Source organism: Gadus macrocephalus, chromosome 3, assembly GCF_031168955.1.
Source record: "Gadus macrocephalus chromosome 3, ASM3116895v1".
NCBI lineage: Eukaryota > Metazoa > Chordata > Actinopteri > Gadiformes > Gadidae > Gadus > Gadus macrocephalus.
The window spans coordinates 14676367-14746692 of record NC_082384.1 but is presented as its reverse complement, the minus strand read 5'-3'; the positions used below and the strand labels follow the sequence as shown (position 1 = coordinate 14746692).

General features: G+C 42.9%; 6 protein-coding genes and 1 long non-coding RNA gene across 11 annotated transcripts in view; 4 read left to right on the top strand and 3 right to left on the bottom strand.

Annotated features, from left to right (window-relative positions):
* The window catches only part of g3bp2a (G3BP stress granule assembly factor 2a), a 10717-nt gene extending 1928 nt beyond the window's left edge, over positions 1–8789 (bottom strand). The window contains exons 1-13 of one of the 2 annotated variants that reach the window (XM_060047555.1): positions 8543–8789; positions 6589–6707; positions 6405–6486; positions 5723–5896; positions 5114–5204; positions 4864–4969; positions 3481–3658; positions 3225–3326; positions 2668–2770; positions 2482–2535; positions 1943–2071; positions 1551–1669; positions 1–1145 (exon numbers count right to left, since the gene is read on the bottom strand). The exon at positions 1–1145 is cut by the window's left edge and continues 1928 nt beyond it. In XM_060047555.1, coding sequence (XP_059903538.1) covers positions 861–1145; positions 1551–1669; positions 1943–2071; positions 2482–2535; positions 2668–2770; positions 3225–3326; positions 3481–3658; positions 4864–4969; positions 5114–5204; positions 5723–5896; positions 6405–6486; positions 6589–6683 — 1518 coding nt within the window. In that variant the 5' untranslated portion in view covers positions 6684–6707; positions 8543–8789 and the 3' untranslated portion in view covers positions 1–860. Of the gene's footprint in view, positions 1146–1550; positions 1670–1942; positions 2072–2481; positions 2536–2667; positions 2771–3224; positions 3327–3480; positions 3659–4863; positions 4970–5113; positions 5205–5701; positions 5897–6404; positions 6487–6588; positions 6708–8542 lie in introns of both variants that reach the window. The other variant, XM_060047554.1, reaches the window with a different exon arrangement.
* Positions 8790–12607: 3818 nt separating this feature from the next.
* On the top strand, positions 12608–22783 carry pkd2 (polycystic kidney disease 2). Of its 2 annotated transcripts, none has more exons than XM_060047524.1 (15): positions 12608–13581; positions 14453–14566; positions 15762–15895; positions 16033–16283; positions 16643–16867; positions 17426–17654; positions 17933–18103; positions 18642–18823; positions 19029–19149; positions 19559–19657; positions 19798–19919; positions 20162–20279; positions 20419–20579; positions 21026–21173; positions 21512–22783. In XM_060047524.1, the coding sequence occupies exons 1-15, from the start codon at positions 13140–13142 to the stop codon at positions 21710–21712; spliced, it is 2718 nt and encodes a 905-aa protein (XP_059903507.1). In that variant the 5' UTR covers positions 12608–13139; the 3' UTR covers positions 21713–22783. The 2 variants fall into 2 exon arrangements, with proteins under 2 accessions (XP_059903507.1, XP_059903506.1); XM_060047523.1 differs by having other exon boundaries at positions 20416–20579.
* A 196-nt stretch (positions 22784–22979) lies between these two features.
* Positions 22980–40628, bottom strand: LOC132454271 (broad substrate specificity ATP-binding cassette transporter ABCG2-like). 3 transcript variants are annotated; one of them, XM_060047528.1, is made up of 16 exons: positions 40383–40628; positions 38963–39195; positions 37780–37839; positions 37571–37685; positions 37113–37265; positions 33492–33649; positions 31166–31317; positions 30883–30984; positions 30282–30544; positions 27808–27890; positions 26923–27012; positions 26670–26794; positions 26307–26461; positions 25918–26007; positions 25002–25111; positions 22980–23526 (listed from the first exon to the last, which is right to left on the bottom strand). In XM_060047528.1, the coding sequence occupies exons 2-16, from the start codon at positions 39172–39174 to the stop codon at positions 23379–23381; spliced, it is 2016 nt and encodes a 671-aa protein (XP_059903511.1). In that variant the 5' UTR covers positions 39175–39195; positions 40383–40628; the 3' UTR covers positions 22980–23378. The 3 variants fall into 3 exon arrangements, with proteins under 3 accessions (XP_059903511.1, XP_059903510.1, XP_059903508.1); XM_060047527.1 differs by having other exon boundaries at positions 40378–40627; XM_060047525.1 differs by lacking the exon at positions 40383–40628 and adding an exon at positions 40150–40349.
* Positions 40629–41676: 1048 nt separating this feature from the next.
* On the bottom strand, positions 41677–51407 carry ppm1kb (protein phosphatase, Mg2+/Mn2+ dependent 1Kb). The gene is made up of 7 exons (XM_060047515.1): positions 51230–51407; positions 49272–49799; positions 48911–49011; positions 46037–46202; positions 45446–45590; positions 45191–45325; positions 41677–44345 (listed from the first exon to the last, which is right to left on the bottom strand). Exons 1-7 carry the CDS (start codon positions 51259–51261, stop codon positions 44214–44216), a joined length of 1239 nt encoding a protein of 412 aa, XP_059903498.1. The 5' UTR covers positions 51262–51407; the 3' UTR covers positions 41677–44213.
* Positions 51408–51516: 109 nt separating this feature from the next.
* On the top strand, positions 51517–66762 carry LOC132454258 (probable E3 ubiquitin-protein ligase HERC3). Its single transcript, XM_060047513.1, has 24 exons — positions 51517–51962; positions 52321–52435; positions 52530–52606; positions 52715–52939; positions 57298–57389; positions 57551–57681; positions 58125–58252; positions 58547–58617; positions 58703–58809; positions 60521–60580; positions 60670–60775; positions 60904–61096; positions 61189–61343; positions 61658–61732; positions 61976–62086; positions 62186–62275; positions 62530–62634; positions 62906–63046; positions 63577–63743; positions 64008–64074; positions 64155–64216; positions 64467–64650; positions 65577–65676; positions 65830–66762. The coding sequence occupies exons 1-24, from the start codon at positions 51746–51748 to the stop codon at positions 66036–66038; spliced, it is 2988 nt and encodes a 995-aa protein (XP_059903496.1). The 5' UTR covers positions 51517–51745; the 3' UTR covers positions 66039–66762.
* A 2458-nt stretch (positions 66763–69220) lies between these two features.
* LOC132453742 (probable E3 ubiquitin-protein ligase HERC3) overlaps positions 69221–70326 on the top strand; it is a 12618-nt gene continuing 11512 nt past the window's right edge. Inside the window, exons 1-2 of the mRNA XM_060046687.1 lie at positions 69221–69542; positions 69794–69908. Coding sequence (XP_059902670.1) covers positions 69326–69542; positions 69794–69908 — 332 coding nt within the window. The 5' untranslated portion in view covers positions 69221–69325. The remainder of the gene's footprint in view (positions 69543–69793; positions 69909–70326) is intronic.
* Positions 69915–70326, top strand: part of LOC132454269 (uncharacterized) — a 1255-nt gene continuing 843 nt past the window's right edge. The window contains exon 1 of the long non-coding RNA XR_009524902.1: positions 69915–70326. This exon is cut by the window's right edge and continues 419 nt beyond it. This is a non-coding gene — a long non-coding RNA (uncharacterized LOC132454269).

The following is a 70326-nucleotide window of genomic DNA, read 5'->3' as shown; positions in this document are numbered from 1 at the left end:
AGGATTTTTAGGCATTTTATTCAATTTTATAAATGAGAAAAATATAATCTGTAGCAGGCTTTTTTTTTCTCCTCCAGTGGAAGGTGAGGCATAGTTCTGGGTTGAAGGTGTGTAAAGTACACTGGTCACGAGAACACAGGCCACGACGGAGACCTGTCCTTTAAAAGTTGTCGTTTCGAGACAAAAAAAAAAATCAAAAAACCAAAAGACGTCTTCAGCTGCGTTCCAGGCATGGATATCAATGTAAATCGGACAAAAAAGTACCCATTAGTGCATATTGAGTGCAATAATGCAATTTTGAAGCAGTGTTCGTTTAAAAAGGGGAAAAAATAAAATATTAAAAAGACAAAACTCCCTTCCCAGCTCAAACTGCACGTCAAACAATTTTTTTTCTCTCCGACAATAATGGGTAGAGAACTTTATAAAATGTGCAACAGAGGGATTTCGTGAAGTAGCGCCCCAGTAAATTAAGGCTTATAATCTCTTATCCAAATGATGGGCTGGATTATCGTACGTAAAAGTCTTATCAGTCCCTCCTAAAGTGGCAGATTATTCCTGGTTGGTTTGCCTTTTTTCACGAATTTTTACAAATTAACATTTGTGAATTCTTGAGATACCAGAGAAGGATGCTCAGCTCACAGCAAGTAAGCAAAATAAATCGTAAGCATTTGTTTTTTTTGTTTGGTCTGTTTCACAAAAAAAAGAAGAAGAAACTGTTCACAGGCTGTGTCACATTCCAAAGCCAAAAGAAAAAAAAAAACTCCAAAACAAATATACATGTTTATACATGTGGACTTTTTTCGTTAACGAACAGTTGATGAAGAATGTGGTACTACGTCCAAATTGCAGGTGGTGCTTTCCTAGCGACGCTGGGTGGTGAAGCGGCCCTCGCCCGGACCCCCAGCCCCTCTTCCAGATCCCGTGCCGGGCTTGGGGGCCATGCCACCTCTGGGCGGCGGGCCCCTTCCGTCGCGGTCACGCATCATGCCTCCCCCCACCATGCCTCGCGGCCCTCCGGGGCCTCCACCGCGCTCGCTGCGCCTCATATCCCGGCGGTCGTCCCCCGTGCGGGTCTCCCTCTCCCGCACCGCCCGCGTCTTCTTCTCCTCCACGTTCAGACGCACCTCGCCGCGGAACATGATTGGCTACAGGAGGAGGAAATGACACCATCCGTCAATGCCCATTGGGCGGAACACCAACGGAACAAGCTTTGGCCCCTGGCCCAGAAACACTCCAAATCTACTTTATACACCGGCTTGTCACCTGGTTTAAATGGGTCATGGACCCAGTCTTAAAATCTATTGGATTTCAATGTTTTATAAACAAAAGTCTGATAATAGGCGATTTAACCATCACATGTACAAGAAAAATCCTCCAGAATGGTACGTGTCAGTAATTTGCACTACCGATATCAGCTGGTGATTATGTGCCCCACACCAATATAAAAGGTTAATTCATGGTTCTGCAATACGACTCCTCCATTTGAACATGACCAAGCCACCAAAGTCAATAGAAGTCGACGAGGAATTGTCTGGACATGCCCCAACTACCTTGGCTCCCAGAATTCTCTGCACAGGTTCGGCATCATCAAAGACTACAAATCCAAAGTTGGGCAGCTTTCCTCCAACTCCCTTCGTGTTGATCCTGAGCTCAACAACATTCCCGTAAGCTGGGGACGGGAGGGAGAGAGAGAGAAACGTCATTTTATGTCAAATAACACCAAAGAAAACTTACAGAGGAACATTGTTTACTATTATTTAGGTCATGCATCATAAGGAAAGTCATCCAAAGTAGATTACTTATATATTAGATACATTTCATTAAGGACAAAATAGGGGGCAAGGGCATCTTGGTTTATGCCAAGGAGGTTAGACTTCGGACATTGAGGACACCCGAGCCCCTATGTATTGTTTAGATAAGGGTTATTTTGTGAGAAACATACTCATGAAGAACTCCTTGAGTTCGCTCTCGTCGATGTCGTGGGGAAGGTTGCCCACAAACAGCTGATGGCTGTCTGGGAAGCGGACCATCCGCCTGGTGTCCATCTCACTGCTCTCTGAATCCCCCCTGCCTGCAAGGTCAACGACATCACCGTACACAGTACACAACATGGATCAGCTTCAGACCTAGTCATCCTTTAGGCCCCAATCACACAGAACGCCTGTTAACAGCTGTGGGCTGTCATTTTGTCATTGCCATCAATGGAAACAAATTCTTTCACTTGCTGCTTTTGCCTTTTTGTAATTTTAGGTTCGTCGTAGATATTATATGGCTGTTTTGCAACAGTTGAAAAGCCATGCTTTTTGCTAGGCTTCAACTATTTTTTTTTCCTCTCCTTTGCATTCTACAGTTTGCAAACACTTCCTCTGTGACTGGTCCTCAAAACCACAACAATAACAACATGACAAGCTCTAGCCACATACTTTTCAACCTAAAAACACCAGTGCAGTTATACCCCGAGTAAACGGGGATAGACTTTACCTTTGCTGGCAAAACTCAAGTGCGGTTTCCCCGTTTGTGTCTCTGCCACACCATCTACCAATCACAGAAAGGTGGAAATGGTGAACACCCATAAGAAGCATGAGGAGGTTTGTGTGAATAAGATATGGAGGAGACTCCTGACCAAGGTTTCTTGACCCATGTGTAGATCTAGAGTTCAGGACCTACCAGGCCTGGGTCCTCTTGGGGCGAAGGCAGGTCTTTCTCGTGTGCGCTGGTCTCGGGGTCGAAGGGGGGCCGCCTGGGTCTCGGGCTTGACCTCCACTCTGGCCTTTAGGGGGGGGGGGGGGGGGGGGGAACGATAGCAATAGCATACATCACAAACTGTTCTACAACTCAAACATACGTATCAAAACAAGTACACTTTAGAATACAACCAGCTAATCTGGTTATCCTGAGCTACACAATGCCAGACTGAGAGTTTTGTATAAAATGTCTTTATGTAAATGCTGGAAATCATTGGCACATAGAATGATAAAGATCAGTGTGCTTTAAATAAGTTAGGTAGTCATGTATTTTCTTACGGACACCAGGCGGTTATTTGTAAGCGAGTAGAAAACTTAAAACAGAAAGTCAAGACAAAGACATCACACTGTGAATTTAGCCCTCAATATGCTACCTCAACCTTCCATCGTATCAGAACTAAGAACTTTAAAGCTAATTAAAAAGCAAACACAATATATTTTCTGTACACTTCCAGAGTTTCCGTCTGCAGCGATGGTTACCTGTGAGTTGGGGACTTTGACGACGTGAGGGGGGATACCAGAGGAGGGACCTGTGCCACTAGGGGGCAGGTTTTTACTGGTCACTGAAGCCCAGGAAAACGTCTGTTAGAGGGGCACAAAAACACATCATACCATCAGTACAGAGACAGCCATTTCAAAGAGAGTTGGGTTATAGGTGGACAGTTGGAATATACCAAATCTTCATGTCAACTGTAACCATGCAGAAGAGCACTCAAGCAGGACGAGGCCCTCTTACCTTGGGAGGTTCCTGGGTGTTGGCTGGGGAGTCGGCGGGTGCAGGTGAAGGGGCCTTCTCCTCCATCTCCTCCAGAACCTTCTCTTCTTCTTGCTTCACCTCCTCCGGCTTGGGCTCTGGCACGGGTTCAGGCTCCTGTTCTGGCGCAGGCTCCTCCATCGGTTCCTCCACGCCATTACTGAAGAAACAAATGATTGATTTAAAACATGGGAGTGGAGATCAGGAAAAATCTAGTTAATCTTTGGTTACTTAACTTATTTGAGGCAACAAGTTTCCACCCTTTTTTCAAGTAAGCTTATTATTTTTTACAATGTGGGTGTGTAATAATAGTGTAATAGAGCTTCTTATTTCCTCCATCTTAATCTACTGCACTGACTTCTTCAGTTTAGTGCAGGTTTTTTTTAATGAAAACCAACATCTGCACCATCTCGGCTGACAACCGGTTCCTTTTCTCATCAAGGACATTCTACACTGCACTAAACAGTCTCTCACTGTCCACCGATGTACAAGGTGCGCAAAGAAACTTTGTGGCTCCATCAGTCAGTGCGGGTCGCTGTGTAGCATGTGCCCGCCAGTAGGGTAGAGGATTCTCTGACCTTGGGATGGTTTGTTCAGCCAGCATTGAGAAGAGCCGTGGAATAATCCATAATAATGTAAGGTTTAGAAGTTAAATATTTGAAAGTTGTACAATAAATTAATATCATTTATATTGGAGTTAATTTGCTAGAAATGTACTCACAATGTCAGTTAATCATTTACATATTTATGTCACAATTATTACTTACATAGTTACATGTTTACATATTTAACACAGTCAGGATATTCTGTTGAATCTGCCTCTCTGATTCCCTCACGTTTACCTCAGTCTTAATTCTAGCTTCTGATTGGATGTAGTGAGTGTAACATAATTCACCTACAGTATTTTGTTATGTGTTGTTCTTTCCACTGCGTTAGGCATGTCGTTTACTGTCTTGGTGGTTCAGGGATCACTGTCCCTTTAAGGATTACGAGCGTCTCATGACGTCAGAGCCCTGCGGGATTTGTTTACTTGCAGCACGTTTTGATTTCCTGTTTTCTCTAACTCATAAACGAGTCACACAACTGTGTGCTCAACGTGCGAAATTGAATCCCTCATTCAACGCAATTTCCACACATATATATATATATATATATATATATATATATATATATATATATATATATATATATATATATATATATATATATAAAAAATATGGATAGATAAATATGTATCGGCCATGAAATTGAATGAGATCGGCAGATCCCGATTTACCTTAAAAACCCAGTATCGGGCCCGATCCGATCCGGGCATCGGGACATCCCTACAATTAACATAGCATCAATCCATCCATGTGGACCTACGTTACAGGATGAGCTTCGTAGTAGCTGGTGCTGCTGGGGCTGTCTTGAAGTGGCTCGGGGGAGGCCTGGATCTCCTCTGGCTCCTCCTCAACTTCCTCCTCAGATTCTGCAATAGGGGAAATCCAGTTACACTACTGCAGCAGCCAACAATACTACAGTGGTGTTTCTCTGTTTTGACACTAGGTATTAATGCCCATGCTAAACATTCTAAGGACGGTCTAAGCTAATTGACAAGTGTATGTGCCCGTACCCTCATCCAGCTCCGCTTCAGAATCGCCGAAAACCTCATCCTCATAACGGAAGATGTCGTTGTGGACATAGAATTTGTTTGGCACAGAACCCTGTTGAGGAAGAAAACAACAAACATGAATACATAACCAACATTACCCATGCATTTCATATATAGCATACCGTATCATACCCAAAACTATCTGTGCAGGTAGAGATGTGTGTATGTGGTGACATCCAGGAACCAAATATTAATGCCGGTGTTTTACGGCTAGGGTTTTTCCCCAGACCTGGTTAGTAACAAATGGATGTTTCTAAAAAAGTGTTTTCCCAAGAACAGCAGCAAACAATCTATTAATAAATAGCAAATATTTCAAGAGCTCTGGTTGCCCGAGGCATATCTGCAGTGGAGGAGGAAAACACAACCAGGAGAGTAGAGTGTGCACTGTGAAACTAGTCCTCAATCTGTAAAGCCATTTGTGCGAGATATTTGTATCATACGTCCTTCTTCAAAGCAGTAGGCTGCCGGGGAGGAAATGTGGGCAATGTCTTAATAAAACTATATTTGGAAGTCCTTTCTTGCATTCGGCTGAACGTGCCCTAACCTTACCAAGGAACAGCGAAAACTCACTTCTGGCGCGAGCACAAACGTCTGCATGAACTTCCTCATAGGCTGGCCGTTGTTGGACAACTCCCCCAGAACCTGCACCACCACGCCGTCAGTCATGGTCGCGTGTGCGTCCACGTGCCGAATCTTTGTGTGGCACTCGCTGAACTGCAGCGACATAACCTTCTTGTGGATCTCCTGGCAGAGAAAGAAAATAGGAGCTCATAAAAGGAACTGAGGTGCACCCATATGTTGTGGTGGTTCCTTACAAGTGAGGTGAGCTCAGGTCAAGTGTTTAGAATAAGCAAAGGGGAAATGATGCATGCCGATGGCTTGGATTGGGGCCATGAGTTTTGTAATATCCATATTGTTTGCTATTGTTGTCACAATTTTCATCTTTAGATTGATAATTTTCATAGACCTCAAAAATATAGAAGCCGAAAAAAAAGGAATGCGAAATGCATGTGAAAAAATAAAACAACTTCCCCTTTACCGACACAACCTCAGTGTATCGGTCTTGGCCATGCTAAAGAAAGCAGAAGTGAAGGCTCAGAACTCCACTGCTTATGACATAGGATTTTATGATAGGATATGGAGTTTGCCACACTTTACTGCCCATGTATGAGCATGTGACAAGTACATTCTTCCGGTCATGAATCATGGTTCTAACTCGTTACTATACCAAGAGAAAACGAAAGTCACATACCGCCTGCCCGTACACAGCCTCTGCAAGCTTTCCGTTTGGGTCGAGTCCACCGTGAACATAAGAAGAATTTCTGCCATAGAACCTGAAACAATGTTTTTTTATTTCAGTCAGCAGTACTTACAAAACCGCTCAACGGTTTGGATTCTGTTGTGATTAAATGATTGCAGTATGTATGGATGTTTACCTGTGAAGGAAGTCTGGTGCCTTGTTTAAGAGTGTGTAATACTGCCTCACAAACTCCCGCCCTACAAGCAGGGGACTTGGCTTCTCCATCACCATTTCTTTGGTAAACAATATTATGTTCTGAAAGTTAGAACATTTACCAAGGAGTTATTATCATGCAGTTAAGTAACCAAGAAAATAACATTTGAAACTGGTTAAAAAAAAAAAGGAGACTTCTCATTGTTTCCGCTTCATGTCAGACATTTGGGGTGGCTTGCAAGAACTGCATTAATTTTCTCCAGTTTCAGAAGGCAATAATACCATGTCATAACAATTACTTTTGTCCTCATAGTCCAACGCAAACTACTGTCAACCAAGGTCGTTCATTGGCATGAGGAATATAACCTGGATTACAACCTTTTTAGGCAATTTGCCCAACATTGTGTACCCTTCTTTGTCTCATCCCCACTTCAAATTAGCAATGAATAAGACACCTGGCTGCCCTGATAGCTAGCTTGCAAAGAATACACGTTCAACTGCGCCATCGGATTTGGCCACTAGTACAATGAATAAAGTAGGCCGGATACTACAGACTATGTCAGATTAAATGTACTGCAAGTCGAAGTACTTAGACGCGCTACAAATCTTGGGGGATACACAATATACACAAAACACGGTGTCCTCTTGAAACACTGGTGCGAATTGAAGTGGCTTATTGTCTGATGGAAATTGCGTTGGGCCTCCATGGCTAATCACAACATTAGTCCTTGCTTGGAAATGCTTGCTAGGGACATATAGTACATACATGGATGCAGATTTGTAAAAAACTAAGACCAACTTCATGTTATGATTTCCGGCTAGGCATATTGTTGTTATTAACAGACCACCACAATGCTGACACAAACCCGGAATTGCAAGGAAAGCTAGCAATTTTGAGTCAGCTAAACAAACCGGCAGATTGTAACCTCGTTCACGGGCGTTCTCATCTCACGACGGAACGCCTGGAAAGGTTTGCACCAAATGAGCGTTTTAGAGAGAGAGAGAGGGCGGGACACTGTTACATGGGATTAGCTGCAAGAGAGGCCGAGGCTTCCGAAAGAGGGATATCCGTCTTCGTTACATGTTCCGCGTATTTTCTTCCCGAATTACATTATAACAGAACAACTAATGTATTCTCCATGTCCTTTTCCTTTTTAACTATTCGTGCCATGTTCTTATAATTCGTAACGTTAATCTTGGGACTGGTAATTTAGTTACTTAAACCGGAAATTGCGTTCAGTAGACCGGGATAACGCTACAATGTATGACCCTCTCAGCCCTGGAAGATTGTACATGCTACTAGCGCTAGTTAGCTCCAGCTAACTTATGGCGTCGTTCTTTTTCATTCACACGGACACCTGATTATAGACCAACCTCATGATTTTGTCCCCAAGGAAAACTGTCGCTTAAACCATAACATAACACGGGTCTCCCTTTCGTCAAATGTGTTGGATATGGAAAGTATCTACTACCTGGAGCCAACAACAGGCCACCATTAGCAAATGTGGAGCTAGCCAACGTTAATCATTGAGATATTTTTGATGCAACGAGGCGATAAACATTCGTTTCAACTAGCTAGCTAGTATTAAGTTATACACGTTTCATGATTCGGATGCAAGGCCCAATACCAATATCTTAAAGTCACAAATCTTCGTACCAGCCAAACCTAGCGTGTTCTTGTATCATCAAGTAAGCAAATGAAGCTAACTCAAAAGAAACAAAGGAACCCATAAGGAAACCAAGAGTATTTCAATGTAAATGGTCTAACCGTCCCTATGTTTATGTGACTGGTGGGCAAGTAAAGGGATACAACTACGCAAAAAAAGTAAACGTATCGACTGTCCATTACCCCTTAAGAGTTATATAGCAGACAAAGCACTAGCCTATAAGCTATTTAGCTTGACATCTTTACTATCAATATCAAGAGTGAAACTTACCTTCTGAAAGACCTATCCTAGTAGACAGAATTTATGATAAATATGTACGAATTACCAACGTAATCGTCCCCAACTGTCCTGAAACACAGAGTATCCCAGATGATGGTTCTGTTATTCCCCACACCAGTAAGACTCTGATCTTTACTCTATCAAAGATTTCAGATTTAAAGTCATAGGTCCAATTTATTGTTTTACCCCTGCAATCTGGGGCAGGGAAGCCCCGTCACACCGGTTTAGCCAATGGACTGTTTACACTAGACCACATTTAAGATGACGTTAATATTTTCCCGCGCGTCGCACGCACGGTTTAGCGACTCACACTAAGAAATAACGCCACACTGATGCACAAAATATTATTTATTTATCCAAATTCATTTTTTCCGGTTTTTAATTTATTCATGGATTATGTTTTGGGTAGGGGGTAGGAGCAAATATAATAGACATAGGCTCACACTTATCGGCAAAGTATGTTTGATTAGAAACCATGTTATTTTTTTTGACATAATGAATTAATGACATATGCCCAGATGTATAGTATGATAACTACTCAAATATTTGTATTATCCTTCCTACAGTTGTATTTATTTCTGTTAAAGGACAGCAAAATGGCGATGTCATGGGGATTCAATGTTTATTGGCAGCATCTTCTCAAAGGTCTTCCTAACGAACCAACATGTAGCAAATATTTAAAAATTAAGGGAGAACTATTCGTTTCCAACCAGTGAGACCAGTTGCCTTGAGGCAACTGGTGTGCCCTGAAATTGATTGGATTCAACACATATTCTGGCCAAGGTTACACCCACTATAATGAATTTATATTGAAACATTAATTGGAAGAAGGCTTGGCCTTGTACCTGCTTACAATATAATATAATTTGGATCATTATCGATAAATTATCTCACATCGTCCTAATGCATGTTCTTGCTTCATTTCGATACATATTTTGACATGTATCCAATTGCCCATTTAATTTTTATTAGCCAGCTCCTGCTCATGGCCTACGCCTCTCTGATGTGTGTAGGTATGTGCATTTTTCATAATGATAGTTTATTAAATGTCCAGTGATTTGGGAACTGGTCAAGGGAAATAGTCATTATAGATCATTTGGGTCTTTTTTGGACGTAGGCCTATTGAATAATTGGCTTTGGCAACTTGGAGTTTCCACTTGTTAAACCTACCGGTTCTCTTTTGCAGCGCTCAGGACCCTTCCGACCCTCGCTCACGAATGTCGTGAATAGTTCCAGATTCTAAATGCCTTGACAGTTGCAACATTTATATGAAATATGGAACTCAAGTTCCAGTTTATTGATTCCTGAAACTTATTATAAACATTATTTTATGTGTGGTATGAAGCATTTTAAGGCACAGAAAATAAAACAGAATTATTATAGTACAGAGTTTCACCAGACTAACTCTTGAAAATCGCTTTAGGTAGGCCTACACTGTTTTGATTGTTCAGTCGGTGTGAAAACGCTGTGGTTTGAAAACAAATTTGATGGGGCTTTGTTTCAGTCCAGCCTTTGACTGAATGATACAGCACAAAACCCAAAAACCCTCACCCCAGTACCCTTCTACCATCAATACGAGACGCTCAGCACTGGGATACGGCCTCACCCCAGAACCCTTCTACCATCACTACAAGACGCTCAGCACTGGGATACGGCCTGACCCCAGAACCCTTCTACCATCACTACGAGACGCTCAGCACTGGGATACGGCCTCACCCCAGAACCCTTCTACCATCAAAATATGAATATGGTCGCTAGTGTTTACATGTGGTCGATAGTGTTTGAATATGGTCGATAGTGTTTGGGTGTGGTCGATAGTGTTTAAATGTGGGCGATAGGGTTTAAATGTGGTCGATAGTGTTTAAATGTGGGCGATAGGGTTTAAATGTGGTCGATAGTGTTTGAATGTGGTCAATAGCGTGTAAATATGGTTGATAGCGTTTAAATATGGTCGATAGTGTTTGAATGTGGTCGATAGTGTTTAAATGTGGTCAATAGTGTTTAAATATGGTTGATAGTGTTTAAATATGGTCTATAGTGTTTAAATGTGGGCGATAGTGTTTAAATGTGGTCGATAGTGTTTGAATGTGGTCGATAGTGTTTAAATATGGTTGATAGGGTTTAAATGTGGTCGATAGGGTTTAAATGTGGTCGATAGGGTTTGAATGTGGTCGATAGTGTTTAAATATGGTCGATAGTGTTTAAATGTGGTCGATAGGGTTTAAATATGGTCGATAGTTTAAATGTGGTCGATAGTGTTTGAATATGGTCGATAGGGTTTAAATGTGGTCGATAGGGTTTAAATGTGGTCGAGAGGGGTTTACATGTTTAAATGTGGTTGATAGGGTTTACATGTTTAAATGTGGTCGATAGTGTTAGAGTGTGGTCGCTAGTGTTTACATGTGGTCGATAGTGTTTAAATGTGGTCGATAGTGTGTAGGTGTGGGCGAGAGTGTTTAAATGTGGTCGATGGTGTTTGGATGTGGTCGATAGTGTTTAAATGTGGTCGATAGGGTTTAAATGTTTAAATGTGGTCGATAGTGTTTAATTGTGGTCGATAGTGTTTAATTGTGGTCGATAGGGTTTACATGTTTAAATGTGGTCGATAGTGTTTATATATGGTCGATAGGGTTTACATGTGGTCCATAGTGTTTAAATGTGGTCCATAGTGTTTAAATGTGGGCGATAGTGTTTAAATGTGGGCGATAGTGTTTAAATGTGGTCGATAGGGTTTACGTGTGGTCCATAGTGTTTAAATGTGGGTGATAGTGTTTAAATGTGGGCGATGGTGTTTACATGTGGTCGATAGGGTTTACATGTGGTCCATAGTGTTTAAATATGGTCGATAGTGTTTAGGTGTGGTCGATGGTGTTTACATGTGGTCGATATTGTTTAAATATGATCGACAGTGTTTAAATATGGTCGATAGTGTTTAAATATGTTCTTTTCACTCACTCTCCACCTCATCCCTAACTCTCCACCTCAAGCTGGTGTGTAGTGAGCGTTCTGGCACCGATTGGCTGCCGTGCATCACCCAAGTGGGTGCTACATATTGGTGGTGGTTAGTGAGGTCCCCCCTTCACTTTAGGCGTCTTTGAGTGTTATTAATTATTATTATTCTTCATGTTTAACCTCTGTTTTCCTTTTATTCCTAGTCTGTTTTACATAGTTTTGAATGATGACTATATGCTCTGTAAGGTGACCTTGGGTGTCTTGAAAGGCGCCTCTAAATTAAATGTATTATTATTATTATTATTATTAAAACGTTGCGAAAAACTTGCTTGTTATGCATTGCAACTAAATGTACTGTCAATAGCCTAATGCGCTTCTTGTTTCGAAGTCTATCGAGCACAGCTCCATTGAGCACCGCCGAATGGTCAAATGATTTTCTCCATAACATAGAAATCGACCAACTCAAGAGTTTTCTCTACTTTTCATAAAAAAACACGAATTTAGACTAGTATGTTAATAAAACATTTACATAGCCATAATTAGAACTAGAGATAATGACTAATAACCATCATAATATACGTTTTATTAGATATTATCTTAATATTATAAGATAGTATTATAGCCTTTTTGTTTTGTTTCGTAATGTCAGACACATAACACAGCGCATCCATGGGTCAGACACCAGAGGCAGACACCCGCGCATCATGCCGGTCTATTCACTTGTTGCTATGGCAGCCGAAGAATCAAACAGATGTGGTTATGTAATTACAAACCCACGTATCCTTTTTTTTTTTATAATTCAGGCAATTGTTCGTTGCTACATTTTTTTTAAACTAAAATAAAATGCTTGGTACAAAAATCCTTGGGGTTATATAGCCTACTTTAGATTAAAGGAAATAAGAAATAGGCCTACAAAAACGTTGTCTTTCATAAGTTATGAATTGTATTGAAAGCCCACACCGAACTTTATCAAGTGAATCTTCATTGAACCCGCGTAATTGAGACGATATAGACCTACATAAGTCAAGGTAAATAAAAGTTTGTCCAATGTCCCATGTTGAGATCTATGACGCCATGACCTCTAATGTAACCGGATTCCTCAGCAAATCAGAATCTGGGTTTTCTGCTAGGAACAGCCAGGAACAAGATGGCTGGCTCCAGACGAGGAACGCGTTTTACTTGCATTACATAAACAAGACATTTCCCCAGCCGCGACACTTTATAACGGTCCAAGTTTAACGGGACGGAAGAACCTGGGCAAATTAGGATGGCGCGTTTTGCTTCTGCAGACTTTTAGTTTATAGCCCGACGTCAAGTTATAGCCTACCAAACTCTCCGGCCAGGTCTTGGACACTTTTTTTTACTTTCTTCTTTTAACTATTGATTTGTTTGAATTCGTTTTGTGAGTAGGTTATTGTTGGCAACAATGTAGCCTTTAGTCTTGAGCATCTCCGAAATAATCGTTTGTCAACATTTATATTTTGGACGTGTTCTCAGAAAGTTTGGACGGTTTTCTGGATGCGTTTCCTTCATAATGCGAGAAATGCAGGCTACTTTAATTTTAGGCTAGACTGTCGTCGGGATTAAAGCCATCTTATTTTTGAGGTTGGTCGGTGCCCTATAAGGACACTTATCGATGGCGTCGACTCGAGTGAGATCACAACAATCTCAAACTGGCAGGAACCCCGCGGGCACACCTAGCGGCTCCGCGCCGCACAGATTGGACTCAAAGTTGGAGATCGAGATGGAGAATATCCAGCATCAGGACTTGGGATTGGGAGGAATCATTGGTGCGCCGTCTCCGCCTTCGCGGCAAGCCTGGAGTCGGGATAACCCGGGATTCGAACCCGAAGAGGAGATCATGGAGGCTAACTGGCCGCCAGCGAGTCCGGGTAGGAGATCTGTTTCTACAGCCTCGAGCAGTAGTTGTAGCAGCGGCGTAGGTAGCTTCACCGGGGTCGGGGGCAGCGGCCACAACCAGCGCGGTGGACTGTACCCCTCATCCACAGCGGATACCCAGCGGAAAGACAAGCACGAACACCGGAGCTGTATGAAACAGATACTCCAGAAAATCAGAAGTGAGTAGGCTACCTCTTGGATTCACTTTGGCTAACCTACCAACTGATATAGAGTGGCGAAGTCACGCCCCTTCCGGTAGGGCTCATGGGACCTATGAGATCGAAAAATATGAATGGGTGTCAATGGAGAGAAAATAATTATTTTCTGGTCCCAGTCTTTATATGCCCTGGATTACACATATGTTGTTTGTGGATTTAAATGATAATTTTTCATGCAAAGAAAACTAAAAATGTTCGTGAAGAAGTTAGATTATTTTAGGTTTTATGTGAGGCCGCTTTGTGAACTACAGCTCTTCGCTGCTCTCAACGCATATGATATACGTCACCACACCCGCCCTTGGAACTCGGCACTGAGATGGCGATCTCTCTGCCCCACTTCAGCGCTTTTTCCAAGGGGAGGATAAAAGCATCGAAAGAGGTGAAAACCACGGGGCACGTGCAGAATTTCAGTGATGCCGATGGGAAGATTGTCGGTCTTCTCCACGCCAGTCGCAGGGAGCGTGACGTCACATACGAGCCGTGTAGTCTTTCTCGTTGTGTTTTCTCTACAGCCTTTATCTGAACAATTGCACAATAAACGGTCGAACTCTTTGCATGAAAAATTATCCTTTAAATCCACAAACAACATATGTGTAATCCAGGGCATATAAAGACCGGGACCAGAAAATAATTATTTTCTCTCCATTGACACCCATTCATATTTTTCGATCTCATAGGTCCCATGAGCCCTACCGGAAGGGGCGTGACTTCGCCACTCTATAAAGAACACCATCGCATTACTATTTAAAACATGTTAATTATAATAATAGTGCATTATTATTATTATTATTATTATTATTATTATTATTATTATTATTATTATTTGTTGCAGTTTTGTGGGGTACAGATCTGATGGAAGACAGTGACAGCAGCAGAGAAAGATACCTGAGAAACTTACTGAGGGAAATGCTAACCTACTTCAGCTTTCTCATCATTACCTGCATCTGTAAGTAAAAACTGATATCATGCAAATGGTGCCTGTTAAATATCTCATACTACTTGGTACAATAAAAAAAGTGATGGCAAAGTATTCAGGCACCACAGTCGAAGTCTGTTATGACCTAATGTTTCAAGAACAGTCAAGCTACTATATTGGTGACCATAAAAAAAAGTCACTTTCTCTACATCTAAATGAGTTATTCAGAAGCTGAAAAACGAACTTGCCAGGCATGTTACCACTCCAAGTTGCCTACTGTGCAAAAAAGTGTTTTACTGAAAAAAACCTTTTCAGTGGTGTGTATTGAAAGACTATTGGTGAAGTTTCTCCAGTCTTTTGAGGCTCCTACGGACGGTGCCAGCATGAGGTTTAGGGTGGATCAGGAAATGACTGGTTTATGACTTTTTCCTATTTCTTTTTTTATGTTAGCCAAGGGAAAAAAAGGGGAACATTGGATGGTTTTTATGACCTAATGTGTAGTATTAGAAAGAACCATACAGATAGAAAATAAACAAATACATCAAATACATGACAGTATATTTAAATCTATTTCTGGAAGATAAGATAACACTTAATTCATCCAGATGCGACATTCAGGTATTACAGCAGAATATCAGCAAATCCACAACCAAGCTAGCTGTAGCTTTTGTTAGATTTCAGCTTATTTCTAAACTGTTCGGACAGACTCTGCGTTGTGTATTTTCAGTCGTAGTAGTAATTCTTGAAGTCGAAATCAAAGCAGCTTGACAGGTTGGATTAGAGGGTTGAATAGATGGTTTATTCCAGGATGTAATACAGCGAGATACAGACTTAGGTTGAATAATCTATAGTGGACCCGGTGGTCGATGACTTGTTCCTTAGCTGTCGAACCCTCTACTCGTCGAACCAAAGGGTTGGGGCGAGTATTATACAAAAAGGGGATATATGAATAACACGAAAACAGACGCACTCTCAGCACTGATAAGGCATCTGGCCCTGGCTATGTCCCGGAGGACCAGGTCGGTTCAACCTTGTTGAGACATAACAATGGCAGAACACCTCGTCAGTATGAGAGGCCCTGGCTTATCCCTAGACTAGAAATGTGAACAACAGAGAGACACTAAAATACACCGACATTCTACACTTTATACTGATTGTTTAGTGAACATTTGCATGTCCATTGCTTGCATTTCGCTGTGTTTATGGATGATTATCTCTTCCACAGTGACCTATGGGATGGTGAGCACTAACATGTACTACTACACCAAAGTTATGTCTCAGCTCTTCCTCGACACACCGCTGTCTACTGGGAACCATGCCACCTTTAGAAGTCTGTCCACCATGGAAGACTTCTGGAAGGTAGACCTGTCCCACCCAACTCACATTTGCTCTGGGAGTCAAACATTCAAACCACTGTGTCCTGCCCTCACTCAAAATGAATCTAAATACCATTTCTGTATATTCTAACAAAATGCTTCCAACTTTCTTGCCAACAGTTCACAGAGGGGCCTTTCCTGAATGGCATGTACTGGGAGGTGTGGTACAACAACAAGAGTCTCCCAGACAACCAGAGTCTCATCTACTATGAGAACCTGCTCCTCGGGGTGCCTCGTCTCCGACAGGTGAAGGTGCACAACCAGTCCTGCATCATTCACCGGGACCTCCGGAAAGAGGTGCAGGAGTGCTTCAACATCTACACCCCCAGCAACGAGGACACCAACCCCTTTGGGCCCAAGAACGGAACGGCGTGCGTTGAAGCTTTACACATTTTGAAAAGTGTTGGTTTTTAAAAATAAATAAATTCGGTGTTTAAATCCTACATTTGATCGAAAGAATAACATGTAGCCTGGTGGCTCAACAGCTAGTTTAATATCCACCGGCAATTTAACATGTAGCAACCCAGGTTAAATTCCGACACACAGTCTCATGCTACATCTCATTTCCGGTCTTTTCCAACCCACTTTCTCTTCACTGTTCTATTCAAAAAGCCAGATTCACAACAAATTCAAAACCCTCTAATTAATGTTGTAACGTATTGTATTTTTTGTATTATATTAAACAACTCCAGCTGTCTAAATGGTAATCTTCTCTTCGCTGTGTGTACAGGTGGATGCATACAGATGAGGGCCGGCTGAATGGGAGTGGGTACTGGGGCCAGGTGTCTACGTATGGTGGGGGGGGTTATTACCAAGACCTTTCCCGCACCAGAGAGGAGTCTGCCCTTCAGCTGGCTCTCCTCAAAGACAACCTCTGGCTGGACCGAGGCACAAGAGCCGTCTTTCTCGACTTCTCTGTCTACAATGGAAACATCAACCTCTTCTGTATTGCCAGGTAGGATTCTTACCCAGTTAGGACATAGGGAGAAAATGGCGGGAAATTTGCTGCTCAATGTGTAATATTCAATAGAAAACCTAATAGAGATTGAAAATAAACAAATATATTATCAAATGCACACTGGTTAAGTGAACCTGTGCATGGTAGCCATAATCACTATCGTTTCGCTGTGTTTATTGATTAGCATCTGAACAGGTCGAGGCCTCTCAATCGTAGGCCTGGATTTGGTAGCTGGTGCTGAAAGAAAGTCTCCCTTTTGTCCAAATGTCACTGGCTCTCAGTGCCGGTTGGATGTCCAAGGAGGAGAAACAACACTTTTGAATGATGTGTGTCGCATGTCACATGTGCTAGGATGCTAGTTGACCTAATTTGCCATGTATCGCCGGTATAATCCTAACCCAGAGGTAAACCATTTATCCAAATAATAATAATCAAGATCAGTCAAAATGTGTTATTACCATTCTTTTACCTACTATATTAGTAGTAGGTAAAATACGCAATTGTGTGATAAGAAGGCTGTGTGTCGTTAATCCGCTTTCTTCTTGATATGTTCAGGCTTTTGGTAGAATTCCCTGCCACCGGTGGGGTCGTCACTTCATGGCAGTTTCAAACAGTGCGTCTGATCAGATATACATCGAGCTGGGACTACTTTGTCGGGGTTTGTGAGGTGGCGTTCTGCATCTTCATCTTGTACTACGTGGTGGAGGAGGTGCTGGAGATCCACATCCACCGTCTGCACTACTTCAAGAACCTGTGGAACTGTATGGATGTACTTATGATCATGGTGAGCCCCAGCAACGAGTCGTCTCTTTGAGGGAGGTCTCCTGTATTCAAGGCATCGATTAATGATAAAGTTGAGAAGAAGAAGTTGAACAATCTTAAAACAATTTAATCTTTTGTTATTAAAAGTAGTTGAGACCAACTTTTGATATTGAATCATAATTCAGACTGCAGGGCAAATATAATCCTCATGTTCTGTCATTCATATCTTACTTGCCGTTGCCTGTAACAACTACAGTGTCATAATTCATAACTTTTCCTCATGTTGTATTTCTATTTCAGCTGAGTGTGGTTGCTATCATAATGAACATCACCAGGACGTCCATGGTGAGCAACCTTCTCGGAGGCCTGATAGAGAATCACGACGCTCACCCCAGCTTCAGATCCTTGGCCGATCTCCAGGTCCAGTTCAACCACGTGGCGGCTGTGATCGTCTTCTTCTCCTGGGTCAAGGTGGGCCTCAGATCTCAGAAGCCTGCACACGATAAGACATACAGGAAGATCAAATTTGACAGTAGACTCCGGTCCTTCTCAGCCTATAACAAAGCTTTACACAAGTCAGTGGATGGAATGTTCCTTGAAGGGATGGGTCCTCACTCCTCACAATTGATGGATCGTCAGAAGAAATGGGTCTTTAGAAGAAATGGGTCTTCAGAAGAAATGGGTCTTCAGAACAAGTGATGGGTCTTCAGAAGAGATGGGTCTTCAGAAGAGATGGGTCTTCAGAAGAGATGGGTCTTCAGAAGTGATGGGTCTTCAGAACCAGTGATGGGTCTTCAGAAGAGATGGGTCTTCAGAAGAGATGGGTCTTCATAACAAGTGATGTTTCTTCAGAACCAGTAATGGGTCTTCAGAAGAGATGGGTCTTCAGAAGAGATGGGTCTTCAGAAGAGATGGGTCTTAAGACTTCTCTAAAGCTAGGGAGGCATACTGCACTTCAGGAGCTAGGCAGGTGAATTGCATTACTATGGTGCTTATTTGTCTTTCTCAGCTCTTCAAGTTCATCAACGTGAACAAGACCATGAGCCAGCTGTCCAGCACCATGTCCCGCTGTGCCAAAGATCTGGTGGGCTTCGCCATCATGTTCTTCATCATATTCCTGGCTTACGCCCAGCTGGCCTACCTGGTGTTCGGCACCCAGGTCAACGACTTCAGCTCTTTCAAGAACAGCATGTATGTACAACTACGCTGATTTTGTCGCTTATTTGGCTGTGTTCTCTTTTCTTCTACTAGGGGTCACGATTGCATCCACATTATTGTATTAGGGGCTATTGTATAAGCGGACAGAGGCATCCACAAAATTTCGTCCACTGCAATATATATCCTCTTGCCAAAAGGCTGTATAGGTTTTTTATGTTTGTCTTGTTTGTCCGTGTAGTTTTACCCAGTTCCGCATCATCCTGGGAGACTTTGAGTTCTCTGAGATAGAGGAGACTAACCCTATCCTGGGACCAGTCTACTTTACCACCTTCATCTTTTTCATCTTCTTCATCCTTATGGTGGGTACACAATGTTCTCTATTTGTCTCAAAGCATTTTCATTTTTTATAAAAACATGCATTTGTAATTCATTCAATTCACCTCTCGAGGAGTAGATACGTTCAGAGATTAGGAGGTTGGCTAGGTATCAATTGACTAGGAAGTTTTCTCCAATTATGCCGAACCAAAAGTTTTGATTCTGTGACTACTCCCAACTGTGCATTCTCACAGAATCTTGTCCATGCCCAATTTTGAAACGGGTCTACAGGAAGGAGGCGAGTTGAACAAACGCATAGTTGCTTTACATCTCAACAGAGACAATGCTAACAATTATCCTGGGTTCTTAAAAAACAGGCTAAATCCTTAAATTAACCTTTATTTCGATTTATTCGATTATAGCTTCATTATAATTGCGTTATCTTCACTCCAGAATATGTTCTTGGCCATCATCAACGACACATACTCAGAGGTGAAAGCAGACATGTCCCAGCAGAGGACGGAGATGGAGATGACTGATCTCATTAAGAAGGTAAACCCCCTCCTCCCCTTCCAGGTTACTTTATAGGAGTGTGAAATCGAGGCGTTGGTGACGATCTTCTTACCAGAGCCCAAGGTTTACCTGACGAAATTAACTATTCGTACTCTGGCCCTCTGCCCGGTTCCTCCCAGGGTTGTAACAAGGCCTTGATGCGTCTCAGGCTGAAAAAGACAGCTGTGGACGACATCTCCGATAGCCTGCGTCAAGCTGGAGGAAAGATGAACTTCGATGAGCTCCGACAGGATCTGAAAGGGTGACCACAACCTGACCGACTTGTTCTTGGTTGCAGGATAGCGTTGTCGCTAGGGCACGTGACTCCTAGCCAAAAGGTACTGGGTTTGATCCCCCGATTTCCCTAGTGTACCTTTAGGCATCCTAGAGAAAGCTGGCCAAACCCCTTCCCCTGCTCCTAAATGACCCATTCCATGTGAGTTGCTGCTGACAATCGTGTCTGCTAAACGACTAAAGTATCCTCCTTCATTCCTCCACGCACAGAAAGGGGCATACGGATGCGGAGATCCAAGCGATCTTCGCCAAGTATGATCATGACGGGGACCAGCAGTTGACGGAGCACGAGCATCAGCAAATGAGAGACGACTTGGAGAAAGAGAGAGTGAGAGATCATCTCTTTTTTATTTTTTACTTAGAATTCCTTCCTGAGGGGCCATTTGTAGATTGATCAATAACCACTGGGTAGAACTCGTATGTAAACCCGCAGATGATCATTGTGTTGTTCCCCATACACTTAGGAGGACTTGGATATTGAACCCAATTCGCTAGCGAGACCCACTAGTGGGAGGAGCTTCCCCCGGACCCAGGAAGACTCAGAGGAAGACGATGACGAAGACAGCGGCCACAGCTCTCGTCGCCGTGGGAGCAGCTCGGGGGGAGTGGCCTATGAAGAGTTTCAAGTGTAAGGATTTCAAACGGACCAAAACGCAGTATGCTGTAACTATTAGAAAAAGCTATATTCCATTAAAATGTCTCACTCCTGACCTTGTAGTTTGAAAACACAATGATGCTCTCAGAGATAATTTATAATTGTACAAAGGCAATGCCCACATTTTCTGAATGTTTCTGAATCCATTCACTGTGCAGTATATACCACAAATATACCACCTTCCAGATCAATAAATATCAACTTGAGCTTTAACTGGTCAGAGAAATGGACCTCCAATATTACCTGATTGACTAAACAAGTAACCTACAGCCTATGAAGAGATCAACCATTTGCTGTTGGAAAACACAATAGTGTTACATTCTGCCCAAATTGTCATTGTTTCTTCATGACGGACCTCGCATACAATATGACTTAGAACAAGGAGGACTAACACACACACTGCCTCTCCGCGGGCTCAGGCTGGTGAGACGCGTGGACAGGATGGAGCACTCCATCGGCAGCATCGTGTCCAAGATCGACGCGGTGATCGTGAAGCTGGAGGCCATGGAGCGGGCCAAGACCAAGAGGAAGGATGTGCTGGGGAAGCTCCTGGACGGGGTCATGGAGGTGAGGGCCCGGAGCTAAACTAACATTCTGTTCATGCTCAACACACAGACACAAACACAACACTTTATTAAACAAATCATTACGTTGGTAGTGGGCTCGCTTAGATTTTGTTCACCACTGTATCATGATGTTTGTGTACGTGTTTATTTTCTTGTAGATGTATTTTAAGTGTAGGGTAAACTGATCCGTCCCGTCTCTTTAACATGTTCTTCGGTCACGCCAGAATAAACAGACTACACAGAATACATCAATTCTTTACACATGTCATGAAGTGCTTTAGGTTCTAAACCTTCAAGATGAACCCTGATCTCTCCGGCTAACCCCCTCGCGGCAAATAGGACGAGAGGATGGGCCGTGACTCGGAGGTTCACAGGGAGCAGATGGAGAGGCTGGTCAGGGAGGAGCTGGAGAGATGGGAGTCCAACGACACGGTCTCCCAGGTGGGCCACCCCCAGACCGTCACCCCCAGGCCCCGCCCGCCCTCATCGCTCTCGCTCGACGGCACTGAAGCTGCCGCCAACGGGAGCGGCCATATTTGAAGACCTGCGGCGACCATTTTGGACCTGTTTTGGAATGCGTTTTAGCAAAGAGTCCTATCCCTCTCTCTCGCTCTTCTTCCCTGAAATGTCTCTACCATCGTCATTGTTCCTGCTCATCGGAGCAGCCAAAGGGATTATCAAAGGTTTATTCTTGGCTTTTTTTCTTGCAATCACGTGTATTTTATATAGCCATATAAAAGACTTTGACAGTGGGTGAAATATTGAGCTGTGAATGATGTGTATTATGAGGTACGCCCAAAGGACATAGTCAAAAATTATCTTGATATTATTTTTCTTGAGAAAAGCAAAACAAGATACTTGTTATAAAATGCCTATAAGGTGAAGCCATTTCAGTATTAAATGCAAAAATGGAAGGCCAGTTGATGCAATATCACATTTTACTTAATTTACTTTAATAGCTTTTATTTAAAAGAACTGAATGCCTTAATTATTGTTGTATATCCATTGTAACATTTGACCAAATGATTAAGCATAACCATTGTAGTATTAAATGCAAATGTAGAACAGTTTATACAATTTCCTTAGCCTGCAAGCTTGTGTTAAATTTTAAGTGTTTAATTTGCTTTAACAGTCTTTATTTAAAAAAAGCTGACTTACTTTTTTATTATTGATGTATACCAATTGTAAAATTTGACCAAACGATAAAGGGAAATAAGTGTATTACATTTGAATAGTTGATCAAATCCTCCATCCTACAAGCTCATTTCAGTCAAAACCTATGCAGTTACGACTTATTAGATAAAATGGCTTATATACCATTTTTAACTTTCCAAATATCAAGCGAGGATTTAATTAATTGCTTATTTTGGTGTCTTATTGTATTGTTAATAGATTGTGGAACTTTGTCATATCTAATCACATTGTATTTGTATTATCCACCACTTCAGTTTATGATACATATTGTAACTTGAAACAAACTTCAATTTGGAGTGCATCTAGTGTTCATAGGAACCCCATGCTTTTATTTTGTAAGTGCAGGCCTAATGGGCCTTATTATTGGAGCTTGATTTGTATACATTCCTTTTTCAAAATAAAGTGTTATAACATTCATCTAATGCTACACTTAATTGTTTTTCTGTTGTATAGATTGAATTTCCCTACTGTAAGAGAAGGCAATCTACTCGACTTTAAAAGTCTGGTTATCTATATATTGTATTTACCTACTGTTGTGGAAGGCCACTAGACTAGAATATGTCAAATGTCATATAGATGGTAATTTCCGAATGTAAGAAAGGCATCCACTAGATTATAAGTGGTTGAATACTTGGCAGTGAGGAATTTTAATACTGATTATAAAATCTTTGACACATTTAAGAACAAGGGTATAAACATCTACATGATTTAAAAAAACAGTTTAACAAACTTCACATACAAAATGATAATCAAGAACCATCGAAATGGCTACTAAACTGCAGCAGATGTCATTCAAACAACTAATACTTTGACTTTTCTGTGAACATAACAAACTAACAATTTAGAGAACAATGCAAAAACATTTAAAGAACAAAACAGAACAATTCAGGTATTCTTCACATATAAAAAAGGATCTAAACAAGTGCAGCATACAGGCATGTTTCCTAAGGGGCAAGAGATTTGGAAGAGACTGTTGGCTAACTGCCACTTCTACTCTACCACAAGGACACTTTCAGGTGAATTTCTTGATGAATCTGAGTTTGAGATAGGCGATGATAAGGAAGATGGCCATCATGACGGTCAGAGCCAGGTGGTTTTCCCACATGCCCCAGTGGCTGTACTTGATGCCCAGGTAGTCCAGTTGCTGCTCCCCAGTGCACCTGCAACAACGCAATGCAGCACTTAGACATGTTACCACCACTATTTAGTCCCTTAGCAGCAGATGGGCTTTCATCAAAAAGTGACTTTCATAAAAGATTCAACATAAATCATATCAATGTAGAGTTGGTAGGAGGTAATGCATGTTGCTGGAAAAGGCTAAACAAACTTGATTACTCTTTATACATTTTTATCCAAAGCAGCACACACAGTGAAGACAGGTGAACAGGTGTAGGTTCGGCTTTCTTGCTCAAGAATGCCTACAGGTAGGACCAACATCGGGGAACCCAGTAGCTCTGGCCTGTTAGGCCCACACACTAGCATTAACAACATTAACTTTAATATGAAACCCTGTAAGAAGTTCGATTTGTGTATCCCAAAAAGCAAGTTTGATAAACTACAATAACTCAAGTCAAACCGGGAGAGGCCAATTCAGAGAGGTTGGAGGGTGACTGAAACCATAATACCCTACCAGGATTCGGGATCATCAGCTTTTGTCACCGTGAACAAAGGAATAATAATCTTTCAGTGGTAATGAGTGTACGGAATTAGCAATGGCATGAAAGCTACAGCAGATTTGGAATTTGGCGAAAGGAGGACATTTGGAAATTAATGAATTAAATTGAATTCAAACATTTAAAAAAATGCTTATCATTTTAATGGCTTGTCATTTGATTTGAAATTCTGGGAGAATTTGACATTACCCTGAGAAGGATTAAAATCAATATCTTGCCTCATATGCAATATGAAATGACACAAGAGTGGAGAAAACACAGTCTACTGAAGAGACTTGGTTCTTAGAAAAGTCGTCCTATGTTCTATGCCACCACTTTGTACTAATATTCAGGCCTGGGGACTTAGGTGACTCAAAGCAGGATCAGCCGGAGAGATTCAGATAAACAAAGCATCTATACGGTTTGTTCAGGGACAGATTACACCCCTGGTGTGAAGAGACTGTACAGTTGTCTTCAGGGCTTTAACAACAAGATATGTCAAGGACACATGCATGACAGGGCCTGACACAGAGTTAGAGAATGTTCAGACGAGGAAATTGATAAATTAGATGATGATATGGTAAAAGAAAATCCCAGAATAACGAAAACAACGGAAGTTGGTTGTTTGTGAAACCATGTATGGGCATTGTTTGATAACAACCCTGCGCTGGAGATTATGGAGGAATCACAGCAGCGAGCATACGAAAACGGTGTGCTGAAGCTCGAAAGGCAGGTGTTCTGCAGACCAACTCGGCTTTTGCATTACTTGAATAAAGTTCTAAATAACTATAATTTATTTGGCAGTGACCTGATCCCCTTCCTTGAGTTTAAATTTCTACAACAATATTTACATTTTGGTTGATATTGATTTTTTCTTTCAAACCTTCCCTCACACTATTTTTGGGAGGAAAAAGCACATAATTATAATATCATAATTATATCATGAATTCATTCCCATTTAATTTCCGTAGAGCAACACTCACACTTGCCCAGCGGGGGGGCTGCTGTGATTCCCAGGAGAGGAGGAGTTGGTGGTCCAGATGTCTTGAGTGTCGCAGAACCGCAGACCCACAAACTCATTGATCTGGAGGGCCTGTAGAGAGAGCGAGCACATGGATACTCTTTACCGTAATTACAAGAATATAGGCCACATTGTACACAAGCCGCACTTGCTAACAACTAAGGATTGAAAATAACCAACCTGTATATAGGCCATACCCATGTGAAGGCTGCAGTAACAAATCCCACATATAAAGTAGATCAAATCTTACCCGAAGGACCCCCACGGGAAAGTTGCAAAGACAAACTAAGAAAATCTTTTGATATAAACTTTATTTTAAGTGTTTTGCATTGAAAAGCTACAGATAACAAATGTATGAGTCCATGAGAAGCCTTTGAAATTCAATGATTCTGCGTTATTCAAAAGATTTCTATGCGATTGGATAGTGTCCAAAGCTAGCTGCAGACCAGTTTCATGTGGATGCAAGATCATTTTATCCAAGGTTGAATAGGTGCCAGAAAAACAATTTTGTTTCACAAACAATCTAGCCTAATACCGGTGATTCACCACCATGTAAAAATTAAAATACAATTTGACATGGTCAGATTTAAATAAGGCTGTTGAGATGAAGACATTTAATTTCTAAAACTGTCAACTTTTTTTTATAGAAGGCAACTGGTTCAACCTGTACCAGTGGTGGATTACCATTGTGCTGATATTTATCATGCCACAGACTTTCTGGAAAAGCTACTGTATTGGTATAGAATACAGGGCATAATCACCGCAGAGCAAAATCACTGTGTTGCAAAATCGGTGCAGAGTGATTTTGGTCACACCGCAGTCATTTGTCTGATAAATGTGCAGAGGCCTAAATTTGTGTTATTGTATCAGTGACTCACCGCCAGGCCATAACGGGGTATGCTGAAGTACTTCAGCCAGGCCAGCCAGTCCATGATGCTGGGAAGGTTCACCAGCAGCCCTGCGAAGATCTACCAGACAACAACACTCAAGTGATTAGCAACCACAGCACACACAAAAATAAACAATGCAATAAAACATAGCGAGCCAAATCCTCCACACCGACAGAGAGAGAGACAGAGAGAAAAAGAGGCAGACAGACAGCCCAACAGAGACAGACACACACACACACACACACACACACACACACACACACACAAATTAAGGCAACCATGGCACACACAAAATAAAGGAACATTTCAACACCAACTGCCTCAAATCCCAACTCCCTTCCTCCAAAGTACATCCATCTTCATCGTCCTCATCTCACCATCATGAAGACGAAGGCGATGGTGATGAAGAGGTTGGCCAGTGCCACCACACTCTGGTCGGCCGAGATGGCCATGGTCATGGAGGTGGCCGTGTACGACACCAGGGTCACCGTCAGCATGAAGATGAAGAACGCCTCCACCGAGACCTGCAGCCCTGCGTTACATTTTTGTATATTATACTATTGTGTGTATATATATATATATTACATAGAAGTGTTTTAATCTGTTATTCATCACCATTATTTTCATCACCGACGATTCTTCCTCAATGGGTTTCTCATGAAAGAAGTCCCTTTGGTTGAGTGTCTGCTCAGTGACTGCCAAGTGTATAGTAAATAACGAGAGAGGTAAAGAGACGGTACCGATCATGAAGTAGGAGACGACGCTGAAGATGGCCGCGGGGATGGTGCGCAGGACAAAGATGTCCGACAGGACCTTGGACAGGAAGTACACGGAGACTCTGTAGTATCCGCTGATGTACTCGTGCCTATTGGATTCATTCAATGATATGAATTATAATAATAGGAACAATACGTACAATTATTTTTCACAATAATGGCAAAATAAATGACGACATGTAGTTATACTTTACAGATCGAAAACAAGAAAACATACAAGAAGAGCTTCCTCTCTGAGATGAAGAGCTCCGCGGCCGACACGCTGCTGAAACACTGGTTGGTGGTGATGAAGAACAGAGCGCCCATCCTGCACGAGGACACAGGTCAGAGGTCACAGGGGCGGCTGCTCAACAAGGGAAGGCTTCATCAGAAGGTTTCAAAAAAATGATGGGTCGATGTGTTTTTTGCATTTTTCTGCAAATATAAGCAGCACACGTGCATTGGTACTCAAATGATGAAATCGGATCATGGTTCACTTTTTATTGTTTGCCATTCAATATATTTGATGGTTTCACCACCACACTGCGGAAGACCCGCTGACCTCACTGCAACGCAAGTCTGTGAAGGGCTGCATGTTTTGACACCTGCATGCGCTCTGACCTTTGCATACAAAGGACAAGCACGTTAGGTGCGTGTATAAGCTGAACACATTGGAATCAGTTGAACTGAGTATTTAAGGTCAGTATCGTGGAGATTTATTGAGACTAAATCATGGAGGGAGGAAGGGGGAGGAGAAGTAGTAAGAGTAAGAACTCTGAAGGAAAAATGTTGGGCTCTGTTGGCTAGTGACTGGTCTGGGTACCAGGTTGTGCCCGAGGGTACTGATCAAAGCGGTGCTAAGAGGATTAGTGATGCTGGAATTTATATTTACATTTAAAGACCTGGAAACCTGGGGAGGAAGGGGATCAATACAAACGCACAACGAAGCATAATGATTAAAACAAGCCCCAACAAAATGTTTTCTGTTAACATTGCAAACAAGTTCGAAACCCAGGAAGAGATAATCCTCAAAATGTCAAAACCACATCAATATTCTCAAAACTCTGAAATGGCGAAACAATAATGTTTTCCCAAAAATACACAGATATATAGCATTTCCCACCTGTTCTGGATGCCACTCTGATCGTTCTTGACCCCAAAGAAAATGGCCCCTACGATGAGTGCCAGGAAGAGGCTGACTCCCACCTGGTCAGACACACAGAGACACACAGACGAGGACATTATGATAGTGGATGATGCTCATCAGACAAATGGTGAAACCAACACATTGGCATTATTTAGTTTGAGTGGAAAGTGAGATGATAATTTAAAGGTAGGTTATGTAATTTGAAACAAACTGCGAGAGGAGGAAACTTTGGTCACGTCGGTTTCGGAAAGTTCCTAAGAAACTTTGAAACTATCCGACTGTAAAAATGTCACCCCTCCCCTCAGGCCTTCCTCCAAAGCGACTTCCACAAAACACGCGAGTAGCTTGCTAGCTTTAGCAATAGGTCTGCATAGCAATACACGCACGGACACGCATTGCCTGTGAGCACACGCAACCGTGGAGGCAAAATAAATGATTGAACGATTTTATTACAGGCCTGCGACAGCAGATATTTATTTAATTGTCAGATCATTTTATTAAAATTGATTGTGGTCATGATGTAAAGAGAGTTACCAAAAATATGACCAAAAAAAGCCTCCTACATTAATTGCCTCGAGGGCTTTAAATAGCCAGTGAACCTACCATTTCAGCTGGAATTCGACTTTAAAAAAAAGTGTGTTTTGGGGTGGAGATTTAGGAAAGAGGGAGGCTCGTTATCGTTCTGCGTATGAAAGGCGCCACACACTGTAGCGTTTTACTATACGTGTCCGAAAAGCAAAACTTTCTCTCAGACGCAGGAGTCAACCACTACCCCAACAGAGCTCCACACGTCCACACAAACCGCTGCCCCGACAGAGCTCCACACATCCACACAAACCACGCCGCCGTCGCTCCCTGCTTGTGACGGCCGAGTGCCTCGGAATATTCACTCAGATGTCACAAGAAGAATGTTCACATTGTGTTTTGGGGAGAATGGAACAAAAAACAACAAGCCAGAGATCTTACCCCATTTTTCTCTAAACAGGGACTTATTTCAGAAATAGTGATAAAATGTCATAGCTTTCCATGTTTACCATCATTTAGCACAAATGACCACGTCAAAAAAAAACTAAAACGGTTTTGGGTTCACTGGCTCTGCAAGACCGCTGACCAACATGCCATGGCTTCGTTCGTAGAGGCAGGGCGGGGGGGAAACGGGTTTGATATCCTACCTGGGACGACCTCTGACCTAATCAGTTGACGGGGTCAAGGCGACACAGGGGTTTGGCAGGGTCGTGTGATGCTGCCCAGCGGAGGGTAAAGTCGTCCGCCAGACGTGCCCGGCGGGGGGGCGAGAGGAAAGCGGGGGGACGCGTCTCTAATCCCAGCGAGGCAACTCATGACCTCACTGAGTGGCAGGGTGGGGGGTGGGGGGTGGGGGGGGTCCCTGCACGGTTCCCAGGGCAATAAGCCAAAAAGGTTCAACCTCATTCCCCTCAGCTCTTCATGTGGAAGAGGCCCCCCCCGCCATCCCCTCTCGGTCATGTGATGGCCCCCAGCCTTGGGGGCCTCTGATGGGGCTGATATGATATCACTTCAGATCCCCGGACTCAACAGCCAAGGGCCGGGTCACAACAGTCACCAAAGCCGATTAATGGGGCGCGGACCCCCCCCAACGGGATTACTCAGACTCTTATTTGGGGCCAATTAGCTGTTAATAATGCCTAAAGTGAGGAGACTTTTGGCGGTACTTCAACGCCACAGGAAAGCTAATGAGGCTAACCCCCCCCCCCCCCCCCCGCCCCCCGATCCTCCTTGCAACACTACCCCTTCCTAGTCTCCCCATAACAACCAGATCTCCGGTGTGCCATGTTCTCGAATGTTCATCTCTTTAACAAAAGGTTCTGATCTCCATGCAACAGAATGGGTTCCCAGGTGTTGGCACTGCTCATGGAAGTTTTGAAAGAAAAACAATCTTTTCAGTTGGTGCCATCCATTCATTCAGTCTTGGCTCAAGGATCCAAAACACATCAAATTAAAAAATAAGTTTGTGACACACAGCATAACCTTTGGATTGGACTCTGGATCCCCAATGCAGGATCTGTGTTTACCAATAGATAAGCTACAAGAGATAGCAGACTCATAAACTATTGAGATTTGGCACTAAATTAAAGAAACGGACAAAACGTCTTTGTACTCGTAAGAGCGGCCCACAAAACAGACTAAAAGGATTTGCAGCCAGGGGCAAAACCTTTACCATCTGCGGTAATGATAAAGTGTTGTAGCAGCAAAGTGTGGCACAATGTGCACACTTCACTTGGAAGTGTCACTTGAACATTGATATTGATATACCGGTAGATGTTGAGCGCTTAAACTGATGCCAGTGGACGCAGGTATGATATTAGAAAAAGATAGGTGCAGGTGCACAAAGATATTAAACCATCAGACCTTAAAGATGGGGTCACAGGTGGGGTGGGGGAGGTGGACCACCAGCGATCCCGAAGCCTTACCTGGGCCACAGAGGTCTGAGGGTTTAGCAGGAGATTCCGGAAGGTCCTCTTGAGGACCCAGTGGAGCTGGTGGCAGAAGGAGCTGTTGTAGGTGACGGTGCGTGCGGCGGCAGCGCCCCTGCAGGACGCCTTGCGGTGCTTCCCCTGGACGATGCGCTCCAGCTCGGCCCGCGTGGCGGCGGAGCAGCTGCTGGTCTGGTAGTCCTCCACCAGGCGGTCCTCCACGCTCTGCCTACAGCTGCGCAGGTCCTCCACCGCCACCTCTACAGGGAGACACAGGCGGGGGGGGGGGGTGACTGTCATGGGCCTTAGGCGCCTGGTGGCCATGCGCATTCTGTTCCCCCCCCATCCCAGCTAGGGCTTAGGACGGAGACACATTGTGAACGACGACCATGAGAATGGTGTTCACGGCTAGACTTTTAAGTTTTGAGTGAAAGATTGTGTTAGAAATTAAATTGGACTTAAAGACGTGAACAATCATCTTGAATCAGTATTCATATCAACATCAATGTTTTTTAACCAGTAATGCATTCGTGGTTAAGAAAGAAAAAGTATTTTAGTGAGTGCGTGTCTATATGCATGTGTGAATGTGATGCATTACCTTCAGTGCCTTGCATCTTGGCAAGAGTAGAAGCGTGGTAGTCTCCATTGATCACATCCAGGAAGAAGTCTGCAGGGTTGTTGTGAGGCTCACATGTGTAGCCTGGGAGAACAGATGTTATCATGGCGAATGAAACTTCATGATGAACAGCAGTCAGCCCATCATCTTATGCAACCCATTGTCCTCCAATAAACATTTGACCACAACCATGAAAGGTCATGCATCCCCATGATAAAGTGCTTAAAGTTGTCATGTGGGCGTTTCAGATAGCGGTCTGAGTCACCAATATTAGTGAAGTAGTCCAAGGTGTCGACTGAGGGTCCATGGTAGACCATCTTGCCTCCCACCAGCAGGGTCAGGGTGTCAAACAGCTTGTAGATGGAGAAGCGCGGCTGGTGGATGGACATGACGATGGTCCGTCCCTGATTGGCCATCCTGCAAAGACAAAACCAACATGAGACGCTGGCACGTTATGCCCTACTTCAAACATTCAGCAGATGCGATTATCAAAAGTGACCTACAGTGAATTTTAAACTTGTGTCATTAAGGAGCAGATTGCTTGATTGCAGACATTGGTATTCAATCACAGAACTTGGCCATTACACTATCCTGCCAAGTGCAAATTTCACATAAAGTCTTTCAAATAGCATACAGTACCGGTATATACAAAAGACATTTACTCTTGAACCATTTTTTTTTCATTGAGCAGAGGTTCTGTCCAAAGCAGTTAACTTTTCTGTTTATTGTGGCATACATGTCATGCCTACTCAGAGGACGCAGATAATACAGCCAGCGCTCTTGTCATCACAGAAGAGGATGTACGTGTGGTGTTCAAACGCATCAACATCCGAAAAGCGTCCGGGTCCGATGGGTTACCTGGCCGGGTGTTCAAAGTATGTGCGGACCAGCTGGCTGGTGTATTCACAAACATTTTCAACCTCTCCCTCTCCACGGGCATAGTGCCAGCCTGCTTCAAGTCATCAGTAATCATTCCTGTACAAAAGAAGAGCAAGGTAACATGCCCAAACGACTGGCGCCCTGTTGCTCTCACCCCCATAGTGAGCAAATGCTTTGAAAAGCTCATCAAGGTGCTGATCTGCAGAATGCTGCCACCAGCCCTGGACCCCCACCAATTTGCCTATCGGAAGAACAGATCGACAGATGACGCCATTGCCACAGCACTCCACTTAGCCCTCGCCCACCTCGACAAGAGGAACACCTATGTGAGGATAGTCCCCTCCAGACTCGACAGGAAGCTCAGGGACCTAGGCATGGATCCCAGCCTATGCAACTGGATCCTTGACGTCCTGACGGATCGAAAACAGGTGGTGAAGATGGGTCCTAAGATCTCCGCCCCTCTGACCATCAGCACAGGAGCCCCCCAGGGCTGTGTCCTAAGCCCCCTCCTCTACTCCCTATACACCCACGACTGCGTGGCTACACACGGATCCAATGCAGTGATCAAGTTTGCCGATGACACGACAGTCATGGGCCTGATCACTGATGGTGATGAGACGGCCTATAGGAGCGAGGTCGACTGTCTGGCTCAGTACAGCCAGGACAACAACCTCATTCTCAACACCGATAAAACCAAGGAGCTCGTAGTGGACTTCAGAAGGAAGAGACAGATTCAACACCCCATCACCATCAATGGGTCTGCTGTGGAGAGGGTACACAGCATTAAGTTCCTGGGAGTCCACATCACCAGAGACCTCACCTGGGAGGAGCACACCAACCAGGTGGTGAAAAAAGCACAGCGGCGCCTATTTCACCTTAGGCGTCTGAAAAAGTTTGGCGTGGGGCCGAAGATCCTGGGGGCCTTCTTCAGAGGCACAACGGCGAGCATATTGACTGGATGCATCACTGCCTGGTACGGGAACTGCACTGCCCAAAGCCGCAAAATGCTGCAAAGGGTAGTGCGGACAGCTGAGAGGATCAGCGGATGTGAGCTTCCCTCCATCCAGGAAACCTACAAGGCCCGGTGTGTCAGGAAGGCCCTCCGAATCATTGGGGACCCCAGCCACCCCAACCAGAAACAGTTTGAGCTACTGCCGTCAGGGAGGCGGTACCAAAGCCTAAGGGCCAAAACCCAGAGGATCACAAGCAGTTTTTTCCCCCAAGCAGTCAGACACCTGGAAAAACACACTACCCCCCCAACCATCCACACGCACACCACAACAACAGACTGTTGTTGACACTTGACACTTGAACACACTACACTTCATACTTCATTACACCTCATTACTTTTTAGTATTATTGATGCTGCTACTTACTTATTTATTTTTACTTTGTTCCTTTTCATATGGTTTCTTATTCTTATTTATTTTATCTTTTACTGTTGCTGCTATGTGAATGTTGAGGAACCAAGCCTAAGATTTTTACTCTTGTGTACTGTACAATAAGATGTAATAAAAGTGATTCTGATTCTGATTCTGATGTCATTCATAAGAATGTCATCCACAACCCTCACCAATACACTATCCTGACCACAGCCCAGATTACCCGCACTCAAAAAAAGTGACACCCTATCTTAAAGCATGGGAAAGGATGCTATCTGCATATGTGTACTGCTCGTTCCCGGAGGGCGGAGGGAGGTCCTGGTGAAGACCTTTTGAGCAGCAGCAGGACAGAGTTGGCGGTGCTGGCGTCCAGGCCGGTGGTGGGCTCGTCCAGGAACAGCACGGACGGGTCCATGATCAGCTCCATGCCAATGTTGGTCCTCTTCCTCTCCCCCCCTGATATCCCCCGGATCATCTGGGTGCCCACCTGACACACACACACACACACACACACACACACACACACACACACACACACACACACACACACACACACACACACACACACACACACACACACACACACACACACACACACACACACACACACACGATTGGGTTAGGGGATAAGGAGGGATAAGGATATCAGAGGCGATAAGAGGAGTCAAGGATAGAGAGGATTAGGAGAGAGGGAATTAGGGATGAGATGAAGACAGATCAGGTGAGGTTAGGAGATGAGTCAAGGATCGATGAGATTAGAAGAGAGGAGGGATGAAAGGAAGACAGATGAGGAGATATGAGATTGGGAGAGATGAGATAAAGAGTACAGTGTTTCCCCTATATGCACCTTGAAATTCAGCGGCGTACTTTTTTTTAACTAGAGAAGAGGAGAGCTTCATATTAACGGAGGAACTTCCACAGATTTGGAGTTTGCGGTTCAATAGATCATTAGTGAAACATCGTTGCGACACAATTGAGTGTAGTAACCCAGAGAACCAGCTACAATATTGTTTTCATCCAAACGAGCCGTCTTTGGCGAACGGTGAACTGCTTGGCTTCTACGAGCAGTCGGCTTTCAGCCGCGAGCTTAGGGACCGTCTGCAAAGTGCAAAACTGAATTGCATTGTCTTCTACGAGCAGTCGGCTTTCATCCGCGAGTTTAGGGACCGTCTGCAAAGTGCAAAACTGAAAACGACCACAATGGTAAAATTTCAATAGCATCGCCATTATTGACTCTAGAGCCCCAAAACTTGCCTTAGCCCACCCTATCGTTTCGTCCTCAAATCGAATATTCTACCGGTTTTTTTTACACAAGCAATGAGAGGATGGATGCTGTGTACACTAATGAACAGGCTCAAATGGGCTAGTGAAATCGAGCGCAACCTTCCTTCAGGGCGGTTGCGCCAATGCTTCCATAGGGAAGCATTGGTTTACGCGCGTATGAGGTGCGTACACGCGTATCATGCGTACCAAGCAACATTTTACTCGCATTAGGGGCATATGAGCCGCGTACATATACGCGCGTACATATACGCGCGTACATATACGCGCGTACATATACGCGCGTACGCGAGGAGTTCAAAAAATTTAACTTTTTACGCTCATACGCGTGATACTTAGCCGCAATAGCCAATCAGCGTGGAGCTTGACCCGACGTCACTGGCAGAGAGTAGTGACCCTTGCACAGAAGCATACGGCCGACATCTTTCTTTATTCTGGGTGGAAATAGTAACATAGTTACGCCATTAAATGCGTTTATGGAAACATTTTTAGCGAGAAATGTGCATTTTACTTTCATAATGTTCACTCGGTGAATGTGAAGGATGTTTGGTTTGATAGTTATGACGAAGAGTGAACGCTCCGTTCACTTGCATGGACAGAGTCTCTGGTTGCTAAGCAACCTCAACGTCTTGGCGGACTATTTCTCTGCCGATCAACACTACGAATGCTGGAAACACACCAGACACACCATGTGAAGTTATTTAACCCGATTATTGTTATTTATATCCGAGATTATTTAATCTAACCCGATTCAAGCTCTATCATGCACCCAGACATGGCGGCGTTTGGGTTTCCTTCCTCGGACTCCTAAATCCAGCGCAGCCACAGGCGCGTAGCTGCATATGTAGGACCATTTTTGACACAAAATGGTCAAGCAACATTTTAGCTGCGTTACGCGCGTACATGGTACGCGGGATACGCTTTTGGTGTGTCCGCACCTCGTCGGATTGGTGGGTGGGCGTCTCCTGTTACTCGGCAGCTCGCAGCTCGAGCGCACCTAACATAGTTTCTGCTGTTTTGTCTGTCAAAGAGGCTAGCTAGTCTTTATCAGAAAATCCACGATTTCCAGCTGTGTTATAACATGACCTGGTAATAATAATACTATAATTTTAAAACCTTGACATAATCTGTCAGATGTCTATTAAATGACAGTTGACCACAAGAAGATTCTATATATGCCTCTTCTTGAATTGCTTCATGTTTTAGTCGGCAGAGCCTTGTAATGCTGCGTAGCATGATAAGCATGATTAGGTGCAAGGAGCAGAAAAATATCAAATATATGTTGAAATGGGTGCTAATTTTCTGTTGAAGTTTATCAGCTGAGGGCGTATTCATTGCCATAACAACGTGAGCTAATCAACAAGTACAACATGTTCTAATACTATGAGACTCAGGCAAACGCCCTCAGCTGATTAAAAGTGTCAGGGGGGGCGTGAGCGGCAGAGGGGACTAAAGGCCGATTTAGGGTCGTTTTAGACACAGAGACGTAAGCACGTAATTTACACAAGGGACTTGTTTTAGACAAGTTTTGATTTACGGTTCCTTTAAGGTTCCTTAAGGATTGCGCGTGTTGCAAGGGGATTCTCCGCCAGAACAGTAGGGGGAGCAACGAACGAATCTGTGGGCGTGGAAGTGGAAATCGCTGGCTTGTTTATATTTATGCACTTCCAGTATTTTCGACGAGAGTAGCAGTAGCTAAGTTTAGGTTAGCGGTCTTTTTCCACACTCTGAACGATGTTAAGGTTGAGTCGAAGCAGTCTTGTTTAAATGTTACATATTGAGTTAATAAACTGAAGTTGGAAATAGTTTTAAGTTGTTGCAGATGTTATCTCCGTTAATTTTATTCATCTAAATAAATAAATATTAGCAGGTTCTCAATACTAGGCTATTTCAATTCAGGGAGGGCGTGATAAAATGTCTGTCTCCTAGGGGGGGAATGAAAGAAAAATGATTGAGAACCACTGGTCTAGAACATGTTGTACTTGTTGATTAGCTCACGTTGTTATGGCAATGAAAACGCCCTCAGGGCTCTTTATGGTCTTACTGCAACCTTATGTTTTGAAAAATATATCTCTACTTATTTCTAAGAAATTAATTTTTAGCAAAAATGTCAACATACATTTTTTTTTAGCAACATTTTCAGTAGCGTCGCCATTATTGACTCTAGAGCCCCAAAACTTGTTCAATAGAGGCATGGCCTATTTATGCTCCTACTACAACCTTTGAGATGGGGAGAGGGGAGGGAGTGGGAAGATGCATTGGTTTGAGGCACAGACCTTTTCGATTGCTGTAGTATTTGGGTTATGGGATTTTAATGTATAGGGTGGTTGTTGATATAAATATTTTTTATTAATGTGCACAAATGTACTGTATGTATGTTTCCAGTAGACACATAGAAACCTCCCGGCAGGGTGCGCTTTGCGAGCACACAAAAAAAATTGCGCGCAAAAAACATAACATTTCCCCTCCGCTGCTGCAACTCCATCCTAGGGGAAACACTGGAGTAGATATTAGTTGTCAAGGAAAATATAGATATTTTTTCATCATTGGGAGAAAGTAAGGAGATAGGAGATTGAGAGTTTAGATTAAATTATATTTGTATTAATAGGATCCCAGACATGAGCCGGAGAACTGAGATGATATTAGGAGTAACGGCGAGAGGGAGTTACCTTGGAGTCGGCCACCTTGGTGAGCCCCAGCTCTCTGATCAGCTGGCAGACCCGGGCCTCCTTCTCGGCCTGCGAGACGGAGCTGGGCAGCCGCAGCGCTGCGGAGAAGCGCAGGTTCTCCCTGACCGTGAGCGTGCCCATCACCACATCGTCCTGCGCGGGGTGCGGTTTAAAGGGGCGGAGAGGTGAGCAAGGGGAGCTACTGTTGTCCTTGCGGTCCTTGTATGCTAGGCTCAAGTTGTTTATGTCAACCGGCAATAATGTTCATGTTTATATTGCGTATTTACATTTCTACAACCACATTTAAAACAAACAAAAAAATAATCATACAAGAAATAAACCATTTATGTTTAACTTGTGAATCATAAAAAAATAAAATAAAAACGATAATGATATTGATGGTCTTAATGCTTACACTGACATACACAAGATACTGTATAATTATAATAATAGTCAACCTGAACCACGTAGCCTGACAGACACTTGAAGTTGGGCGGCTGAGGCACTCCGTCTATCAGAACCTCTCCGGACAGTCCCGCCGGATCCTTCCGGGCTGCCAGAATGTCCAGGAACCTGCGGATGACATCGGGGTAGCCATGAAAGTGGTACCACGTTTCCATGTTTGTAAACAGCACCGTTGGTTTGTAAAAAGCAGCGTCGTACTTACGAGGATTTCCCGCTCCCAGTGGGTCCCAGTATGGCATTCAGCCCGGGTCTCATGACCCCACTGTGAGAGGAAACATTTATCAATTATTATAATTAATATTATGACGGCGGCAATACCCTGTGTATATGGCCCAGGTACTATTCCAACCTGCTGCCCTATTTGCTAAACGTCATTCCAACCCTCTTTTAACCATCTAGCCTGTCTTCCTTCCCAAATTTTGGATGGGATTTAAAAAACATGTTCAAACCAATCATATCATATCCTAAAACAGAATAAATTGACATTAACCATCATATGGTGATAAGAATATACATGCATTTACAATGTACATCAAATAGTCTAAATGTCCAACAATACATATATTTAAAAACAAAAATAGTATTAAAGCTGATACATCACAAAAACCTTTTCCGACAAAGACATTGGAAAGATGGAAGAGATTTTGGGGAAAGGACACAATGTTTAATTTCACTGCCTGGCAGGTGGCCCTATCATTTAGTGGAGAGAGATTATATGCAGGAACCCATGCTTAATATCACATAATTAACACCAAGGCGGGAAGCGGTCCAAGAGTGAAAAGATGCCTTCTTCTTTCATGGGAAACGTCTGGCGTGTTTAACGCATGTTTAACGCATGTTTAGGAAAAATAGTCTATTTTCATGCGTCACTTTAGAAACAGGATCTGCATTTGAAGAAGTATTTTTTATTCTGTTGTAATATTATTGATGTTCTTTTTGAAGTTGGAGGGAGAAAAACAGTGATAAATATTACACAATAATTATTATCATTAAACACATTTCTACGAAGAGAAAATTGCTTATTACGTTTTATTCTTGGTCTCTTAAAGATCATACAAAACGTTTTTGAAAAAAATGACTAAGAGAAAGCGTGAGAGGGTAAAGATAAGAGAACGTATAGCGGGATGTTACAAGGATTTGAGGACAAAGTGCTTTGAGATTAAAGTTAAGGTTTGATGTCATAGTTGGTTGAGGTTAAGGTTGATCGAGGAGGTTAAAATCACTTGAGGAGGTTAAGGTAATTTGAGGTTGAAGGGGGTTAAGGTTGTATGAGGTTCAAGTTGTTGGAGAGGATTTCGGTTAGTTATGGAGGTTATAGTTAGTCGAGGTTAAGGTTAGGGTATCTGTTGGGGTGAGGAGGTTAAAATGGTTTGAGGAAAGCGTACTTGAGGTCCACCAGTATCTCCCGGGTAACACGGCTGTTCTTCCCGATGCAGAGGAAGCCGCTCTTCAGCTGGACTTTGTACTGGATGTTGTGGAAGCTGACAGTGGCACTACAGGGTGCAGAGCTGAAGGTTGAAGTGGGACCCTTCAGTCCGTTTTTGGGGCTTATGTCGTCCAGCATGGCGACATTAATGTGGCCCACTTTCTCGACCATTTTCACACCACCACTTATATCCTGTCAAGAAATTAAACTGCATTAATACAGCCTGGTACGCACAACTGCAATAGAAAGTGCTTAACAAGGAAAACATAACAATTCATAAAATGTGTTTAACTGTATAAGTTTGAATCAGATTTGAGATACAATTTAACAACAAATAAAAAGATTATACACCAATATTTGGGCATGCAAGCCCATATAAAGTATGACAATTTCATGCAGAATTTACCAATATTAATTACTTTCTCCTGGCTCACCAGTCCCCCCCCTCCCCTTATTGCTAACCCTATCTCTAATAAAAATAACAATACAAGAGCCTAACCAAATAAAAACAGTGCCAACGTTTTTGACCTTTTACACCTTTTTTGGTCAAGCATATTTTCGTTGGTCCAGTATTAACCAAATTCCAATCCAGCGGCTGAACATAATTTTTTGCTTCAAAATTATAATAAACATACTTTGCTAATGTTCTTGGAAATGGAAATCAAATTTCTTAAATTTGGCCGGGCGTTATTGTCAAGTTTTAACCGTGGATCATATTTAATTCAAATGTTGCCAAAATGTAGGACCAATCAATCAATTTATTAGTATAATCAGTAATAATTATTTCCCATATAGTCTATATCCAAAAAGCTAAGTGTAGCTTTAAATGTAGATGTGCCATATATTAGTTAATTTTAATTGTTTGTAAAACGCATACCAATCCATAACATTGGAATCCTACTGTAAACAAATAGGAACACATACTTTGAAGTAATGAGGTGTTAGTTAACTTTACTGTCTTGCAGTTAAGTAGAATCTTCAGAGTAAGGTGTTTCAATGTTGTATAGGGCATATTGTATGTTATGTTGGTTTTGCCACAAAAGAGTTGTAAATAAAACGATTCTGCTTTAAAGCAGCATTTGCATGCATCATTGCTGTAATCATAACTTTAAAACACCGAGTCCTTTAAGAGATCGTGGTACTTACGTGCTTGAGTCTTTCTGTAAATAACCAGCCCATCTATTCTTGTTTCGGTCACCGGCTCACATAACAATTATTTAGGAGGACTTCTTATGTAAAACAGTCTTTCTAGTATTACATCCATGTGTAATGTTAACTTGAAGTCCGGTGTGAATTAAAGTCAAGGGCACAAATAACGCAAATGATTACAAACTCAACCCCAGCTGTATTTGAAGATGTAACACGTTCTCTTACCAGACCTCGGTTATTCAATCAGAGGGTCTCCTTGAGCCACGCGTTCCCGGCTAGCCCCTGTGTGTCCTCGGCTGTATACCTCAGTGCTGTCCGACGGCGCTGGAGGACTCAATGACGAACAGCTCCCCGAGGCTGGGCCCAAATAACATAAGGGCATGACAGGAGCGATTACAATCAAACACACACTCGTGGACGAGATGTTTTGAACCGCTCACTTGACCCCGAGGGTCTGACTCTGACCGCTTGCCTGAATGTAATTTGATTTGCTGCTGTCGCCACATTTTCTAACACATTTTAGTCGACTACCTCTTTTAGATTTTTCCTAATTTCAAGTAATGTGGGTGAAATAAACTTCAAATAGGCTATATAATTATTTGAGTAGCCTAATGTCATTTGCCAGGGAGTTCGGACTGAAGTCAATAAGAGAATGTAGCTTGTATTTTTTGTAAATTCACTTAATGCATTATCTTGAATTTCAATAATACTGGCATATTTGGGATTGTAGCGGTATCTCTTATTTGAAAAGGAAAGTCCCAAATAGTTAATCGGGATTCGGGACATTAACTAAACCCACAAACATTGGCATTGCTTAACTCATAGAAATTTTCACTATTGTAATTTGTTTCAAGGAAAGCAAGATTAGCGTTAAATATGCCGCCAAACACATATGGCCCACGAGTAAACAGATTTATTTTAATTGATTAGTCCACTTAAAGAGCAAGGCCTAAACAAAAAGCCCTAATTAGAGAATAATCCACCACTCATTCCTGTGTGGATTTTAGGCCTATAGGGTTGATATTGTGAGAAAGCATTTGTATTTATTTGTAGTTTACTATTTATTTATTTATATATTGGACAATTTACCCAAGTATATAGCATGGGAACAAGACGTATCTGCCAGTATTCACTTTTTCCCCCACTAAAATAAGAACAGAAGAGAGAAGACTGAATTTAAAGATTTTGTTCAGAAGAATGATGATTTTGTCGCTCAGTGCTGCGTCACCCGTTTCGTTGCTTTGATTGGTTGTAGTCCTATCCAATTGCGTACAGAGCATGGACCAGAGAAAGAAGGTACAGAGGCATTTTGGTCTGCCCACGTTGGTGACGCCAGCAGTAAATCGAAAATGAATGGAGGTTCCAGACTAATTGCCTTTTGCAATTCGCCAGACTGGTAAGTCTATCCCTTCATAAATAAACCATTCCATTAGAACAAGTGTCGCGCCATCTTGTGGACAACATTAGATCATTCTGGAGGTGAACGGATCCACCACACGTAAATAACTGCAAGAAAATGTGTACATTTTCAGATTTTTATTGTTTAGTTTTCAATGTATGACAAGGCTCAATAAGTATCAGAATTAATTAAGCCAGCAAACAATGTCAGTATCTAGAGAACTGTTGTACAGTCAGGAAGGATAAAGGGTAGGTCCACATAGCTTCAATAATTTCCCAGCAGTATTTAGAACTATACATAAATAATATTAGTTAACTGTGTGAAGGACTGACAGGGGTCCATATTATTGTTTTTTGTCGATATTGGAATGAGGAATATTATATGTACATAAAGTTTATGGATACGTTTAAGGATGACACACAAACACAATAAAATAAAAAATACTAAACTACAAAAATCACTGCAAAACTTTAAATAGGAAGAACATTAAAACACTAAATACATAGTGAACGTAGACCGAAGATACATAGTATATTTGACAAATTGATCCTCCTTCAATCAAAAAGGGTTGCCTTAAGAACATGAAAGACCCCATCCTCTCCCTTTTGTTCACATTTCTCATTGATACAGATTTGAGTCATTGTCAAACATTCATGAGTCAGATATGGCTCTTGGCTATGCAAGTATATTGAAAGAACATAGATTGTTATGTTTTGAGGTGTGCTTGCGGTGCCAACGTGAAAGATGGGAAAGCGGACAGGGCAAATTGCTGATTTGTACATGTGTGGATATACATGCATAATGACGATGTTGGCCTTTCGTATGCACGCAAGCCTAACAGTAAGGGCTGTGACGGTTCAGTTTGATTCCCCAGGCTGCTTTGGCAGAGAAATTGAGCAGTAAGGTTAGCTCCCAACGGTTAACCATCAGAATGGGTAACCGTTGGTCTCACTTCACGCTCCCTAGTTTTATGAAATTTCTTCCTCCAAAATGTATACTTCTGCTTTTTATTATGCTAAATAGGCCCAAATAGGACTATTTAGCAATACCTCAATTGAAAATTGTTTCTCTGCAAGAATGGGAAACTGATTCTTGCAGAGACAACTACAACTGATATATTGCAATCCCGATGATTTAATCATCATCCTTTTCTAACGTGTGTTCACCTGCTGAGACTGCGTGTGATAAACCACAGATTACCACCATTTAATTTGTATGCTTTTTAAAATGGGACTTTTTAACTATTGATATTTGATTGTTATTTTTGCCCTCACATTTGCATTTTAGGTCATAAAGTGTGTCTTGGTAAGGTCAAAATGAATCAAATGTAATATTATTGAAAGTGTATTATGACTTCCCACAACTCTACAAGTACCGACGAGGACGTGTGAAGACGAAGCCCCTGATAAGAACGTCCGTCCCACAGAAGACCAGCGCGGTTGAGGTCAGTTTCTGCATCATAATGTGTGGTGGACATTAGTGCCTTCGATGATCTAATCATTTAAACCATTACACCTCCCATTAGAACACCTGTATTCCCATTTAACTACCAGTGCAAATTTTGTGATGGGAAATTCCAAGAGGCCTTATAGATTCACAATATTATAAACAGCCTTATATAAAATGTACATAAATATATTTACAAAAATACACAAAAATGTACATTTTTGTACCCGAGCAAAACTTGCCGCAAATGGTATTACTGGTGGAAAAAATGACATATGTTGTAATTTCATACAACAGAATCTGGATTTTTACAACCCTTCTGCAAACTGTTTCGAGAGCTTGATTCACTAACAGGGCAAAGTAACATCTGAGCTTCAGTAGAGCCACGAGAAAGACAAGATAGTCGCTTCTAAAACTTTTTGGTATGGTATTAAAACAAAAAGTAGACTCATTGTAACCCACTTCGAACTGAATTCCAACAAATCAGGTGGAATAACTTCAAGTTGAGTTTACTGGAGATAGGTTAGAAAGCTCCACAGCATTTCACCTAGCTACGCATCAGTACCGAGTCCATTTCTAGAAGCCTCTGGCCCAAATACTGACAACAGGTCCCAAAGTGATGGACCGTACACTTTCAGAAAGTGGTAAAATAAACATATTGTTTTTTAGAAGGTGTCCTTGAGAACCATACCCACGCTACCATTTAAAAAAATATATAAAGTGCAATATTGTGGAACAAAGACACAGACTTTTTTGGTGGCATGCCTTTGTCCCTATATTGTCCAAATATTTAATAGCCAACAATGAATCAGGGCAGCGCAATTGTCCAGTGACGTGAATGACCTGCTCCCCATTCGAACAGACCTCTCCACTATTCGTGGTCTCCACCAAAATAAAAGTAATGAATCGGACGTCTTTAAGTTAGTGCACCTCTCGTTTAACACCAAGGCTAATAATAATGATTATTATTAGTACCATGGTCCATGTCAGAAGCATGCTGTATTCCTAAGGCAACATCTGTGCTTCCTGCACACCCTCTCTCTCGCATCGCTCTCCGTTATATACAGTATATGTGTGTGTGTGTGTGTGTGGGGGGGGGGGGGGGGGGAGAAATATTGCACTGTGTTTACCATCCACACGGCTGCTCCGTGTGGACTGGGCAGGGCGTGGGGACTCAGGGTGGGGGTCTGGGCACTCAGAACAGGCTGTCTGGGGTCTAGGCCCAGCGGCCGCTGGACGCGAAGCTGCGGCTGATGGAGAAGCTGGCGTCGGAGCCCTTCTGCTTCCCCCAAGCGCCGAACGGCACCACGATGATGGTGCTGTTGTCCTCCGAGCCGTACTGCAGAGACTGGCGGGGACAGAGAAAGGAAACGCGATGGTGGGATGAATAAATTTGCTTCTAAATGAGCTTAACACACAGTGTCTCACTAAGTCATACGACTAATAATAATATTAAGTGATACATTTTCATCCTGAGGTCAGCTGTAAATAACTCATAGAGATTCCAATTCGGTCATAAGCAGACACAATTAATCAAAGTGACTTCCCAGTGAATTGTTTCATTCTGCAATCATCTACTGTAACCGGAGGTAGGAGCCTGAGGAGAGGAGGCCTACCTGGTCCTGAGGACACTAAGGTACCTGAAGGTAGGAGTCTGTGGAGAGGAGGCCTACCTGGGCCTGAGGACACTAAGGTACCTGAAGGTAGGAGTCTGTGGAGAGGAGGCCTACCTGGGCCTGAGGACACTAAGGTACCTGAAGGTAGGAGTCTGAGGAGAGGAGGCCTACCTGGGCCTGAGGACACTAAGGTACCTGAAGGTAGGAGTCTGAGGAGAGGAGGCCTACCTGGTCCTGAGGACACTAAGGTACCTGAAGGTAGGAGTCTGAGGAGAGGAGGCCTACCTGGGCCTGAGGACACTAAGGTACCTGAAGGTAGGAGTCTGAGGAGAGGAGGCCTACCTGGTCCTGAGGACACTAAGGTACCTGAAGGTAGGAGTCTGAGGAGAGGAGGCCTACCTGGTCCTGAGGACACTAAGGTACCTGAAGGTAGGAGTCTGAGGAGAGTAGGCCTACCTGGTCCTGAGGACACTAAGGTACCTGAAGGTAGGAGTCTGAGGAGAGGAGGCCTACCTGGTCCTGAGGACACTAAGGTACCTGAAGGTAGGAGTCTGAGGAGAGAAGCAAGGTGTCCTACCTGGTCGGAGATCCTATAGGCGGCCTCTTTGGGATTGTGGCACTGGTTGATGACGTCACAGATCTCCTGGCTGTTCATGCTGAAGTTAATTCCATCCGTTGTCAGCGCCAGGAAGGCATCGTGGACGTGGTGAAGCTGAAGAAGTCCAGGAACAAACCCAAGTCAGATATTTATCATAACCAATCATTCCAATGAAAGGCCATGGCCATTCACTGTATCCCATAATTGTATCCCCGACCATTTAGAGCCCCTCACCTTGATTCTCCGAGTTTCGGGCTGAGCGATGACGCCCATGTTCTTGAGGTCGAAGTCCCCGATGCTGCGCGTCATGGCCAGCCTGCCGTTGACGTTGGGCTGCCCCAGGCTGTTCCACGTCACAAACCCTCCACTCTGCTTTATCCTAGTAGAGCACAGAGAGAAAGACACATGACCTCCCGCTGAAGCAGGGCCAACCAATACATCTGTGCAGCCCTATAAATCCCGGCGCGAGTTTCGAAGGGCTTTCACGAGTAACATTACACGACAATCCTCTTTAAAAAAAGAAAGAAGGGGAAAATATTCCCCGAACCCAAAAGGGAAGTAACATTGAGAGGAAACACAGCGGAGGTATCCCTCCTTCCAGGAACAGCTAGCAGTGCAATAGGTGCAGAACAGGCAGACAGTCAATTTAGCAGATGTCTTCATCCACTTCAGATACAGGTGATCAAGGAGCAGGTAAGCAGTTAGAACTGCAGGTTGGCTGTGGACATAGGACATTGGCTGGGTGTCCAAAGCAATCTTGTCGTCCTCTTCACCGAGGCCCCACCCACTTAGGAGCCGGAGCATAACCCCAGACGGCAAACGTACCTCTCCTTCTCGTCCTTCCTGTCGGGGTGGTGGTCGTCGGTGAGCTTGAGGGCCTTGCCCTTGCGGCACAGCATGGCGCGGCTGTCCCCAACGCTGGCCACCACCAGCTCTATGCCGTCGCGCAGCAGGGCCACGGTGGCCGTGGAGCCCGCGTTGGCCCCGGACGCTGCCGGAGACATGGACGCACTGTTGTTTATTCACTCCGGTCGAGCCGCTCACACTGACACATGCACACGAGCGCGCACACACACACACACACACACAGACACACACACACACACTTTTACCACGTACGAAAATACATGCACATACATAAAGAAAGTGAAAGACTACGTACAAGCCAAATAATAATAACACAGTTTTTGTTTTTACGTAGGAAACTCAACATTTGAACTAACACACACCAACACACGCAAGACACATGTCGGTCATGCAGGTCAAAAGGTCATGGTACAAGTTGAGGGCAGGAGCAAGTTGGTTTTCTTTACAGCTGAATACATGGATTATTGCTGATTATGGGTTATTAGTGTGACAGCCCATGTATACTTTATAGTCAGGGTGTGCAGAAGTCTATTGCCAGGGGGTTACATTGTTAGTTAAAAGGGACAAAATGGCTTTACTTTTATTAGTCCAAACGTGGGCTTGTTAAAGTGTTTTGTATCCTAGCGTATGAAGTTGAATGTATACAAAGAAATATAACAATTTTACTGCTATTGCAGTACCATTAGCAGATCCATGCACTTTGTCTGATTTAACATACTTTTCGAACAAACATCAATAATTAGCCCCTTTTCTTGCATTTTAATTGCAATAATTTCAGCTCCAATTGTGAGTGGTGGACCACACAATGTCTGTTGAAATGGGGGCAAGGAAAAAATTTGGCAGAGAGAAGTCGGTACATCTCTGGTAAGCTTACAACCAGCAACAATGATCCTATCGTTATGAAATACCGTTTCCAAGGCAACGGAGCAAATGTGATCCAAGATACAACATGTTATTACGGACACATAATTATAAGTTGATCCCACCCCTTAAGCCAAATGCCTCTGTTCAAGAACAGAACAATCGTAAAATACACACAATTTGTTAATTTTACACCATTTATTTTTGTATTCATTGGGCTCAAAGGAACAATGAATAGCAGATGTGTATACATGCATTTTAGTTGCTGTTGCACGAGACAAAATTGAAAATGTATATTCTTCCTTGAAAGGTGAAATAGAGGTTACTGAATGAAATGTAGTAATACATGCAACGCCCAAAACATGCCGATCGCATGATTGTGTTGATTCATTTACACGGGTAACCCTGCAGGCTGCGTCATCTACACTGTTTTCTGTAGTCTAACTCAACTGTGTTACAAACTATACTGCAGACGCCGTAGCAATAGTGTCCACTAGCCAAAACCTGTGAGGCTAAACCTTCTCTTGAGGGGAAACCAAGAACCATGAATTAATAATGTTATAAAGGAATCATCATGAATTAGCAAACAACTTATTAATATGAAACCCAAAGGCCTTCATTAACAACAGAGATATAATTAATGTTGGGTTTTTGTTCAGCAGACGTGATCATATGTTCAAATGTATCATTGGGTTATGTAAATACGCAAATAAATTATGTATGTGTCTGGTAGTTGGGATTAGTTTTGCTGCTGTTTTTATAACTACCAGAACATTTTATTTTACAACACGTGATTTTCAACAATAATGTATTTCTGTTTTTCACTGTATATTCAAATATGCGGGTGGGAGGGATGAAATGTGCACACAAAACCCAAATCGATTGAGGAGTGAGGAGTGACGTGTCTACTGAGTTACTCCTAATGCAGTCATCCAGGTCAGTGCTGAATGCAGCGCAGTGCAGGGTTTGCAGTGATTTGGGCTTCTTTATTTCCCCTTAAGAAAAGCAGCATCAGGGACCTGTTTCGTCATATATAATCGCGCTTTCAGGAACAGGGGATAGGCCTTTCCATCTCTGATTATTGTTGGGCCATTCATCGAGAGCAGCCATCTGTCCCAGAAAATAAACGTAGATTTGAGAAATAACAACCGTTTTTCAATCAGGACAAGTGACTACCGTGACGTTACACAGGATCTAACACTGTATGGCAAGCGGCTGAGCATAGACTTTGAGAGAGAGCGAGAGATAAAGACAGAGGAGCGAGAGAAAGATGAAGAACCTTCCGGTATTCCAGGATATAGAACCAGCTGGACTCTCCTTCTATCTAGCCTCTGGCCATCCACATTGGTGCCAAGGGCCTCCAGCCCTTAGCTGGTTCAGCAGCTGCCATAGATGACATGCATACACACACACACACATACACACACAGGCATATTGGGACATTTCACACAGCATGGCCTACTTGGTCGCCATGAGAACGGACCGCTATACGTACACAAAGGCATACTAGGTCAAGACATACCTTAATCAGAAAATATTGCAGTTGAGATCATTAGCGCTATGAGGGGGAAGATAGAGGGAACCAATTGACGAGGCCTTGATGCTTGTGTTGGGAGCCTATTACACTGATTAAGGCAAGGTTTACGCATGAAGCATGAACGTAATCTACATTTCAATGCCGCTTTTTAACGCAATTAGTGCAGCCCAAGGCATCGGTGCTTTAGTACAATACAGATTCATAATAAAAATGATGCCTTTGTGTACTCAAGGCTGGTTTAGTAAACACAGGGCATTAGTCGAATAAGTCACATGTTTATAGCATTATACCTGAGATACTATGAAGATTCAAATCCTAGCGTCCCAGTTTCAAAAGGACAAGACTGTCATTATCTTTAGAAAAAACGTTGGATGATTTTAATCAAACTGTGTTTTGGATACGTATGTGTTACGTTGAAGTGTGACGTGACCTACCACTTGGAGAGTGATGCAAATGCTTCTGCAGAGCCTTGTCTACTTCCAGGAAGGCTCTGGTCAGAACCAACTCCAGGTTGTTCTCCTGCACCACCAGGTCCCTACAGAGACAGACAACACCACCATCCCATCAGCCTGTCGTTATGAATGCTCCAAGGCGGATCAGCACATGTGCCTAGTACAAGTATAAAGAGTTTATTATGGAACGGATACTACACTACATTATAGACAATACATGCAACACACACAACTATTCAGAGAGGATTTCCAATGCATTTCATCAGGTGGTGTAACCACACAATGGCATGTATTCTTCTAAGGCAAACAGATTTTCCCAGCGGTTTTCCCCCAGCCTCCGTACTTGATGTACTTCTCCATGTATTTGTCACAGAAGTCGGCCGCCTCCGGCCCGCCGTGGCCGTCAAACACGGCAAAGTAAATGATGTTGTTGGTCATCTGGGAGAGCTGGAAGCGGTCCTCGTTCTCCTTGCGCTGGCCGATGAGGGAGGCCGTGCCCACCTTGGACAGGCTGACCTTGGGGATGATCTTGCCGTAGCGGATGCTGGAGGGCAGCTCGATGGGCGCGTCGATGCGGTTGTCCCAGATGCCGAAGGAGTCCCAGGTGGTGGGGCTGCCACTGCTGTCCGGGTCGAAGCGGGTGTTGCTGGGGCGCCGGCCGGAGGTGTGCAGGGGTCTGCGGGAGGCGGCTGCCTGCAGCTGGGCGGCCCGGAGGGCGGCGAACGGAGGAGAAGCGGCGTGTCGTAGCAGGCCCCTGCAGCCCGTCCGGGGCCCGCGGCACCGCGCGAGGTGCACAAGAGAGGCTGCTGACATCACAGGGACCGCCGAGGACTGGAGCACGCTCTGTGGGAGAAGGATCTGCCGGGTTACACTGGAAACACAATCATGAGGAGATTATTAAAATACACTCTTCGATAACGATGCTGTGTTCACAAACATTATTGTGTTGGAATGGCTTCCTTGTGGGAGGATAGGCTGGCTACCTTCTTACACATTTTCCAAGGAAAACAGAGAGGGAATTTTTTTGTAAATTCAGTAAAGAAGCTAATAATTGTTTTAGTACAATATCCCCTTTAGATGATAGAATTGGGGCCATAATAGGTTTGTAGTCAACAGGTATACAACAATTGAGAGGTTAGGTGGAGTTGAGGTTGGTTGGAGTTCAGGGTAGTTTAGGTCGGGGTAGGGGTTTAGGTCATGTTACATTGTAACATTTGTCCATTCCTCACTGAACTTGTTATACTGTGTTTACAATTTTGAAGCAGCATTCCTACCTCTCTCAATTTATGCACAAAAAACACAAAAATATTATTTATATTTTAAATAAAATGTTCGTTCTTCAACCTATCTCTGAACTGCTTTGCTTGTATATTTGCCGTCTATTATAACCATGATTGGACAATATGAAAATAGAGACAATCGCCCAACCCTAATATACACAGCATGCTGTAATGTATGCTATTATAATTCCGATAAGTCATTTTGAGTTCATTCAGAGAAAGATAGAAGTCCAGGTTTAAATTATTCATTTTGGTTCTGAGGTTTACTTAGAGCATTTGACTAATTAATAACTTTAACTTTGTAAATGAGCTCAGAAAAAGGCCTTATTCATTTTTCATGTCAATGTTTGCCTTCCAGACTAAAAATAGGATACTGACCATCAACAGTACGGTGTATGCATGTAGCCAATTAATGTCTTCTTGAGCCTATTATCAGTAGAATATTAATGCATTAAATAAATGTGTGCGCTGTGAATACATTAACAACGCATTGTTGCCACCTCGAGATATCCATTTGCCACCCTGGGCATTCCAGGCGAATGTGCCACACAAGCCCACACCCCATATCACAACTCGACGGTGACCATGTAGAAATACAAAACACGGCCATACAGCGAGATGCGTGCATTAACCGTATCCAGTTATTGCACTTGCACCCGTTGACCTTAACTATGAACCTTACCGATCTTAAAGGGTAAATAACGCACACATGATGCAACTCATCTTGCGTCAGCCCACAGGCGTTTAACAAGCTAACGAAGGCTAGCGAACATACGGGTTCAGTAGTTCAATGCTTTAGCTGAAACGAATAGGATCTTTATTCGATTTATATTAGACGCAAAGCATAGATATCTCACTATCATGAATTTAAAAACAAAATTCAAGAGGGCAAGGCCATTTCAATGTACGTCAACGTAATGTTTTACCGGGGGTTGACCCAGTTGCTATGTTAGCAATACACAGTGGGTGTGAACCGAATTCATAAGACATTTCGATCTTTTGCTGCCAATAAAACTCCTACCTTGTAGGGTTACGGACGGAATTCCCCAGCATATACCGTTGAACTCAGATTAATGGCACGTCCGCCAATGTAGATAACACCGCCGTGGTCCAATGTTATCAAACAAGGTCTCGCTTCTCGACGGCGCGAATCACAACGACTGGAATAACTACGCCCCGCCCACTGTCCGATGATTGGTCATACCGATTGTATAGCTCTGTGTGGCATGCACCTGATGGGTGTCAAGTGCAAACTAAAAACACATAAACACGCGCGCGCGCACACGCACACACGCGCACACACGCGCACACAAACTAACTAAACTACATTTCTGTTCATGGCATTAAGGAAGGGCAACATGCGGGTGCGTCGTAGGGCGTTTTCTTGGGTGTAGATTCAATTCAGGAGAAACGAAAATGATCAATACTAAGTTTCAGTTTCGATTCTGGCTCAGGTGTTGAGCTTACCTGGGCATGTAAGCAAAGGGAAACCCAATATAAGCTTCGCTATGACAGTGGACACATCGAATAAGCCAGAATGTTTTCATGGGGAGAAATTCATTTAGCAAAGCCGAATGATTTGGCGGAAAACCGAGAGTCAGAGAATGGCATTCAGTTCGTACCAACGACCAAACCAATAATAACAAGTTTCTCTGCGAATAATTCAACGGTAACGTTTACCAAAAGTGATGGAAGGGCATATTTTCTTCGTCGGCAAAGGAACCACGATGGAAATGGGAGATTCGGGAAAACCAGTGAGTAAATTTAGCACCAAGTGGTCTATATATAATATATTGTTGTTTTATCTTGAACAGTGGCGTACTAGACTCATTGGGTTGGAACCGGAGGGGCACAGTACAATGCAGGGTAACACCGGCCTTAAAACAATAAATTTGAAAAACAGAGAATGAAGGCTGTATCCGCTATACACTACACAATTAACAAAATGACAAACAACAAGTATGATTCGGAATATAAGAAATAGGTCCATTGCATTCGATGATCGGTCCACAAATGACTAGGAGAACAAAAAAACTCACAATAAAAAAAAAATGTTGTAGTCTAGTTAAACGCACCCGTTATGCTGGACATGTCCCTGGTCCTCTTTTCTAGAGAGCATCAAGTGCAAACACGTCGTAGCTTCCAGTTCAGGAGACTCTGGTCTTCTCCTGCTGTCCAGGGATGGCTCTGTCGTCTTTGTGGACCTCAGTGCACCCGCCATTCCAAGGTGAGGTCTTCGTCGTCATATTGTCTTTGTTGGGAAAGGTTCGTCGTTTTAAAGATATTAAACATATGTGTTTCCTTGTTTCACTGTGATTCAGATCACTCCAAAACTGCATTAAGAAAAGGATCATTCAGGTCGCATGTGGAGAACAACATTCCATAGTTTTAACTGAAGGTAGGCTATAGGTCTGACTGACCAGCTCGATAGATTTAACCAAGTTTAGTTAAGAATACAACCAAAACCATGTGTCATTATAATGTGGCCTATACATATTGCTTTCAGATGGACAAGCATTGTCTTGGGGCAGCAACACTCGGGGGCAACTGGGTCTCACCCTCCCAGAGACCTCTGTCGTCCCGTCCCCTACACCAGTGGCAGCCCTGTCAGGGGTACCCCTAGTCCAGGTCACCGCTGGGGGAGCCCACACTCTGGCCTTGTCTGTCTCTGGAACCGTATTTGGCTGGGGGCAGAATGACGCCGGGCAACTGGGTCTTGGAGACATGACAGGTATAAGGCCAGGAATGTTCTCTTCAGTCAGGAGATTCTGACTAAATAAACTCATTAGTCATGAGAAGGCTGATGATAGGACCTATGAGTTGCTTGCTTCCTGAGAGCCGATCAGGTGATGATCTGCTCAATTGAATCGTTCTCCTTTAATCCCATTACGGGGACATGACATAGTTTTTATTGTTGCATATTCTTGAAGAAAGTTGTCCAATCCCGGGTTGCTTTGAACTCACTTCATTTATTATAAAGTAGACATGTTTCGGCATGGTAACTGAAGCTATACGGAGGGAATTGTATCTACACGTGTGAGAGGAAAATACCGTGATCTACTTCAAGCCCCCCGGGCTTAGGCCCGGGTGGCTCTCTGTCGTCTACCTATTGATCTCTGGCCATCTCCACCCCTTGTCCTCAGGTAGAGACCGTCAAGTGGGCGTGGCCTAGTGGGCGTGGCCGGGGTGCCGTACTGGCTTCGGCTTCTTCGTATATATAAAAGCGCTGCTATCTGTGGCTGGAGCAGCCTCCAATAAGGTCTTGCTCCCCTTGTGGCTATGTATAGTATTTACGGCTTATATGTTTGGTCCTGCTTCATTGGGTCTATGTGTGGGTAGCTTAGATTCTTAAAATACGTAACAATCCCTCCTTGGTCATCATAGATACCACACCGAAAACATATCCAAAGTAGGATCAATCATCAACACCATCAACCGGAGTGGGAACGACTCTCGAATAGAGAAAAACCACTACGCGCTCATAATACTGAGACGGCATTCACCTTGTGGGTCTCATTGGAAATACAGGTCATTATTTAACAATACAACAATGAACATAAATCTTGTTATCATACAATCACATGGCCAAACAGCACACAAACAAAACTATCCATAGAAATCCTGAGCTAATACTTTTGGTCATGTGCTACAAGGTCATACAATTTTCAACATGTGCAAAAGTAAAGTAAAAATTGGTGGTCATAATACAATTTTAAAATTTCAAAATGATTGATAGGCTAGCATGGATTTGGGGGGTTCAGGTGATCTTCGTGTATTGGTGCGCCGGTTCATGTGGGTGGTTTTGGGCGATGTTATTATCGTAGTCATTGTTTTTTCTGTCGCCGTCGGGGCCTGTAATTCATGAACCCAAGACTCGTCCCTCCTTGTCAAGGGTTCAGCTCAGAGAGGTTACTCCTACATCATGGGCGCCTCCAAACAGGTTCTCCGTCGTCGTCGTGTCAGCAACAGGTGGCCTGTAAAACAACCGTCTCAAAGAAGATCAACAGTACCATTATCAATGCAGCGATTCAGAAATAACGGGTTGCACTCGCAACCAAACAATACTATATAATAACAAACACAACTCGTCTTGGTGGTTCAATAATTAATTATTCAAGTAAATCCAGGATATTGATTATCTCAGATACAGGCGCTTCTACTAGAATAGTATAGGTGTTGACTATTCTAGATATTACAGCTGGATAGGGTCGGGCCCCTCAGGTAATGTATCGTTCACTTTCATCGGATCATATCTGATCCCCATGTAAGCCTGAATGGCACTTGGCGCTTCTGTAGCGCCCACTGCTGTGGTGATCAGCAGATGCAGTAGCCCTCGTGCGCAGGGAATACAACGGCAGCCGGTGACAATTAACACGGTCTCTGCATTTATTCCCGCGACGGGCACTTACTGCATCATGCCTTTCCACTTCCCAAACATATTCTCCATCCATCCTGTGAAAGGGTCATTAATGCCGGAGTTCTCTGCCAATTCTAATCTGAGGCATTGTAATCATACCAGCGCCCTGGCCACCAACCCATCCGGAGCGATTCAAATCCTGCTGTTATTTGATCTCCTCATGTGACTGTTGGTCCTTGCTCGGCGGTGGTAGTTTGTAGGCTCCAGGTGTGTCTGCATCTGGTTCTGGAACTTTTGTTTCTATTGCAGAAATACAAACTCATGTACAGCAGTTAGTTGTTCAAAAACATATTTCCATGAATTCTAATTTTAATTGTTTTACAGTATCTACTTTGATTTAATTTCACACTACATCCCTCCTTGCGCATTGCTTCAGCCATGACAACCAAAGCTTGAATGACAAGCTGGTTTGGTTGAATGACAACCAAAGCTAACCACGCCGTAGTGCAACCAAGTTGCTATAACCAAAAAGATGTAAAAGGAAATAACAATGTTAAAATTTGCATGTTCAATATAACTTCTGTGTTAACCGTATCTCATAATAACAGTTACCTTCATCATACTACCCGATTGGCCTACACTAGCTATGTATATTGGATGACCTAATCTTCATTTATTCTACCTATTGCTCGCATTTGATGTTGTCCACACTTTGATTCACTCCTATGTACATCGCATACCACATCAAACGTGAATACGCCTTATTCTCTGCACAACATCCTATTGTGCCACTTTCTGCATACCACATCAAACGTGAATATGTCTTAGCAAAGTGAAGTAAAGTAAAACCCTGTTTTATCGTTACTTATTTTATAGCTACACATGTCCCGGACACGTTCATTACTATTTCCAAAACAGTTTTTTTAGCTACGCAGGTCCCAGACCTAACTATACCATTACATGAACAGTATTTATTATTATAATTATCTAGTTTTTTTGTTGGTCAACATCAAATCGATACATTAATTCAACCTTCTGACTTACTGACCTACCCATTTCTCCCCGTGTGAGCCCGCGAATGACAACTCTCCCGGGGCCAACCCATGAGCTCCACCGCCACCACTCCCCGTGTGAGCCCGCGATTGTTAACTCTCCCGGAGCCTCCCATTGAGCTCCACCGTTACCACCTCAGAACACTGCAGGAACGATTAGTCGATTAACGCGTGGCTCGGAGGCTCCCAAGGAGTGCCACAATCCTACGTCTTGACACCTGGTGCAGTTGACGTGTGGCTCGGGGGCTCCCAGGAAGTGCCACAATCCTACGTCTGACGCCTGGTGAACCTTGAGCTAGGTCAATCAAAACCGTCTAAACTAGGTAGAATAAAGAGTCATCCAAACTTACAACAATTATGCACATCTGGGTATTAAATATATGGTGATATTCTATAAACAAAACAAAAACTGAAAAATTCAGGAGTTATCGGTTGAAACAAATTAGAGCCCGACCGATATAGGATTTTTAAGGCCGATACCGATACGAATATTTTGTGATTAAAAAATCTGATATGCCGATATATATAAAAAAAAAAAATCCAGAAACGCGCAACAAAACAAACAGATTTCCCTAACATTGGTTATTTGTAGTTGGCCTCAGCGGAGAAGTGAAAGATAACTCTCGTTAACATATATTTTGGCCCGATCTATACAGAGACCGATAGTGGAGGGCTTCACCTCTCAACCAGTACCAAGAATGATCGTTAACGACGAGTACTAAAAACAACTCAAGTGTGAAGAAAGGGGGATGTTGGGCCTTCAGTGTTCTTGCAACCGTTGATCTACACGTGTTGTTATGCTTTTTAAATCGAGGTCTAGGCCTCTGGAGCAGCACGACCGGACGGTGGCAAAAACAAACTTACACCTAACTGTTCTTATAACCAATCCTATTTCAGATTAAATCTTTAAGACAAAGAGTTCTACTTACCTCAGACGTGCGGGCCTGTTGAAGTTGTTTCAGCGTCGCGCCCGCCGGGATTCTCTGGACTTTCTTCCAAACGTCGGGGGTCACCATCTGTTGAGTATTCTCGAAGAAAGTTGTCCAATCCCGGGTTGCTTTAACTCACTTCATTTATTATAAAGTCGTCGGCATGTTTCGGCATGGTAAGTGAAGCTATACGGAGGGAATTGAATCTAACACGTGTGAGAGATAATAACTCTGGCTACTTTCAGCCACGGGCAGAGGCCCGTGGCTGTCCGCGGGTGTCGCTGAAAGTCTCTGGCCCTATGGGCCACGGGCAGAGGCCCGTGACCCTTCGCGTGTGTCGTTGAAAATCTCTGGTCTCTTCACACTGGGTGCACAGGTAAGAGACCGTTAAGTGGGCGTGGCCTAGTGGGCGTGGCCGGGGTGCCGTACTGGCTTCGGCTTCTTCGTATATATAAAAGCGCTGCTATCTGTGGCTGGAGCAGCCTCCAATAAGGTCTTGCTCCCCTTGTGGCTATGTATAGTATTTACGGCTTATATGTTTGGTCCTGCTTCATTGGGTCTATGTGTGGGTAGCTTAGATTCTTAAAATACGTAACATTATATTAATATTATATAGATATTACTCAAGGACAAAAACCATAGTCTTTATCTGGTCGCATGCTGTTATCCTGGAGATTATGTGAACTAAACCTGTATTTTTCCTATTCTTTTGAATGTGTGAATGAAATTGTATTTCAATTCGTGTTTTCAGACAGATCTACTCCAGTGACAGTTGAGTGCCTCAACCTTAAGAAGACCGTTTCTGTTTCTTGTGGTGAAAGACACACTGCTGTTCTGACAAAGGTTTTACTACATATTCTTATTTTAGTAATGTAGTTTCCATCCATAATAATTGCATTAAGCCATGTCCTATTCAGTGAACTCAATAAAAAAAGAAATCCTCCTGTTAGTCTGTGAGTCGGCTCACAGACTAATCAGACGGATTCCCTTGTGTGTTCCTTTAGGGAGGCGTGGTGTTGACCTTTGGCAGCGGTGGCTGTGGGCAGCTGGGACACAACTCTCTGCTGAATGAGCTGACCCCTCGTGTGGTGGCTGAACTCTGGGGCGCAGCGGTCACCCAGGTCTCCTGTGGCAGGTACTCTGTCTTCATCTTTTCACTACTGTTCACTAGGAGACGCTTCAATCAAAAGTGACCTACAGCGACTTAAGTCATTAAGGAGCAGGTAGAGGGGGCCATCTAGCTCAAGGATGCCCAGGGCTGAGGTTGTGGACGTTGGGGATCGAACCCAGTACCTTTTGCCTGGCAGACTAAGATTACAGACTATTCTACTGAATCTATGTATATATGAATTGTTATTATTTAAATAATCACTGGCTTCTTTTAATCTACTATTCAACCGAATCTATGCATGAATTGAACGTCTTTTTTTAAAATGTACTCATATTTTTGATTGATGATTTGCTTACACATCACCAATGTATTTATTATAATCACTACCCATTTAATTCGGCAGGCTATTACAGAAATGTCACTAGCTTCTTTAAATCTTCTTCTATTTGCTATTTTATTTTCTTCAGCAACCACACCATGGCATTAGTAGGCCCAACAAAGAAGATCTATTCATTTGGTCGTGGAGAAGAAGGCCAGCATGGAAACAGGCTCACCACAGACTGTTTGGTGCCTCTGCCTGTTCTGCTGCCTCATGGTAGGAATTGTTTATAGCGGGCTATGCTAGTTTGCCACACCGTTGCACAGCCAGCTGTAGCGGATAGAACATAGTCGTTTAGTTTTTTGAATCCTGAAAGTTTCCCGCCTACTTATTGGTAGGGGCTCAGTCAAGAACAATGCTGCATAATCCTTACATAATCTTTTCATTCAGCTTTAAAATTCGGTATATATACAGAATATATATATATAATATATATTATATAAAGGATATATAATATATTCCTATATATATATATACATTTATGTTGGCTTTTTTTTTTGCATGAAAAAGATGACCAGAAGAATGTTGAGCGAATATTTGCTGGAGGAAACCAATCTTTGGCCCTTTGTTCTCTCAGTCAGGTAGGAGTCTTTGTATTTTGCATTAATTTGTTTGGATGCAAGACATTCAAAAGGTTTTTTTAGTTATCTTGGGGTTGTCTAACAGGAGCCTGAGAAGGATCTTCCTGGGATTATTACAGCTCTGGATATGGACACCATCGACTTCTGGCTCTCAAACTGTCGGGATGCGAAATCATGGCGTAAAATTAGAAAGTAAGCTCTAAATCTGAGAATCACTGTATGTAATTGATGTTTAATAAGGACATTAAATGTAAACTGGTTTAGAGTAATACAGGTCCTTCTCAAAAAATTAGCATATTGTGATAAAGTTCATTCTTTTCCATAATGTAATGATAAAAATTAAACTTTCATATATTTTAGATTCATTGCACACCAACTGAAATATTTCAGGTCTTTTATTGTTTTAATACTGATGATTTTGGCATACAGCTCATGAAAACCCAAAATTCCTATCTCAAAAAATTGGCATATTTCATCCGACCAATAAAAGAAAAGTGTTTTTAATACAAAAAAAGTCAACCTTCAAATAATTATGTTCAGTTATGCACTCAATACTTGGTCGGGAATCCTTTTGCAGAAATGACTGCTTCAATGCGGCGTGGCATGGAGGCAATCAGCCTGTGGCACTGCTGAGGTCTTATGGAGGCCCAGGATGCTTCGATAGCGGCCTTAAGCTCATCCAGAGTGTTGGGTCTTGCGTCTCTCAACTTTCTCTTCACAATATCCCACAGATTCTCTATGGGGTTCAGGTCAGGAGAGTTGGCAGGCCAATTGAGCACAGTAATACCATGGTCAGTAAACCATTTACCAGTGGTTTTGGCACTGTGAGCAGGTGCCAGGTCGTGCTGAAAAATGAAATCTTCATCTCCATAAAGCTTTTCAGCAGATGGAAGCATGAAGTGCTCCAAAATCTCCTGGTAGCTAGCTGCATTGACCCTGCCCTTGATAAAACACAGTGGACCAACACCAGCAGCTGACATGGCACCCCAGACCATCACTGACTGTGGGTACTTGACACTGGACTTCAGGCATTTCCTTCTCCCCAGTCTTCCTCCAGACTCTGGCACTTTGATTTCCGAATGACATGCAAAATTTGCTTTCATCCGAAAAAAGTACTTTGGACCACTGAGCAACAGTCCAGTGCTGCTTCTCTGTAGCCCAGGTCAGGCGCTTCTGCCGCTGTTTCTGGTTCAAAAGTGGCTTGACCTGGGGAATGCGGCACCTGTAGCCCATTTCCTGCACACGCCTGTGCACGGTGGCTCTGGATGTTTCTACTCCAGACTCAGTCCACTGCTTCCGCAGGTCCCCCAAGGTCTGGAATCGGCCCTTCTCCACAATCTTCCTCAGGGTCCGGTCACCTCTTCTCGTCGTGCAGCGTTTTCTGCCACACTTTTTCTTTCCCACAGACTTCCCACTGAGGTGCCTTGATTGGGCACTCTGGGAACAGCCTATTCGTTCAGAAATTTCTTTCTATGTCTTACCCTCTTGCTTGAGGGTGTCAATGATGGCCTTCTGGACAGCAGTCAGGTCGGCAGTCTTACCCATGATTGCGGTTTTGAGTAATGAACCAGGCTGGGAGTTTTTAAAAGCCTCAGGAATCTTTTGCAGGTGTTTAGAGTTAATTCGTTGATTCAGATGATTAGGTTAATAGCTCGTTTAGAGAACCTTTTCATGATATGCTAATTTTTTGAGATAGGAATTTTGGGTTTTCATGAGCTGTATGCCAAAATCATCAGTATTAAAACAATAAAAGACCTGAAATATTTCAGTTGGTGTGCAATGAATCTAAAATATATGAAAGTTTAATTTTTATCATTACATTATGGAAAAGAATGAACTTTATCACAATATGCTAATTTTTTGAGAAGGACCTGTATATTCACTTGAATACATTTGTTTCTAGACAGATCAAGGATATATTCTCATCCACATCTTCCTTGAACGCCAGCTTTCTTGACAGAAGGTAACGCATTTTATAATCTTTTAAATAATGTATTATCATTTCAAGTTGCTCTTCCAATAATAATTTTCTATTTTACTTGATCAAAATAGCGCTGACAAGCACTACCAGACCTCACCCAGGTGCTCTGGCTTGGACTTGGTTCTTGTCAAAACAGCTTTTGCCAAGCTAGCAAAAAACACTGAAGTGCTACAGGAGGTAAGGCAACATTGAGTGAAAATACAAAACTCTCCCCAACTGTTTTCAGTTCTTAAAATGTATCATCCCGTGTTCAGAGTCAAACACTGACGACGCTGTAAATGACTTTGTCCTGAACGATGCTATAGGTGGAGACCGTCGTCCGAGACTGTCTCCTGCCCTCGTTGAGTGGGCAGCCGGTCGGGTTGGAAGGCCTGAGGGTTTACTACCTGCTCGTGGAGCTGCTGCAAGTGCTCCTCAGAGACAACTTTGGTGAAATGCTCTCCGTGAGGGTGGCTGATGCCTTCCTCTCTCTGCACCAAGACAGACTGGAAGTCCTCGGTAATAGACCCAAAGAACCGATCATTTAAAATGCACTACAATGTGTTACCCAAAGCTGTACATTTTACGCTGTGTTTGTGTGATTGATGCAGTTCGACTATGGTCCTGGACACATCGCTTCTTCCGATCTGCAGTGAAGACGTTCTGTAAAGCATCCAGGAAGCTCCTTTCATCATTAGATGTGGATTACAAAAAGCAAGCCGACTTCTTTATGAAGACAGCCCGGGTTTTGCAAAGGCTTCATTCTGTGAGTGTTTACTGGCAGGTTGTGGATGCTTAGTGTAAATAGAGATTTGTGATAAAGGATTAGGGACGGACTGAGTAGTAGCGAGTGGTGTTCTACGCCTATGGTCCAAGAGGTTCTGGGTTCCATCAACAATGTGAAATGCCGAAGTATTCTGCTGAATCTTTTTCAAAATGTGCATGTGGAGCAGTGCTCTCCTTAATTAACAAATAGCCAAATGTGATGTTTCCCCTGTTGACATGTATCTGAAATCACTTCAAGTCATTTTGTGTGAAAGCGTGGTGCTGAATAACTGAAAATTAATGTCCTGACTGCAGGCCAGCAGTAACGGTTCATGGCGCCTTGCAGAAAGTGTTTTCCATGTGACGACAGTCAAAAATACCATCGAGATGGTGAGTATTTAACAAAACAATCATAAAGGACCTCTTTTCAGAAATTCCCTAATTTCTCTCTATCATATGTTTAACATATCAATGACATGATATTTGTGGCACATTATAACGACCTTAAGTACAATACAAATCTTTGGTCATTTATTTTAGAAATCAATATAATAATAATATTCATATAATAATAATAATAATATATAACTACTGGTTGTTTATGTCTAACTATTTTTTTTCTCTACTCCTTAGTTTGAACAACTGTCACTCAGTTGTAACTCAATCCAGCAGTATTATCCATGGTTCCTTCCTGAACTTAATGATGAAGAACAAAGGACACTGATCAAGCGAGATTATTATCTGGTATGCTGTTGAGACACTAACTCATGTGAATTAGGTTTGCTGAAATATGGTTCCCTATGCTTCTGAGATAATACCTCTATATTTTTATTCTATATATAGAGTATCCTGTTGCCTCTGATGAAGTACCCTTGCATTCTACCCATAGAATGCAAGCTGAAGCTGTGGAAGTATCATCTGAATAGTGCCACGGTAAGGTTATATTTATTAAAAAGGATGTTTTCATGAGCTACTACAAAACTGTTAATTTCTGCGGTCCTTAGAAGCCACACTGACAATAAAAGTTTAATAAAGCTACATACATTATGCTAAGCTATGCGATGCAATACCATATCATACAATGCCATGCCATGCACTTAGTTGATATACTATGCTATGCTATGCTATATGCTAGGCTATACTTTACGATACCATACTTCTACCCGACTGTCCCTCTACTACTGCAGTTACAGCCAGGATTCATTGAATTCACCATCAACCGGGCCACGGTGCAGCAGGACACTTTTCAATCGCTGAGGACGTCTTCCCATGACCCAAGATTAAAACTTGCGGTGGGTCAGCAAAGCATTTCCCAAGACATAACAATTAGAAACACTGGGTTAAATCTAAATGTGTTGTACATTTCAACTTGTACTTTTTCCAATTACATTTGATGATTGTTGCATAGTGCCGTTTTTTTTTTATTGTGTATTTATTCAATGGACTTACCGCACTATACACGATTCTCTAGTGTTTATAATCCAGGTATCTGATGAATTCACAATATTTAAATTGTAAGACATTACTCAAGTTATTTTCCCTGCAAACCTCTTATGTTTACAGGTGAAGTTTAATGAGGAATATGATATGCATCTTGGAGGTGTCATAATGGAGTTCTTTCACCTCCTTGCAAAAGAACTTCAGAAGGCAGAACTACAAATACTAGAAAAGAATGATGACGGAGTGGCCTGGTTCAGCAAGAATGCAAGTATAAACAAGTGGCATTTTATGTTATATTATCACAATTAGACTGTGTGGAATACATGTTTTGGTATAGGTAAAGCTCAAACACAAGCTTCCGTCAAGCTCGTGAGTGAAGATCAGCAAAGGGCTGCGCCGCGATACAGAGACCGTCCCCCATAGACTGCCCCTTTTTAGGGCCGATGGGCTATTCGAAGACGTGCAGTCCTCCCAGGGCTGAGCAAATTGGTGCATGGAAGGCGTTAAAAAAAAAAAATCGAGCAGGTTTCCATGCTGTCCATTGTTTCCGCACTTGGTAGAGGGTTTATGTTGATTTGGGTTCGGAAACGCTACACTGTCCTCTTGAGTGCACGTGGACATTACGCGGAAGTTTAAATGCAGGGCGCTCTGGACAGACCCACGTCCCGTCCAAAATCCCTACGTGGATCTTCACGAAGAGGGGTCAATCCACGCTTCCTTCCATCCGTCCACTCATCGTGCATCAGTCATCCACCCATCATTATTATATACTGCTTCTATACTGCCCCCTCCAGGTCGCCCAGCTGACTGATGAGTTCTTCCTACTGGGCACGCTCTGTGGCATGGCTCTGTATAACCAGTGCCTGATGAACATCCCCTTCCCCTTGGCTCTCTTCAAGAAGCTCCTGGGCTTGAAGCCAACCCTGGACGACCTCAAGGAGCTGTCGCCAACCGTTGCACAGTACTTCTAAACTACGCTATACATTACATGACATGCTATGATATGCTATACATGTCCTTTGCTATGCTATACTATTAGATGCTATGATTTGCTACACATTACTAAACTATTACATATGCTTTGCTATGCTATGTAATAGTATGCTATACTACCACTTTATTATACTACTACTATACTACTATATTAAACTATCCATTTTATTTAACACCGTTTCATCCTAATGTTGACTTGGCTTTAAGTGTCATCCCACTGTCGTACCAACAGGAGTTTAAAGGATCTGCTGGACTATGAAGAGAAGACTGTTGAGGACCTACAGTTGGATTTCGGAGGGGTAAGAGCCTATGAACACTATTTAAAAGCACTTTTAAAGGGAGACCTCACTCTAATGTTACACCAACTTTACTTCTGTAGGATGCAGAAGATTTGGATCTTCTACCTAATGGAGAGTTAATTCAAGTGACCAAAGACAACAGGTGTGTGTGTGTGTGTGTGTGTGTGTGTGTGTGTGTGTGTGTGTGTGTGTGTGTGTGTGTGTGTGTGTGTGTGTGTGTGTGTGTGTGTGTGTGTGTGTGTGTGTGTGTGTGTGTGTGTGTGTGTGTGTGTGTGTGTGTGGGGGTCAATGTAGACACACGTATACATGTTTATATTTGCAAGTGTACCTGTGTGTGTGTGTATGTATGCATGCACAGCATGCATTCAAAGACACACGTGTCTCTAACCCAGGCAGAAATATGTGGACCTCCAAGTGGACATGGTGTTCAGCCGCTCGGTGGAGCATCAGTTCAGGGAGTTCGAGAGAGGCTTCTCTAGAGGCTGCCCTTCACCCGAGTGGAGAATGTTCCTCCCTGATCAACTCATGACGCTCCTCAAAGGAGAAGAGGTCTTCAACTGGGACGATCTGAGACAGGTCAGACATCCATCCCTAACCCTTCAAATACACCAGACACCTCAGGATTTATCTATTAGAGCCTGACTAATATATAGGAGCAGGCGCTCCTCCTTCTATCAAAAATATACTAGATTATTATTATTATTGATTTATTCTGGCATTTCGTCGTCCACAGTGAGTGAGCCAGTGTTGTGGTGCAATTTCACTGAAGATTTGCACACTTTTGAGTGGCATGATCAGAGCAATGTGTCTTCATTGGAACTTAAGTGGGACGTTTTCCATAAGAGCGTTCTCACCGGCGCCACCACACAACCCCATTATAACTTCCAGCACTGCTCAAAACCTTTGCGCATATATATATATATATATATATATATATATATATATATATATATATATATATATATATATATATATATATATATATATATAGTGGCGAGCAGCACAGGAAGGAAGAGACGGGATCAAGGGTTTAGTGCGCCCCATACACCGCACGACTACGGACTGCCTTCATTAACACCCACAGTTTTTCACGAAACACATGGCACCTAAAAAATTAACATAACACTCACATTAACGGTGGCAACAACAATGTACACAACATGACAACAAAACAAAACACAACAACACTCCAACAACGACCAACCCCAACCCCCCGAACCCCGATAAGTTTCCCCAACCACAAAGGAACCAGGAGGGCCCCGAAAGGTTTAAGCAGATCGGGAGTACCCCTCCCAGAGTCCTTCGCGCACGGAAACGGCGTCAACCGATTTTTGGCTCCCTGATTTAGGAATCTCACTCTGCCCCTAAAATCCAATATCCGTCTGGCTCTAATCTAATCTATCTAGCTAAATATAAATAAATATATCGATATTGATGCAGAAATATCTCTATATACATGTTTGCGTGTAAGAAAAATGTTTTTGTATTTTTCCTTTTTACAGAATGCAAAATATGGAGGCTGCACATCCAACGATGAAGTTATCAAAAACTTTTGGATCGTCTTCGCAGAGTTCTCCGTGGAGCAAAAGAAGGACTTCCTAAGTAAATAAAACACAACATAACATATCATAACTTGTATACATTATTATTGCTATTTGAGTGGTTATTATTGCATGTTGTATTGCTTAAAACCGTATACCGTATAAAACAACCAATAGACATTAACATGTGAAACGTCCTTTTCCCCTCCTAAAGTATTCATATCTGGAACGGACAGAAATCCCAAACTTCGCAGTTCAACAATCATGATAAAGATCAACTTGTCGTGTTACCAAGAGCCTGAGCTGTACTATCCAGAGGCTGTGACCTGCTATTGGACTTTGAATCTCCCAAACTACAGCAACATCCAAACGCTTCGTCAGAAACTCCTTCATGCGGTCGAGTGTTGTGATACTTTTGGATGACAGTGAAATAGTTTAACCTAATCGAGACTGCGACATACGGTGGCATATCACTGGGCAAATTTGCTGCCACTTTTCTTGATTTTAATTCCAATCATTTAAATTTCACTTTTGGCTGTTTGACCACACAATGTCTGTTGAAATTGGGACAAAGTCGAAAGCTGGCCATGAGTTAATTGCACTAGAGAAGCTGATAGATATGTGCTATTCTAACAACCAGCAACAATGATCCTATCATTAAGAGATAGACAGTATTCAAGGGAGCAAATGAGAACTCGGATTCAACAAGCCATTTAGCTTTTTTGCCTAAAGCTAATTGGCTTTGTTCCAGAAGAGAACAAAGCTTACAGTCATCCAAATTCTTAATTGTACACCATTTAGTTTTTTTTATGTATTTATTTAATTTATAGGTAATTAATAGCATCATGTTTCAGCAATTTAGATAATTTTGTAACTGAAAAACTTTTATTTTCATAATCTTCCTCAAAGGTGCAATAGATGTTACTCAATTCAATATAGTTATTCACGACCCAAAAAGTGCAGTTGCATGATTATGTAAGCAAAGCTAACCCTGCAACCTGCTTCATACCTACACTGTGCCTGTAGTCTGCCTCATCTGTGCTACAAATTATAAGATTGATAACGGGAGCCAACAGCCGTGAAGCTAAACCTTCTCTTGAGGCGAAACCACCAACTGTGCAAACTAATAAAGTTATAAAGGAATCATCATGGCCTGCATTAAGAACAGACAATATATTCTATATATATGTAGCAAATCCACAGAGCGCATGGACACCAGGGTTGTTTTTCAGCACAAGCAAGTCGTTTATCTCGACTATGGAGAGTTCAACAAATCACAGGGAGCGTTTCTGGGGATCTCTTGCAGCGATCATCCATGTGGCTCAGGCCCCGTTTACACGAAGGGAAAACGCAGATATTTTCACACGGTTTGGCCTCTCATTTACACGAAAACGCCGTTTTTGGCACAGAAAACTGTCATTTATAAAAACTCCGGCCAAAGTGGAGATTTCTGAAAACGCCGGTTATGTGTTGTCGTGTCAACGGGGAGAAACCATGGACATAATAAGGGGAGAAACAGGGTTTTAGGTTCTGAAACGTCACATTATGCGCCAGGAAATACTTAACGTCATATGAGCGCCCTATGTTTACAGTTTGTTTACAGGAAGACGCTCGTGTTATTCGTTGTTGTTGATTCTGGGGATTCTGATTGGCTTCCATGGCTTTATCCTTCTCCCTACACTGCCGCCCATAGGTTTGGCATAGTTATAATGTCGCTCGACGGCGTATTTATGCGTTTTTATGTAAACGACAACTTTTTTGAAAACGATGTTGTGTGCACAATGTTATTTTTGAAAACGGAGGGGGAGAAATATTCGTTTCTATAAATACCCAGCTACGCATAAACGTGGCCTCAGTCATTCCTCTCTGCTCCCGATCCTCCTCATTACAAGATAAAGCAGGCACATACACACTCCCTGATTGCGAGCAGGTGCCCGCAATCCATCAGACCCAATCCACCCAGCAGATCCGGTGTGCTCCCAACATGCCCATACTCCCTCTGCAGGCCAGACGCCGCACGTCCCCCCACTATTTATGTATATATGCAAATTACATTAATTTAGTTGAGTTTTTTTTTTTTGCTGCTTCTATTCCTACCAGAATAAAGATTTTATTTGAATACAAGATGAAGATGTATATTTAAATCGATAATACATATAGATCAACTAAGATACAATTAGATAAACAATTTAAGTGACTTTATATACAACTCTTATCTTGACCTTCGTTGGTCAAATGCTGACATCCTAGCAAGGAATTTGTGGGGAATTAACGATATTTGTGAACAAATAACATTTTACATCAAATGCCTTTCCCAATAAATACATTTTAACTTTTCACTGTATGTGCAAATATACCTGGCAAAATAAAATGACTAATTTCAGATTGAGCGTCACTCGTGTGAGTGTTGTTAAGACGGAGCTACCACTTATCATCTTGTTCAGTTATATTCAGGGATTTTTAACAACAACTCATGTTTACCAGGACTGCCTCAGCTCATATTGGTTTAATAAAACAAAGGTGGAATTAAGAATTTGGCTTTGTCGGTCCGTCCCATAGACTGTATAGAGGTCGGATCATGACAACCTAAAATGAAGTGATTCTGACTGACCTGGCCACCCTGCAGCAGTTAGCACTGAGCAATTTTTTCACCCACTTATAGCTCTACTATATACGTTGCAATTAAACAATGTGTGATGCATGGACAACAAACAGAAAATCTTCAGAACATTTTCTACATTTACAACATTCAGACAGTAGAGTAAAAGTAGAAATATAGGCTTTACTTTGACTGTTTCAGTGAGTAAATTTAATAAGTGGTAAAATCATTGCGGCAAGTCATGTTCAAAGACGTACGGATAAAAACTGAAAGGGTTATGAATACGGCACAGTTGCTTGTTTTCTCTGGCAAAACGACTTCATCAACCGCAAAGCAGGGCCCAAAAATGATCCTGCTTAGGGCCCCCAGGTGTACGGGGCCGGCCCTGTCTATGAACACTTGATCCCACCTTCAGGAACAGGACCTCTCAATGCAGGGTTATATGCCTCTCCCCTTCCTTATTATTTTTAGCAATCATCGAAAGGTGTAGGCTATTCCGTTTCATGAAATCAATGTCGATTTTAGCAGTTAATTACGACCGTTACCGATAAGGAGAAGTGACCGTCATGTAACGCAACTGCAACGGAACGAAAGACATGGCAATTAAGGAGTGGTGATCATATACTTTGAGAGCGAAAGAGATAAGCCTACAGAAGAGCAGCAAGATAAAGATTAATCTTTAGCCTGCTGCCATATGGCACACACACACACACACACACACACACACACACACACACACACACACACACACACACACACACACACACACACACACACACACACACACACACACACACACACACACACACACACACACACACACACACACACACACACACACACACACACACACACACACACACACACACACACTATATTTTTCAAAACGACATCGTTCTTGTGGTTGGGGTGATCTTTAAATTCGTTAATTTATTGCGTGCGGGGGCGCCGTCATTCTTGGTTATGGTTTCAATTCCTGAAGTGTTCAGCACTAAGTTTCTGTTTCGATTCCGGCAGGGATGCATTGAGTTGAGCTTGGCTATTAGGTAGGGTGAGCTGGGATATTGCATATGAGGTTCGCTGTCATGGTGGACACATCTAGAAAGACATAATGTTTTCATGGGGAGAAATTAATTTTGCGAAAACAAATGTATTGTCGGAAATCAGAGAATCAGAGAATGGCATTCAGTTCGTACCAACGTGCAGACCAATAATAACAAGTTTCTCTGCCACTAAATCAACGGTAACGTTTACCAAAAGTGATGGAATTTCATATTTTCTTCGGCGGCAAAGGAACCAAGATGGAAATGTGAGATTCGGTAAAACCAGTGAGTACATTTAGGTCCAAGTAGGCTACTCTATCTTGATACAATTATGGATAGGCCTACAATACATTTTCCTATGAGGAGCCGTTTGTAAACGTTTGCTTCTCAAAAACGTGCTTCACTTATTTTTCAATTTGAATCTATCTATCTTATATCTTAATGTGGGGGGTTAGGGGGGCCGTAAAGGTATACAAATGGCACCCAATATTTTCCTGGTCCATTTCCCTGCTCCTGACTATTTTTTTCTTTTCTAGAGAGCATCAAGTGCAAACACGCCGTAGCTTCAAGTTCTGGAGACTCTAGTCTTCTCCTGCTGTCCCGGGATGGCTCTGTCTTCGGTGTGGAACTCAGTGAATCCGCCGATCCAAGGTGAAGTCTTCGTCGTCGCATAGTCATTGCCAGGAGCGTGTCTAGCTTTTTGGGGACTCTATGCAAAATGTCCTGGCCAGGGCTGGACTGGGACCAAAACATGGCCATGGTATTTTTGGCCATGGCGGTCCATCATGATTGTTAGTATTATTATTACCAAGTCTACTGATAGCATTATTTGAAAACAAAGGCTAAAAAGGCAACGCACACACACACACACACACACACACACACACACACACACACACACACACACACACACACACACACACACACACACACACACACACACACACACACACACACACACACACACACACACACACACACACACACACACACACACACACACACACACACACACACACACACACACACACACACACACACACACACACACACACCTCCAAACCAGCAA

Coding starts and splice junctions, on each gene's coding strand:
- pkd2 (XM_060047523.1), top strand. CDS start 13,140: ATGGCGTCGACTCGAGTGAGATCACAACAATCTCAAACTGGCAGGAAC. Junction 14,567..15,761: donor TCTCATCATTACCTGCATCT/GTAAGTAAAAAC, acceptor TCTCTTCCACAG/TGACCTATGGGATGGTGAGC. Junction 18,824..19,028: donor AGCTCTTTCAAGAACAGCAT/GTATGTACAACT, acceptor TTGTCCGTGTAG/TTTTACCCAGTTCCGCATCA.
- LOC132454258 (XM_060047513.1), top strand. CDS start 51,746: ATGTTTTCATGGGGAGAAATTCATTTAGCAAAGCCGAATGATTTGGCG. Junction 60,776..60,903: donor ACACTGAAGTGCTACAGGAG/GTAAGGCAACAT, acceptor ACGATGCTATAG/GTGGAGACCGTCGTCCGAGA. Junction 64,075..64,154: donor TACAGTTGGATTTCGGAGGG/GTAAGAGCCTAT, acceptor TTACTTCTGTAG/GATGCAGAAGATTTGGATCT.
- ppm1kb (XM_060047515.1), bottom strand. CDS start 51,261: ATGCTGGGGAATTCCGTCCGTAACCCTACAAG. Junction 46,203..48,910: donor TTTGCATCACTCTCCAAGTG/GTAGGTCACGTC, acceptor TGTCTCCGGCAG/CGTCCGGGGCCAACGCGGGC. Junction 45,326..45,445: donor CCGAAACTCGGAGAATCAAG/GTGAGGGGCTCT, acceptor GGACTTCTTCAG/CTTCACCACGTCCACGATGC.
- LOC132454271 (XM_060047525.1), bottom strand. CDS start 40,182: ATGGGCTGGTTATTTACAGAAAGACTCAAGCAC. Junction 37,840..38,962: donor GAGATACTGGTGGACCTCAA/GTACGCTTTCCT, acceptor TTCCTCTCACAG/TGGGGTCATGAGACCCGGGC. Junction 37,686..37,779: donor ACTGGGAGCGGGAAATCCTC/GTAAGTACGACG, acceptor TGTCATCCGCAG/GTTCCTGGACATTCTGGCAG.